At 37.6% G+C, this 72089-nt stretch overlaps 1 protein-coding gene across 2 annotated transcripts; it reads right to left on the reverse strand.

The window, feature by feature from the left end:
- Positions 1 to 41531: 41531 nt before the first annotated feature.
- LOC118785726 (SLIT and NTRK-like protein 5) lies at positions 41532 to 46658 on the reverse strand. Of its 2 annotated transcripts, none has more exons than XM_036540625.1 (2): positions 46468 to 46658; positions 41532 to 44449 (listed from the first exon to the last, which is right to left on the reverse strand). In XM_036540625.1, exon 2 carries the CDS (start codon positions 44390 to 44392, stop codon positions 41789 to 41791), a length of 2604 nt encoding a protein of 867 aa, XP_036396518.1. In that variant the 5' UTR covers positions 44393 to 44449; positions 46468 to 46658; the 3' UTR covers positions 41532 to 41788. The 2 variants fall into 2 exon arrangements, with proteins under 2 accessions (XP_036396518.1, XP_036396519.1); XM_036540626.1 differs by lacking the exon at positions 46468 to 46658 and adding an exon at positions 45446 to 45654.
- Between the last annotated feature and the right edge of the window lie 25431 nt (positions 46659 to 72089).

Below are 72089 nucleotides of genomic sequence, written 5' to 3' on the forward strand. Positions count from 1 at the left end.
AGTCATTGTTTAGCAGCAGGAATCAGCTTCTTATTCGAAAACTATTTCAAAAGGCTGAGTTCTGACAACTCTCTTAGGGCAGAGGGGAGCATTTGGAAAGTATAATACTAGTGAAGATCCCTCATGTTTCATTAAGCTTCAGAGACAGCAGCCCTTCTTTGTTGTGTTAACGGCTGCAGTGGCCAATTTAGTAACCATAGGAAATCTGTTTCTCCTGTCCTAAAAGCACATATGCACAGCAAGTCCCCTGTAATCCACTCACCAGCTCCAATGATTGATTGTTTGTTCCACGACCAACACACTGGCTCCTTTTGGGAAGGCACAGTGAGTAGGGTATTTTTGTTTGTCTCATGTAGGCTGAAAACAATTATAATCCTCAGCACTGCTGTTGAGGGGATTTGTTTAGAAGCATTGCTTAATTATAAAGCTGTGGTGCTGAGGACTTGTTTTCAGTTTATTGGAGAACTCAAAAATAAAGAACAGTGTTTTGTTTTATCATTTGAAGTTAATTTACTCTGTGTAGGGAGTGTGTTTTTTGATAACACATTGAACACAGTTAGCTACTAGTCAATAGGTGTCTTAACAGAACTAAAATCTAAAATGTAATTCAGTAGGAATGAACTTTCATACAATTAGAGCATGATGTTTGTATCTGATGTGGCTAAAGGGGTACTTTGGTTGTTGTCCCCCTGGTTAGATATCATAAACAGGCAAAAGAAGGGGGGGGGGGTGTTTGGGAGGAGGGATGCTGTAAACAGCTGACATGGAAACCATGGTTGACAGCACAGCAGTGGTCCTGAAAGTACATTCTGTATGCTGGATCTCTTTCCATTTGAACTTATAGTTGAGTTTGATCAGGCTTTTATCTGAATATTGGCCTGGATTTGATATCACAGGCATCTGCTATTGGTCTTTTTAAAGATATGAGTTACTGGATGGACGGTTATGGTAACAGCAATACACAAGTAAAACTTTTTTTTTCCTCAGTTTATTCCTGTTTACTTGTGACACTTATACACATTAACAATTTAATTTGCTGTTTTAGGATCTGGAGCAGATTACTGAGTTACTGATCAAGCCAGTACAAAGACAGACAGACACACACACACACACAAACACACATACACTATATGGAGAAAAGTATTTGGCCACACCTGTTTTCCAGGGTTTGGGCTAGGCCCCTTATCTCCAGTGAAGGGCAATCTTAATGCTTCAGCATACCAAGACATTTTGGACAATGCTATGCTTCCAACTTTGTGGCAATAGTTTGGGGAAGGCCCTTTTCTATTCCAACATGACTGTGCCCCAGTGCACAAAGCAAGGACTATAAAGACATGATTTGATGAGTTCGGTGTGGAAGAACTTGACTGGCCCGCACAGAGCCCTGACCTCAACCCCATCGAGCACCTTTGGGATGAACTGGAACAGAGATTGTGAGCCGGGCCTTCTCGTCCAACATCAGTACCTGACCTCATAAATGCTCTATGGAATGAATGGGCACAAATTCCCACAGAAACACTCCAAAATCTTGTGGAAAGCCTTCCAAGAAGAGTGGAAGCTGTTATAGCTGCAAAAGGGAGCCCAACTCCATATTAAAGTATATGTTTTTGAATACAATGTCATTACAACGTAACGGTCAGGCGTCCGAATACTTTTGTCCATATAGTGTATATTAGGTGCTTTTTTTGCAAAGAAATTTTGGTAAACTCCTTCAAGAGACATTAAATATGGATCACATCCCAGCTGAACAAATCTGGAAAAAAAGGAACTACAGCATACCGAATGCTTTGAAAATCCAGGCCTGATAAATACTGGTGTAAGCATAGTCGACATAAATTTGTTTTTGTCAGCAGAGCCCCTTAGGCTGTACCTTTGTCTTTGTCACCATTACACTTTGTTAGAAATGTGACTTTTTTTTCCTCAGGTAACTATGTTAGCTCTTGGAAAGACAGCACAAGGTGCTTTGGAGGTGAGTGCAAGCGCAGATGAAGACAGTGACAGGTGAGACAGAGCATTACTATGTGTGGCTATGGCAGCTCCATGCCTATGATAATGTATAAAACCATATGGAGCAAAGTCACTGACGCTGTCAAAGTGGTAAACACCTGGTCTCCCCGTGTGTTCCACAGATGAATGCCTTCCATCATAATTTTTCAGCAGTTCTCAAGTCATTGTCCAAAATTAATAAGGCAGATGAATTATTCTAAACTGTGGGGGGTCTTTGGCAAATGTTCTGGCGAAATCCCAAAGGATAAATACTGTTTGCTATTATTTAAGCCTTTGGTGATCTGTAAGTACATTGTTTTCCAGCTTGATTTTGAAGTGATGAGTTTACCATGTCATGTGAAGAGCACAATTACCTCTGCTTTTCATTTAGTCTTTATTTTACAAGCTCATTGAGAATAAAAATCTCTTTTTTTCAAGAGAGAGCTGGACAAAAATAGCAGCAGATGAAGTTTCAGACAATGACACATTTACAACAAAAAAGAAGACATTACAGTTTACAACAAAACATCAGTTTACACATCGAGGACAGCCATAATGGTCATTAGAGGTGTGGGGCCACTATCAGTTAAAACAGTTATAGACGCCCATTTCATTTTCTGCCATGTTACATTGTAGTGAACTGCCTGGATTCCTTTACATAGCTTAAAGTGATGACAGAACCTTTAATAACATATTAATTACACATTTTCATGTTTTATTTATTATTATTATTATTATTTTTATTAAAGCCTCTCATATAACAGTAATGAGCATGATATATGCAATAACATGCTGAGCCCCACTGCATGTTTATTTCTTTGTCCCTACTGTACACTGTGTCTGTGTTTCTATTATAATGCATTTGTCTGATAATTGTTTTCAGGAAATGTATTTGAACATTGTATGCTCAAATTTAAAAGCGCACAGCTTAAACCCAGTTGAATTTTGTGGTTAACCCAGAAGCAAGCAAGTTTTTTAATTACAGGAAAGGGTTGCTTTCCTAGAAACCAGGACAGTTGTGGGAACCTAATTAGAACACCTTACTATTAGTGTGAAACACTTGGTGCCTTGCACTTGATTATTCATTATGTCTTGTGTACACATTTCCACAGCTGCCTGATTAGGGTGTTATTGTCAATGTTCCCCATCTGTCTGGAATATTTTAAAAACTAATGAGCATACGCAGGCAGAAGCCTTTTGTGTCATATGGAGAAAAATCTGCTTGACCAAAGTACTGAGAACATAGCTGAAAAAAAACAAAAAACAAAACAAAACACTTAAGAGTATATCTGTCTGTAAGTTGCAGGAACTATGAACTGAGCAAATTCTTATGATAGTGAATATGATATGCCAACACATAAATTGATTGTACACCTGGCCCATTGATTAGCATAATACTTTTTGTTTTGTTTGCTTGATTTGTTTATCTTGTATGTGATTTATGAGCTGGAAATCTGGAGTCTGACAAACCTTACACAATACAGAGAACACTATGGTTGCATGTTGACTCAGTGCTTCTATCAGTCCAATGTATCAAAGCTCCATATCTCATTGTAAGTCATTTTCAAAACAGCCTGCCTAAAAACTACATAAAAACACAGCTCAGAATTTTGCATGATCAGACAGTAGATTCTAAGGGCACAAAATAGTCTTTGAAACATAGGTGACAATAGCTGCTACCACAACCTTTGATAGAGACATGTTCCTGTCCCTTCCCGTATTTCTCTCAATTCTGTGAATCAAAGCAGAGGGCTGTCTACCTGTGACTTATACAAAAAAGGGAAATTTCAAATTGTTGTTCATTTTCAAGAGCACCTGCCCCTGTACTTTTCATGGAAACCATGAAGGATGCTGGGCACCATAGCCAGCCACACGGCCTAAGCTCATTTCTGCACAGACAGAAGGGAGGAAATACTGTCAAACACATGAAAGTAAAAGAAAAAAATGTTTTAAAATGAGGCAAAATGGCTAGCAGTTTTGAAAAATGTAACAAATTGTAACTAGGAAATTCAAAGGCATGTTTAATGCAAAAATGCAAAAAGAGTTAAAAAATGTAAAATGTAATAAGGTTTCATTTTATGGCATTATATTTTGTAAAAATAAAAAAAAGCTCTTTTGTTCATTTTTAGTTGCGTATGCTTTTCCATTCATTTTATCTACCGTTTGCTTTTCTTGCCACTAAAGGAAGTCTATGATGAAAGTCATAGCCTTGCAATTTCCATTGCCAAGAAAACACTGACCTGTCTGGTTCTATGTGTGTCTTTTGGGGTTGGCACCCACAAATAAGCAGAGCAATGATTCACTGATACCCTTCAAGTGCCAAGGGTTAATCAGGGAAGCCATGTTTGTCTCAGAACCCATTTTGACAGCCTGGTTTGGAAGTTGAACTGTTAACATTCAAGAACATTTCTTGATGAAATCTGGATAGGAAATATTATGTAAATTGTCCTTCTTTTTTCCTGCTAGTCAGGAAAGGCAAACAAATACATGTATTGGGCTTCTAAAAGAATGTGATGTCTGAGTGGAACAAAGTGTGGAGATTTACACTCTGCCATCCAGTTAAAAATCTCACTCTCATTCAATCAATATCAATTTTGCATATCAATAAGTAATGAGCCCATGCTTAGTTCTGATTGAATAATTAATCTTGTTAAACACATTTGACAGCTTTATGGTATGCACAATAAAAGATGAAATTATGCAATGACTATGTAATGACTTGTAACTTATTAAATGTAATAATATTGATTACGATGTGTTGTTATTGAAAGAACATTTTGCCACATAGACCATTAACTGGATAGTGCAGGTTTATTGCTTATTTTTACATACTTGTTTAATGTACCGTACATTGGACAGCAGACTACCAATGCAGGAGGAATCTGTGGTGCTTTGGAAACTTTGTAAGGCTGAATTAAAAATTTGCACATGTTCTATGTTCCAAAACAGAGCAAACCTTTTAGACCATGACAAGTAGGTCATTATATTTACCCAGTCTGGGCCATCTTCAGAAACTAGTACATATCTACACTGTTTAAAATTTTGTTCTTGTCATTATTACTTGTAAGGGCCACGGAAGTTATACTGCATCCACATTGATTTAAAGTGACAGTGCCAAAAAGCTGAGGAAACACTTTTCAATGTTAAAAAACTGCTAATACACATTTGACTGGAACCTGTCTGTAAGGGCTAGTGGGGCATAGTGCTGTGCACAGGGTGAGGTCATGCAGCTGATGCCTGATTAGTATGATATATTCTAACATTGGCATTGGTTAAACACTTAATAATGCATGCATCCAAATGAATGAAATAAGGAACAAATCCCCAAGCTTTCATGATTAATAGGAAAGCCTGACTTTGTTAAAACCCATTTGTTAAAACATTCACTAAGCAGTGTGTCTAAACGTTTTTCCTATTTTCAGAGCTTTTAGAGTTTTAACACCCTCACTCCCTTCTGGGGTATATTAATCCATAGGTAAGTAAGGGTGGAAATATTGCATTTCAGAGTTCATTTATTGACTTTATCATTGTTAAACCATGCACAACGCCATTTCAGAGACAACATTAACAAAAAAAAAAACCTTACAATGACAGAGTGTATGTCAGACTCTTTTAGTGATAGCTTTGTGTGATAAATTTCAATAAGACTTATGTAAACTGCACACACATGCAACTCGCTTCCCCTATTTCCCTTTAAAGAGAGCACAATCACTAATTATAATCTCTTAATTACAGCTAGATAAAGTCTACCCTTAAAGTGTACCCTTTCTGCCAGACTAAGGCCAGATTTACACACACATTGTAACAGTTCATGGCGTTGTACTCTGTGTTATTGTAGTTCATGTTATTGGGCTTTAGGTCTTCTATTTTGGGAATTTTATTGCGCTCTTACTTTGAAACTGTCACAAGCTGCGTGCATGGTGTTATTAGCCAATAACGACAAAGTGGAATATTATGGAATAATATTATCTCCATTCAATATCTTGATCATTTCAGTACATAGAAACATTTTCCATTTTTAACTATGTACACTCAATATGGGTATTAATGGTGTTCAATCAGATGTCAGTAAATAACAGGACTGTATACAACTAAGGTACAATCTCTGCCTGTTGATAGTTGCAGGGTATTCAGGTATGCATCTCTTTCAGCTCAACTGACCACACAGACGGCAAGTGCAAATTCGATCATCAACCAAAGCTGTTCTTCTTTTCATTGGTGACATAGCTGAAATATGAACTGATTTCTTATTACATCTATTTGAGTCACTCAAAACTCCTATAGTTTTGCGTTTTTGTTCTGTATTGATGTTGTACCTTGTACAATAGCTATATTTTGCAATATATACAAGTTTTACAGGTATACTATATTATCAATATTTCTTACTTGCAGTGTGTTGAAAATAAATAAAAGACAACACTTCTAACTTTCAAATTTCTGATAATAGCATCATCTGGAAATCAAACGATACTTTTTTACATTGCAAAGCAATGGAATCTCCCTCTGACATGGTTTCTATATGTATACAATCCATCCACATACTCTATACAATCAATCTCTGTAGAGATGAATGACACATTTTTGGATGGAGCATTTAACTTTTTTTTTTTTCTTTTTTTCAGAACAGAAAAAACACCTCATTTCATGTTCAGGGCTGATGATGGTATTTTCCAGTAGCTTAATTAGCTCTGAATAAAATGACATATTGCATGTGTGGATAGATATTACAGATCTTGAGTAATCTGCCTAAAACTTACTCCAAAACTTCAACAAACCTAAAAAGTAGGTCAGGGTTCCTAGCGTTAATTCTTAGAAGCACCGCAAATGATTTTATTTCTGCATTTTTTTGTGTTTTCATTTCTGCAATGTTTTAGTGTTTTCCGCTCTTTCCCTGTTTGGAGCCATAGGATAAACAGTGCTGTAGACTGCTAATCCCCAGCTGGCAATGAAGGATACTAAGCAGAACCTGCTGGATCTCTCATCCTTAGAGAACTGCTTGAGATTGTTGGGGGAAAAAAACACACACACACTCACCTTCAAGTCAGTAGGGACTAGTGTACCAAACCTCTATGGAGACTTTTGATGTGCTTTACGTCTTCTCGTTTTTAATTAAGCTCTGGATTTAAGCCTGTAATAAAACATTGCTATTTCTTATGTCCTGTGGTGTTTTTTTTTTTTTTTCTTCCTTCCCTCTCTGCATACATACTGCAGAATTTACAGAATGCCTTGCAATTTAACTTCAGCAATGCTTTAGCCTGAACCCTTCAAAGGAATAAAGTGCATTAAAACCTTTCTAAAATTTGATGCACTAGAACACTCTGGCAGAACTCCATTGCGGAAGAGAGAGATATGATCAAACCAGGCAGGATTGTGAATACTGCCTGCTGTGGTGCCATTTTAATTCCACATACCCCAGATCCCGTGATAGTTGCCATGTCTGAATTTTGCTCTTATTCATATTGTTCAACGCATAAGGCCAATGCAGGGTGAGAATCCTCGAATGAGCAGCGAAAAATATCGAATCCTGAATTTATTATCAATTAACAAAACGTATGCAAGATAATTATATGATTTTGTTTGAATCTCTGTAATTTATGGTAGTCATAGTAACCTTTGATCCTACCTGTCACTTTCATACTACACTGCCATTAGCCACACTCATAAAACAAAAATAAAAATAAACTAATGCGAGAGGCTTGGTAAAATGCAACCTGTAATTAATATTTATTGCCAAACACATAAACCTCACTGAGCCAAATTTATAGCATAGACTTTGGATGCTGTTCATAAGTCAGAAAAATCGCTTTAGGAGATTAATAATATATCATTATGCATTTGCAGTAATACACAAATGTGCTGCTATGGTTCACATCCTTAAATATGTTTTGCTCTTTGCCCCATTTATCACAAAACCACAAATAGAAGTGATAAAAAAACAGCATGGTAGTAAAGCGGGACTTAATGGTAAACAAATATCACAGCTATGATATTGATATTGATAACTGTGTGACCAGATGGAAACATTACAAAACATCTCAGAAGAATCCTCATTGCCATTCTTTCACTAATAAAGCTCTTCATCTCACATTGGAAAGCTGACTGACTCAATCTAAACACCATACAAAGAATGTATTCCAAAAGTTGAGATGTAATGCAATGTATGTTTTGTATTTTATATGATTTGCATGTAAACTAGTTTTGTTGGTACATTTAATGTAGCAGTAATAGCATTCGATAGCATTGCACAAAACAGATAAAATACAATTTTCATTCAGAAAACACCAGGACAGCCTTCATTCACACTATTATTATATAATGACAAATAACTGTACACCAACATTCTGCCTATTGATAGTTCAATATAATAGAGACTTGACTATACACAGACATCCAAAGGCATCCTGTTTTCTGCCATATAAAAGTAAGTAACACAGGAAAACAGGAAGCAAGTAACACAGGAAAAAAAAAAGATTTATCAGTAGCATGCATTATCATAGTTAAGGTCGCAGAGCTCTGTGAACACTGCATGCAAACGGTTATTGACCTCCACAAGATGGAAGATGGTTATAAAGGAATCCACAAAAAGTTGGATCTACTGCTTTCTACTGTAGTGTTCATTGTTAAAAAAAAATAATTCTACACATGCAGCGGCAACCTTGCCAAGAAGAAGATCCATGTTCATGATTCATCTTGCCACCATGGACTATGAGTCAAGTGTTTCCAGAGGCAACCACATGTCTAAAGCAACACTTGGAGAACTTAACAGTACATTCAATAAATAAATAAATAAATAAATAGCACAAAAATATTACAAGGTGCATGCATGCTTTCATTGTCGGGTTGCAAGAAAGAAAAGGCAAGCCACACTAAGAGGCAACTTGAATTAATCACTTACATTGGAATAAAAAAAAAATGGAAGCATGTCTCATGGTCAGATCAAATGAAAATGGAGCTTTTTGGAAATGCTCATTGTTTGGCATAAAAAGGCAGAGCTTTTTTGAGCTTATTGAGAAGAACCCATGTTCACTGTATATTCTGGAGATTTGCTTCTATGTGACCTGGAACCCTTGCTAAAATAGAAGGAGTACATGGTTCCCTTTTGCCATAAAGCTCTAGAGTTAGGGTTAGAGTTATATGAACAGCAGTCTAGCTGAACAGAAATGTATTCAACTAAAAAATTACTACAGTCAGGTATTCATGTAATACATCATTAGGTACGATTACATGAATAACTGACATACATCAAATGAGTATGTTAATTTCATTTGTGCATCACATGAGAAAACTTTACAATCAAATATGCACTGATCAGGTATAAGGCATATTTATGTTTGACTTGCATGTTTATGTCCATGTTAAATGGCAGATATCCTGAAATGCAATAGCCTACCTTTACCTGCAAGTTAACAGTGGCAAATAAATATGAAATTGCTTGTGTAATAGCTGAAAATAGGTGTACTTTCATATACAGATACATTTGTTTTGGTGACTACTTTAAGACAATATATTGCAAATGTTCAACTGTGTAACCGAATCCCAGCTTTCATGATTTGGTTGCTACAGTGAAACAGCCTCACTGAGAGTCATGTCACAGGATTCCAGTGTATGGATTTTGCACAAAAATAATCTTATACACAACAAGGGTCGATACTGCCCCAAAAATGGCTTTACAAGCTCAAGACCAAAAATCACATATTGCATGTTAAAGAATTAAATATTTACAGCCTTCAATGGCCTTACTTAACTGGATTGATGTGCTCCAGCAGTTTTAGCTTATCACCACAAGCCACACTTTATTGCCAGGCCTCCCTCAAAGAAAATTAAAAGCACCTACAGCCCTTTGATATTTCCATGCCCATTTTCTGACGTGTATTACTGAGAAATAGAATTACCATTTACCGCTCCCACACATCTCTTCTGACTCGCCAGTCCCAAGTGAATGTGGCTCTCTTATCTGTACTTTCGGAACCACAATTACATTTTGCACCTGCTACCCATGTCCAGATTCCCATAATGCATTGCAGATGGCACACTCAAAATTATTTTTGTTTCATATGTGACCTTTAAAGTAATTCTGATAAAATATGAAGCAAAGGAGGGGGGGAGGATCTGAGGTGATGTAATTCTGATGTGAAACATACATTTTGAAGAAAAATAAAACCATTGCATGCTACTTTACATTAAATACAGAGACAATGGTGCAGCTTGCATAAGCGACATTGTTTTAAGAAGTAAACAATCACTTCTTTTTTCTCACTGAAAGAAACTGTTTTTTTTACCATTATGTTTCTTGCATGACTTGAGTGTAATCATTTAGGGCATTCAGAGTTGCAATGCAAAATACACCCTGCATAAGTGCCTCTGAGAAGAGTTCCACAGCTCAATTACCACTAAGAAAATTCATGTGGGAGATTTACATTTGTGGTGGAGTTTGCCCAAAATCAGGGGATTTTGCTTGAGATGAGTGTGTTTCATTAATTTCCAAGAAATGCACATTTTTAACTAGACTAGACTGAAGTCAGATTTAAGTCGGTTTACTCTCTTCAACATGAACATGAAAAGTCAAATAAGTGGAGAACAATGAAATTTGTGTGTAATCACAATACTGTTTATAATCAGAAAGGGCTATGTTCAGTGAAAGTAAACATATCTGACAGTTTCTATTACTTTTTAAGATTTGAATGTAGCCCATTTGATGACTCCATGCAATTATCAATAAAATGTTCAACATTTAGTTTATTAAACATGACAAAGAAAAGAGTCAGGGCCATCCTTACTCTGTGGAAATCCTTAACGTAATTATCAGCAACAGGTGCATAGGTTCCATTAACACCAATAAAGGCCCAAAAAACAAACTCACACAGTGCAGAAAACAGGAAGGTCTGAACAGAGGCTTACTGAGACTTACTTTTATTTTATTTCCAGTGCAAAACCAAACCTAGTTCTGCATCAGGAAGGCTAACACGTTGTACTTTAACATGTCATTTGACAGGGGTGACTGGCATGATGATTCAGTCACCCATTTGACAATGTTCCCTACAGCTTAAACTGGAGATAGCTCCACACAAGGCACAGTACTGTAAAATATCTGGCACTGATAGAACAGCTGGAACAGTGTCTTACAACCTTCTCTCTGTCAGTCTCTGGGTGCTTCAATCAGTTCCTTTGTGGAGTGCTACAGAATACAGATTCCTTCATAAAAATCCTCTACACTTCAATTTATGAATGGACTATTTCATATAAAAAAGCAACAATACATTCAGATATTATAATTCATAGTAGCTTGTACAAAGGTCCATACTGTTTATTGCTTTTGCTGTGTTATTTGTCGACCTGATTACCAATGAAAATGAGTTTTTTTTTAAAGCAAAATTGATATTGATGTTTTTAGTAGTATTGGAAAGGCTCATATCAATTACAGAACTGTTTTATTTTCTTATGAGCTCAGCTTTCATTATTAAAGTTCAGGTGCAATGTGGACTAATAACTCAACAAGGAAATCAGCCATTGCCCCCCCCCCCCCCCCCCCCCTCCAAAAAAAAAAAGAACACTTCTGTGATGTGCACAATTGCACTGCCTTGGATCCATATGTAAAGTACAACACCTCTACTGAAACACTACTGAAACCAAAAAATGTGGTCATCCTGTGAAGCTCAATTGGATCCAAGGTCCAGGTTCCCTTTTTTCACCACTGAACAGATCCATGAAATTCATTTATTCATGGATTCCTCTACCTGCAATCTGTATTCATCTCCTGGCAGTCCTCATGCACTGACACTGTGTACTGTGTCCATGCAGTGCACAGCCTGCACCATGTTCAGCAGCCCATGGAGGTCCTGACTCTCTGATTGGTGTCATATTTTTCCCATGTCAGGTGTAAAAGGATGGCTGAAGCTGAATATGGATTTCTTCATAATGCTACAGTTTACCAGGTGCTTGGTGAACTTGGTGAACTTGAGTTGAGTGTTTCTTTGTGTGTGTGTGTGTGTGTGTGTGTGTATGTGTGTAAGGTTCTGGAGTATCTTTCAGTATAACCTTATTTTAAATTGTTTATTTATTTATTTATTTAAATTAACAAAGTGAAAATCAAAACAACAAAGATTTGTTAAATAAACTAAAGATAAACAAATTGATCCATAACACTGACTTTGGCTCATTACCAAAGATTAAATTTTAAACAGATTTAATTTTCAGTTCTCACCAACGTCACGAATCAGACGGTTACAAGAATGAATGTTTCTGTGTAGGGTTGCTACTGTATAGCAGTTGTCCAGCACTCTCTGTGCCACAACACCCACAGCACTAATAATAAATGCTCATGTATTTTGTTTAACCATGATTTCATTTTCATCTTCATTTTATTGAACATTGGGCTGGATTGCAGGGCGGAATACAGCAAAAGACCAAAGGCTGAATGAGGCTGCATAAACTTGGCTTATGCCATTTAATAAAATGCAACAGCTTAGGTTTAAAAAGAAGCTTATTTCAGATTGATGTCTTGCCCATGGTTTGCCCCGGTGTAAGCCTCACTAGCTTTGATTCAATGTACGTTGCCCTGGTGCCAAATAAATGCTTCGATAATAATATCGACACCACACAGTAACTTGTCATAGTATGCTTTGTCTGTTTGGGTAGTTTCTCTAAGCATGTTCTGACTGCCCTCTTTTTTTGCCTCCTGAGACAAGATTCACAATAATGCTTTATCACATTTCAATATAACATTACATCAAAAGATAATAAGGTAATAAGAATGCAAATTCATACGGCATCTTATGATAACATTGCACTTTATGCTTCTCCTTTACGCAAACCTGTTTTAGAATCATCAAATGGGGTCTAGGCTCACGCAGGAGCACTGAGGTGAAATAAATGCAAACTTCTGATACACTCATACACAGCCAATGACTGTTTTTTTTTTTTTTTTTGCACCTTGAGTCACACTGCACACAACAGTGGAGTGGTCACTCATTGAAAGGTAGGCGCTACTTTGCTGATGTCATCCGTACAAATTTCTGGTGCCTGATGAATTGCAGGGTACCTGAGAGTGGTAAGACAAGTAACCCCTGCTGACATACCCAACCCTTACCCCCCTGAAGTCAATTTGTTCTGCTGCTGTGGACTCCCAGTCATTGTCAGCTGAAAACCACGGCTGAGGTTGAACATGGTAAGTAACAACTCAACTACTCAGGCTCCAATATACTATAATTAACACCTATTGCAAAATACTATTAACATGGCAAACATTGTCTTCAAAAAGCTCAAATAATAAAACAATTAATTAGCACAACCACACAAGGAAGACAAGAAATATATGTTGTCTAAGATTTTAAGTTTGTTTCTGTGGAAATCACATGCTATTTGGATTATAAAGGAGGCTGAAATCATTTGTGTTGAAGAGTTTCCAGCTGAAGAAAAAGAGCATTCATACTCTCTACTCAAAGGTCATGAGGGAATTTTATACCACTCAAGAATTTTGCATTCTAGGAAAATGACTTGATGAATATTGCCTTAGGTTCATTCTCACTAGGAAGTTTAGGATATCCCCTTGGTACCCTATGTGAGAAGACCAGAAAGCAAAATTGGTACATCTGATGCAGTGGGTTTTCTCAAGGGGAATTCTGTATTCCAGCATCACCATTGTTAAACTTCAAGAGGCATAAAACTCAAAATGTGCAACCCTTACTGTTTTTGACAATGAGTATAAAAAATGTCTCATCCAATACAATACAAATGACATTGTAATGCATCTGTTGATAAAACATTAATATTCATTTAGAATACTGATGAATTACCTGGCATGTTATTTTTTCTTTTGTGACCTGGAAAAAAGGTTCCATTAGTTGCAAGATATTTGAATAATTAATTTAATTATTCAAAGAGACAACATAGCTGATTTGGGACATAGGGACATCTACCTTTTCTTAATCGCTCAGCCATTTTAATGAAACATCTAAATGAAATTTTGAATCTTCAGCTCTTTTTACTGATCGTGGATATAGCCAATTAGAACTGAAGGTTCCTTTAAATGTTTACTTCAGGTGAATTACAATGAACTAGAATGGGCAGCGCTCAACAGCAGTGACTACCTTGATGCTCTTTTCTGCCCTCTTGCAGCAAAAACATCTTAACTGTGGGAGCCAGTGATGTACAGTGAGTGACTCAGTGAGTTATTCAATCAGTCAGTCACTGGTCAGTACTGTCTCTAGGGCTGCTTCCTTCAGTCACAGCCAGTAAAATTCAATTTTTATTTAAGAAATCATTGGGGAAAAGAAAAAAAAAAAAACAATTCTAGAGGAAATAAGAGGAGCATATGCTGCTCCTTTTACTTTTTTATTCCTTCCATGTCAGGAAGTTGAAAACCTGCACATTCACTATCAGACATCACATGAATATTCATGGAGCTCATCCACAGTCTTTGCTTCCTTGTGGGCCTGAGAGTTGTCTCCTGTTTAGGCTGAATGGATATTTGTGTGGGCAGGAGTGTAGAGCTATGGTTAGGGCATTCATAGGTCAGAGGTTCCCCTCTCTGCTGGAACACAGCTGTTGCACAGTTCAGCAAGGTGCTCTGTCTGCATTGCTTTTGAATAAATGTACAAATACACTACTTGCAGCAGACGGTGTATAGCATTAAGAACTCTAGGTTGCTCAGGATAGGGCCATCTAAGACATTGTTACATCCCAGGCGTGTAATGAGCTAAACTGCACTCTCTCTTTCTCTCTCTTTGTATACACATGCATATATACAGTGTGTGTGCATATGTGTGTGTGTGTGCGTGTGTGTGTGTGTGTGTGTGAGTGTATGTGTTGTTCAATTCATTAAATTTAAATGCACAATGCCACATAGCTCATTGCTACCTAAGGATTTTCACAACATAAGTAATTAAAACCTTCATTAAAATGAATGAGAGGCCAATATGCTGTTCCATTTTTAAGAAAGTAGCACAATCATCCAATGTTTTTTTTTGTGTCAATACCATGACATACTGATTGGATGTGTTTTGGTATGATTGTCATGGGGACATTGCAAACTATATAAAAATTCTGAGTGAACATGGACACAAACAGGACCAATCACTCAAACTATAGGAGGGAAGGTAGTATGAAAAGCATCAAGACCACATAAACAGTAGTAAACCATCAAGCACACCATTTGAGGATAGTGAGATTAGGGTCAATTAAATGGATATTAACTAGATGGATTGTGCATGGACAGGCTACAAGAATGACACTTTACTGGAAACACTCTCACTTGTCACTTGCACAGAATCCCTTTATCAACTGCATGATTAAAGCAAAAAAAAAAGATTTACTTCACATGGTTTACTACACTGTGTAATGGGTCTTGCAGCTCTATGCAGCTGAAGACAATAGTGAAACACAGGTTGCCATGAGAACATCCTAAAGAGGAAACCACTAAAGAGGAAAACAGTTGGAGTATGTAAATGGTAAAGAAGCCTATACAATTAGTATGGGAGGGAGGAGACTAGCAGGAAACCATCCTATGATAATAATCCCCTATAGATTTACAATCACAGCGTGGAAAGTGCTGGGTGTGTCTTACAGGCAGTTCTCAGCATGCTAAAAAGTGCTGAAACAATGCTGGCACAGCGGGTCACAAAGGGCTGTGACATTAGCAGCGCGGCAAGTGAAGACGAGAAGTGACACCAGCAACACAGCACTTACGGTGCAGTGTTATCCCGAAAACACACCGTGCTGCATAAATCAAAGGCACATTGATCAGAGTTAAATACTGCGCACCTCAGATGGAAAAGATTTCTGCCGAGCGCGGAGAGCTACAACGACGTCTCTGAGACAGACGAAAGCAGGCCCCTTTCAACAGTGTATACACTCTGAACTGCCAGCATGAAGCGCAAAAATTCTCATGCCATGGCTGTGCAGTAGTAAAATCAGAAAGCGAACACACGGTCAGCAGATTTCTTCTGCTGTTACTTACAGCACAAAAGAAAAGTGCTTTCCTCTGTCGTTCTGGGACATGAATTATCTCCTAAAGAGCAGACATAAATCCCTGTCAGTGCACGCAAACATCACCGTTTCCCAGGATGTACCAGATACAGTACTCCCTCCCCTCTGTCTGGGAGCGGCTCCAACTGACCCAAAAGCAAAAGACTATCCTCAACATTTTGTCCAGATCTGGCAAACAGCATTCTTATCCTTCAGATATAAGCCAGTCTGCAACGTATTACCTCTGCATCCCTGCACAAAAAAGAGCCCAGGCCACAACTGTAACTGATATCAGTGAGTTTACTCTGAGGAGGCAGTACTCTTTACATAATAAGACATAATAACATGAACAACAAAACCAATGATAATAATAATAATAATAATAATAATAATAATAATAATAATAATAATGATAGAGGCAGTACTCCTTACACAGGCTTAATGTATTAATGAGATATGCAGCACAGTGGCACATTTCCACAAGCCACTGGGCTCGTACCCATGATTGCAGGTTTTCATTCCCAGGTGGGACAAACTGATGTTGTACTGTTAAACAAGGCACTTAACCTACTTGGCTTCTGCAATTACCAGGCTGCATAAATGGTTAATAAATTAACAATTATTTCATGGCTGTGATTACTATCTATTCCATACTCTGATGATAAAACACCGCTACTGTTGTGACCATGGAGAGCCCTTCACTAGTGTGTCAGTGAGTATGTGACGGACAGCATTATTTCAAAGACTGCTTTCTCCAGCTGCAGCTGAAAATGTCAGTTCTACAAGTCACCCTGGATAAAGACGTCTGCCAAGCAAATAAATGATGAGATGCATTTTTTTTTTTTTTTTTATACACTGCATCCAACTATGCTGAAATGTGGTATGAGAAGTCTGTTGTTTGGACAGTCATTCAGGACATGCGTTGACGATATGATCATGACAGCTGAAACCTGGGCATTGGGACCGTGCCACCTGGTGCAGTGGGTTAGTAGTTTCACGACTGAGAATGTGAGAAATAAACTTAAGGTCAAACAGGAAAGCTGCCACACACTCATGTACTATATGTGTGAGAGTGTTTCAGTAATAAACATCCATGGTTGACGCATAGTACACATGTACATAATTGCAAGCTTAAATAAAGTCTCATATAGTACCTCATAGTCTGTCTTAAATTATCATAATTCTCTATATCTCACCAAAGATATTAAGGTTTATTAAACAAAAAAAAGTTTCAAAACACTAGACATTTCAATGAGCTCTTTGTGAGGATTCATCTACAGTGTCCATATTAGGACATTTTCTGTCCATCATAAAAAAAACTGGGGTATTTAGTTTAGGCATTTGGAATGAAGGAGGAATGAGGGACTGTTGACAGTTGACAAAGGATGTCCTAAATGATCTATGTATGGATGTACATGTGGTACCTCTATCAATCTAATAAGCCTAATATTTCGGGGCAGAACTTCACATGATGAGTCTTTTTTTTTTTTTTTTAGCTTATCTAAACACTGTGAAAATGGCTTTAAAATCTGCCTTGACCATTCATCCTAATCACCTCTGCAAAGCCAGTGAGAGATGGCTTTGCAAGAGAAGTGTCACAGTCAGTCATGGTAGGGCTGTGCTGGGCTCTAGCTGGCTGAGGGAAGAGAAGCTGCCATGTGGTAATGTGTTCACCGCCCTTGCGGTTGTGCCTGCACTCCCTTTATGACATTTTATCTGCAGTTTTAAAAGGATCAAAGGAAGACTCAAACATAATGACAGACCGAGGCTGGGATCACAGCAATATTGTCATGGCTGTGCCTGGATGGCAAGGAGCTGTGAGCTGCTATACTAGCAATAACATTTCAATTGGAAACTTTTCATATATGTATGGATATATGCTTCAAATGCCATAATGGGTAAGCAAAGGCCAAAGAAAGGAAGAAATATTTCTCAATAATATGAGAAAAATGGAGCAATATTGTGGACGATGAATATATTCTGGCTGGATCGGTGGCTCAGATAGATTCAATCTAATCGATTTTCCTCTTATCTTTCTGAACAAGTATCTAGTTCAAGCAAGCAATAATTTCCTTACAATATCTAGGCAATGATTACTGAAATTCACAAGAAGGAGCAATATAAATGTTGACATTTACTAGAAGAAATGCTCATATTGAAAAGTATCCCCCCACCACCCACATTCAACACATCATAGCCAGGGAGATATTCAAGTCAAGGTGCTTTGGAAGCTCTGGAAGTCGCTTTGAGCAAATCTATTGTGCACATCACCAAAAAAGGCCCTTAAAATGACATTGGTTGTGTGACTGAGGGCAAGTTGACAAACCTGCTTGGGGGTTTGCGGGTACAGAAGTCCGCTCTGTCACAGAAGCTTTTGTGAGAAAGGGAGATGACTTCCACAGTACACCCTTTGGGCAGGCGGTGTGTTGCAGAACTGTGGGAATTGATAGGGACATTGCTTTAAGTCTCTCCTTCCAACCAAGGTGCCTCAGACTACGAGGACTATCAGAAAAAAAATTCTGGGAATAAAAGTTTAAAAAAGAAAATCATAAATCATCCAACTTACAGTCCAGTGGGAGACTGGGGGGGGGGGGGGGGGGGGGGGGTGGGTGTTCGGTGGGGGGAGAATTACAGTGAAAACTTGGAAAATGCACACGTGTCATGCATACACACCTGACAATTTATGAGAGAACAAAAAGGATTGTATGGGCGTTTCAGCCGAGTCCCTGCTAGAGGTATAGCATGCTGTAACATGGGATTCACTGACAGGATACAGAGGGATATCATTAAAGATAAAAGGGGTGACACAGAGCTGCAGCAGATGGATGGAGCTGAGACGGATGGGGAAAAGGAGACGGTGAGAAACCAACAGCGCTGGGAGCAATGTCTGATCAAAATCACTTCTGACTGGGCAGAGACCCGCCATGCCTGCACATTTTAGGTTGGCATCAAGGAGATACCATGAACGAAGTGAAGGGAAATAGGTGCCCTAGAGATACATATATGAATATATCCATATATTTGCTCCCGGGATATTTATACAATATGGAGAGATATCACCCTGATGTGTTGATTTCCGCCTTCTTGTCTCAGCACATCAAAAGTGGGCTGTTTTCATCCCAAACATATATTCACGCTTCATACCTGAAGCTTGCATTCTAACACAGACTTTGCATTCTGTTGTTTAAATCGCAACCAAAGCCTGTGTGTGTGCTCTAGAAGCAAATGTTACAAAACAAAATGTTAAAAATGTATGCAGAACTAGCTAGATATGTGTGCACTACAATGCTACAAAGACTTGTCCACATATCATTATATACATATATACATATAATCTGTCAAAGAGTGCTTCCTACCTTTTTAATGATTGGTAAGTAATAAAACTGCATATTCATTGACACTTTTTCAAGTGAATCATTTGATTATTAACAAACAGGAACAAAGAAGAATTTTTTTGTGTATGGTGTGGTCAGACTGACAATGATTGATTTGCCTAAGTATGATTGTCAATAGCGCTGAGGCTGCTAGTGTATCCAGAGTAGCAACAGAGTGCCTGGGCTTACATTGCATGGAGGACCCACATGTAAATATGACTCATGCCATGGCAAAAGTAGTCTGTTAAGCTTAGAATTCAATCAGAAAAGTACAGTGCAACATTTATGCCATTTCATGAATGGTCAAATTGTCCACTTTCGTTCACACTCCCGTCTAGGAAAATCGTATGCCATTGTGAAACATCAGTGCATATATCCATGAATGACATATAATCATTCATTCATTCTAATGTTCAGGAAACACTTACCATGAAGAGACCTACGGTTCCCATGGTACTTATACCAGACAATGCCCTGACAAGAATTACAGAACATATTCACAAGAACTGTATAAGCATTTATAAACACCTACACCAGCTGATGCAACCAAATATAGAGTGTGCTATCTGCACAAAATATGGCTTTACCATATCCAGTCAGAATATTGTGGTGCTGTCTGATAATATGGATAGTGACATGGCAGACTTTGTGGCTGTCATCTCTATGTTACATTGCTGTCATTTAGCAGACACTCTTATCTGTTTATACAGCTGGAGATTTACTGTGGCAACTGTGGGTTAAGTATCTTGCCCAATGGTACAACATCAGTGCCCCAGCATGAAAATGAATCAACTACCTTTTGGTTGCAAGCCTTGCTCCTTACAACTATGCCACACTGCCACTTATGACCATTTATGCAGCACTCATGAAGCTGTTACAGTATATTATACATATTACGGTGTTACATTTTTTAAATCTTATATCCAGGAAGTGGTATTAATGATTGTATTGTGTAAAACATAAAAAACCCAAGACATTACATAAACATCACCATATAACCATACAATAAATTTACAGCCACGTACCATATAACAAACCATGCAAATAACTGTAATTTGAAAATGAAGTTTTTTCAGTGCAATCCCAGATAGTATGATAATCTACCAAACATGACTGATTTATTTATAGCAGTTGATTTAGATTTATTATAGTTAAATTACCAGGAAGCACAGCAAAAGGAAATACCAAGACACAAAACTCCCAGGGTGTTCAGTTTAACTTAGAGAGAGTAATCCTTTGCTCTGAGTAAAGTATTGAACAATTATTTTATTTTATTTTATTTAGATAGTTATTTATTTAGTTTTTTTTTTTTTTTTTTTAATTTTGAATAATATTCATCCTTAATTGCAATGACGGTTGATATTGTGGTGATGGGAAATAATTAAAAGGTTACAATGGTGCTGAATGGTAAAGGAATGCCATCATTCAGAGACACCACCTTTTTTGAAATAAAGTGTCTATATTATTAGTTTTACATGAAAGCCTATATCAGTAATTTGTCATAAAAACTAAATTTGTATGACTGAAAATCCATAATAACAAACCTAAGCAATAAGTCAGGCAACAAGGGCTAAAAATAAATAAATAAATACATAAAATAAATTAAATAATACATACAATTCAATGTGTATGAATGAATTGTATGAAATCTTCCTACAAAGCAACAGTATCAATGGCACAATCTTGATGTTATTGAACAAAATCCATCATCATTATGGCTGTGCTCACAGATTGTATTTGACATTAAATTCAGCATTCTCTCATCTCACATATTGAAAAATTCAATTGTTTTAAATTGAAATGGATGTTATTTAGGTCAAACCTAAATCATTCTGAGTAATTATTTATGTGGACATAAAATTCTGGCACATTTTATTGCGTAGTCTGAGAAATGCCCGCCTAATGGTGCGCAAGCTGCATTCCGGTCATTGACAATCCACTTTCGCCATGCAACCTGAATCTACCAGTTACACGTTACTGTTTTATACACACTTATTCTAAATCTGTCAGACTCCAGTGTCGTGTTTGTTTATTGTGTTTTGTGACTGACAGCTGTGACTGGGACAGTATGCATCGGTAAGATTCACTGTCACGTTTGACCATGGACTTCCTCTTCAAGACTGACAAGGTGTCATCCCATTGTAGGCCTGCTGAGCTATGCTGTGCTCCTATGGGACAAGCTGTTGGTTTGAACTTTGCATGTCTATTGGAATGATTTGCCTGCCTCCTAATTCATCTGATCCATCTACTTGATGAGCATAAATAATATGACACTGGAGGAAAAGACATTGCCTATCTGGGTCAGCTCAAGTATTCCATCACTGTGCCAAACTATGTCCTCTGCTCAGGACAAAGGAGACTCATGAATAGGTCGCTGTGCACAAATCATTAAATCATTCTCCAGCTCTGAGCTTTTCAGCAGTTTTTTTTTTTTTTTTTTTTTTTTAGTTTTTTTTTTTTTTTTAAGCGTCTCACCCACTACACCTCCAGTCAATATGTCACTAATTTTAGAAATGGACTGAATATTATTGAACTCAGTTAGAAAATTTTCCCTCTGCCCAAAAGTGACAACTAAGAAAGCAAATACACCTTGTTCATTTGATAAAGAAAAAAAAACTGTGATGAAAAAGATATAAACAGTATCACTCATTAGCTTCATAATTTACTACAGAAACAGAAAAAAGGAGACAACAAATTATCAGTTATAAGCAACAACAACAAAAAAGAAAAAAAAAGCTATGGAAGTCAGACAGAAGCATTTGATGTTGTCATGAGAGCATCCTTTCTGCTCGGGAGATCAACTGGGTGTTGGATATGGAGATCTTGAAAAAAAGACAAGCCCTCTGCCCTGGTCAATGTGTGAGCTACAGTGCGTAAATCCAAAGTAAAGTTGGTGTTGAGGTGGATATGAGATCTTGACAGCATGATGGGGAAGAACAGAGAGAGAAGGCCCAAGTGCTCACCTACAGTAAGTGATTGATGTGGAGTTTCACAGTGTCCTACTTCAGCCCACATACAGTACATAATGGCACAATGCAATACTCTATTTATGTGCTACATTTGTTGCAATACCTGTATATTTGTGCTTATACTGATAAAAAAAATGTTGTGCATATGCACAAAATCATGTTTAATAGTTTACTTTTGTGTACACATGGTGTTAGCTACCATTAATCATTCAAGTGCATATGACATAAGGTAGTATGCCTTTCCTTTTTTTACATATATAATTACTCATTGAATACATTTCTAAATTTAACATCAGGAAATGAGTGGACCTTCTTAAATGTAAAGAACTGAGCCAAACCATATGAACACAGATCAGTCCCTGTGAATTTACTTCAACCTGACATGTGGATACTGTGAGTATTTCTGCATCAAACTATATTTAGTACTGAAGCCTTCACAATGGTACTAACACTGGGTGTATGAAATGCATAGATGCCTAAAATCAAAGTCATAATTTCATCTTGAGTCTGTGCCAAAGCAGTAATGAGGATCCATCCATAAACCACAATTGAGTCCCGTCACATATATACCTACAGAGGTACTTAAATATATTGGAACAAGTACTGCTACCCAGGAAAGTGTGTCATTCGATGACAGTCTCCCTTTAAAAATTCAATCCCAACACATAAAAAAACACCGAAGTATAGTGAATGTGTTGACAGCCAGAAACACAACTAAATGAGCAGAAGAACCAATGATCTTTTAAAGTCATACAGAGATAACTTAAACATAAATACTGACAGAGCCCTAGCAGGCAAAACATCCACCTCCATGTTTCATTTTGTTTATGAATTGAATAAAAGGTGTGTTTGTTCACCAGATCGATTGAGGACCTTTTTACTCTGATTAAAATACTCCATTTCCTTCACACACCTAGGTCTCCATTTTTTTTACATAATATCCCATGTGCTATGACTTTGCTTCAGAGTAGAACACTGAATACATGGCAGTAATAAATCTGAACATGAGAACATATCATGGTATAGCATTTGCTTATTCATGTATGTATTAGTATGCACATATGCTGAATGGTGTTTCTGAGTGCTGGCCCGTTTTTGACCATTTTGATGTAAGATTTGCTGTGTTAAAACGTTGTGGTGGTCACCTGGACGGTCAGGCTATGGTCCTGGGTGCTGCATTAATCTGTTCCTCACAGCAGAAACATCCTGTCTGCATAGCTGCTCTTCCTGTCTGGCTCCCCTCCACACATCCAGATTACAGAAAGCTTTACCTGCTTTTATTATGTCACTGCTTTTATTTTATGTTTATTGTACGTGTATGTGTGCGTGTGTGTGTGTATGTGCGTGCGTGTGTGCACAGTAGCAAATCACTTTCTTGTCAGGATTCTGACCTCATTCAAAGAACTTCATCCAATCATATCTCTCACTGTTGTCTGTAATACAGAAGGACATGAAGCATCTTCGTCAAGTGTCCTCAACAGTCACTTGAAGGTCAAGCATATAAGTGTTAACAATTTAAAAGGTCTGCATAAATTATCATCGCATCAAAACCAGCTGTGGATTGCTTTTGCAACACAGAGGTACAGGGAGCAGCACTGAGAGAGACATGGTGAAAGAAGCCGGCGGCAGCATTTGGGAACACAGACTGTTTCAACGGATCTCAATAAATGAAGTAGAGGTGTGGGATTACCAGCTGGGACATACAAGAAACAAAGCAAAGAAACAAACAAATACACAGAGAATAAATCATTTTGGTTTGACAGGCATTCTGTAATGATTTAAATCCACACAATTTTATTGACAACCTGATTATTGTGTTAAAGACTCCAGTTAGGTTGTGAATCAAACAATATGTGAGTGTGGAAACTTGAGGGAGGTGGCATGGGTGCTTTTACATAACAGGCCGAAGCCTGCATACATCAATTACGGTGGAATATTTGGCTTTAGAGAAAATCCACTTCAGTATGTAACAGGCCCAAAGGGTTAGTAATAATCATCATTTCATCATTGACCTATGTGCTGAAATGCACATTTCAAATATCCAGAAAGCACTATGCCAATATGGAAATAAGTCAGCAATGCATAAGCAGAGCTGTAGCGGTGGATTCGTTGTATAGCTTGGCATTTCTGTCAAAGTATCACCTTTATCAGCAACAATTTTTGATATCCTATCAGTCTTTTTTTTTTCTTTGCTCATTTTGCATTTGATCTGATCAAGACAGACATGCAGGCTTACCCTAAAGGGCAGCATTCTCTTTCTATTGTTAAACAAATTTTTATCTTTATATTATAAAAACTAATGAAACTAATAAAAGATTGATTGCAGAAAAGTTTAACAGATTAGGTGCAATCTATTATTTTTTTTGTTCTCTCTGTGGTATACATTCATGTGGATGTCCTTCTGTGGATGACTTACAAAGCAATGTCACTGCTGAGACCCACATACAATGAACTTGGAGAATCTTTCTCTACACACCAAACACAGCCTTTTTTCCAGAAATAAGCATACATTAATAAATGCATTAAGTACTTGAAAACAGCACCGAATCTCTGTTTTGATGAAATTATTGCAGAGATGCTGTACAGAAATTAACAGAAAAATTACTACATCACAGACATAATTACATATGATTTCAATTGTTACACAGGTATGGCTTAACAGAAGGCAGGACAGAATTATATAGAGCAATTAATGCTGCTTGAAGAGGAAAAAAAATCTAGCACACTGACAGCACAAGAACATCAGCACGCGAAAATTGAAATCATCTACTGGAACCGTCAGTAATTTGAGTTCCCTCTATGTTATTAGTGTAATTATTCTTGAGGATCTGGTGGTGGCCAATGGGGCCAAAAAGGCCACTGAAAATGCATGCCTGTGCTCATGCTGTATCCATGTACCATATGTTTTTTTTTTTTTTTTTTTTTTTGACTGAGAATGCCATTACTGGCAAAAGATTAGCCGAATCAATGCAGTTAGCAAGGAGCCATGTCTGAGACAAGAGGAATGCCTTCTGGTTTCAATGCTGAGAACAGGCTAATGCACAGTTGTTCCTCTGAACAGGACAACAGGACACTAGTTGACCACTGGACCATGACCCTCACTCCACCCCTTTAAACCTCTGCAAACACATCCTTACAACTTACCAAAATGCAAACATTTCACCACTGTTTACCTCTCTCCATTGACTACTGGTCATGGCTTGCATTAAATTCAGAACTTGTGTTGGTCCTACTCAGCAGCAACAGGGACAGTCTGTATCCATTTAGAGACTGACATCAAACCATACGCTCCTGCTGGACCTCTCTGTTTAGAAGCCTCTGGTTGCCTAATGGTCTCGCCCCCACAGAGACACACTGGCACATCCCAATAACAGCTCCTTCGGTGTAGAAGCTATGTTCAACAGTCAAAACAGCAGAGTCTCTGACTCATCAATTGGAGCTGACTGAATATTTACCTCTTCAGCTGGCATCCTGGCTCCCTGACCTCCGTTTCACCTGGCACGAATGCTCATAACTCCCAAGATTCTTTGTCACGAGTGCATTTTGTAATTGCTGTTACAGAAATTGTTGCAGCAACACTATTACTGGATTTATTTATACTACACTTAACAGCATGTTTGCAGTAGCATCCGTAAAGGAGCTGGCTAACATTACTGGTGCTCTATTACAGCTAGTTACTTGCTAGAAAGTGATAATACACATAATAAAAATAAATAAATCTGTGGTAGCCAATAATGTCTGAATATATATAAGATTATATATTACAGTAACCAAATACTTATATGGTTACTTCCTTTATTTTTCGAAGGACTGTGTATTCTGCTGTTGAATCACTGGCAGTCTTCCCACTCGTGAGTAGATGTGTCAATTAACCCAATGTAGCTTAGCATATATCATAGCATGTTTCAAATTGTGTGCTTAAAAGGCTAAGTAGTGCATAGGCTGAGCTTGATGCATTGGTGAATTTTCTGTGTTTCGTAGTTTTTGCCAGATTTAAACTTGAATGTAAACATAGTTTTGTGTTAATAAATGTACATAATAATTTCATAGAATGTTTTATATCTATTATTTCGTAGAATTGACCTTATTATAGACTATACAGTAGTCTGTATGTTCTCTAGATAACAGTGTGTGCTACCTTAATCAATGCAAATGTTAAGCAGACAGGTACTGACAAAAAAATACCATTTTTTAAAGTCTGGAGACTTGGCTGAAAATTGAACCGTGAAACCCTCTGGGGTCAGTCACAGCATACTCCCATTAAGTAAATCAAAGTAGAATTTGCAGCTGCCTCAATCCAGGGTGACTTAGTGAGTGCTGACAGATGCTAGCCCAGTGTAAAGTCCAAATAAAAGCAAATGCAAAGTAACTATGTTCTTCTTCTGTATTATAGACTATATAAATGTGCTTGTTCCATTATAGCTCAATGATAACAGAGATAAAGATTACAGCTCTCTAAAGGAAAAAAAAATGTTGAAGTTCAACTTTTGCACCTACTTTGCTGGTCTCTTTGTTCTCTAGTAAGGAAATATTATTACTATTAGTCCTCTGCACTGGATGAACCACTCAGTGAGTGAGTGAGTGAGTGAGTGAGTTATTGGAATGAATTTATATGACCACCTCCTCCAGTCACAGCAATAGAGATAAAGATGTGCAACAGACTGGCAGACCTGTTAAGAAACTGGACTTTACAGCCATATTCCATCATCACCTTGAAGGTAGCTGTAGAAATGAATAAAATATGAAACACATGTTACATAACTCCCTTAAGATAAGGAATCCGATTACTTTTAAGAGTTAAGTTTCAGGCAGTTTGCCTCATACTGACCATTTATTACAGATTTTCCAAATATCCAGTGAAATCCTTGACTTTGTTGGCAGGCGGCTCACATCTCATAAACATAGTTACACTGTATATAGATCCAGCAAAGAGATGCAATTCACTATTATAGTCATTTTTAGCTTCTTTTTTTGGGAAGTATTCAATTAAAATAGCAGCAAAGCTTATTTGAGATTCAAAAGTGTCTTACAAGGACATGATAATGGAAATTCATGGTATTATTTGAAGACATGGTCTATGTTGCCTTTAATGAAATCAGAACCAAACAATATCTGTTCATATTGGCTGTCTGCTGGCCTTTGCACACTTTAGTACATCTAATAGTAAAATGCTGTAAAATATGGGAGCTGCTCAGTCAGTGAGTGATAACTGTTGTTTCTACAACATCTCCTTCCAGTTTCACCTAATAATATCGCAACAATCAGAGGAACCAAAAAATTAAATTGCTTAAATATCCTTTGAGGAATTTGAGAATTTAATCATTGTTTGTAACTTCACCCAAACTCTTTGTTTCTGTATTACTTTGCCTTCCACTAATGTTCCATTATGCTTATATCAGTTTGAAAGTAATGTTAACAACGGTTACTTCCAAGCAGATACTAATAAATGCGTGTCCTTATTTTCTTATTTCTTATTATGTAATGCACCCTTGCATAAATGTCAATGAGGACCAAGTAGATTCTGATACAGCTTCTCATTCCATAAAGCCATGTTCGCTAATATGCTATACACCTCGAAAACAGAGGCATATTTTTCAGTCTTGCCATTCAATCATTACACATCATCATCTATGTGCTCAACAGAATTGCATAGCTTGTATATTATTATATATCATCCATTTTACACAGCTGAACCAATTTTAGAGTCTTTCAAGGGAGCAAAATTACCCGACTATTGAGCCAGCAATCTTCTGTTCAAGTTCAGTTCCTGAACCATTATACCACAAGGACAATCAAATTAGATGCATAATTCACATCAAAAACATTATTTTCATTGTTTTGTTGACATAATTATATGGTATCCATCAATACTTTTCTAGGTAAACCATAAGAGGAATCTACCATTATGAGTTGGTTTCACTACACCATTTAAAAAACAGATAATTAGCACGCTTTTAAATGTTCCCTCTCTCAGAAACCACTCTATATTCAATGCACACCTGTGTGGATAATCCAGCTCAGCACCTTGCTGATAAACACAGCTAATTTGGGTTGAAAAGGTCGAGTGTAGGACAACACATCCATTAAAGGAAAATTCTGCAAAATGAAAGTAAGACAAATGTGGTGGCACACTACACCAGCTCACAACACAGAAGCTCAGCATTGTTGCTTTTCTGTTTGTTTTACGCAGAGTCTGCTCTGTTCTCGGCATTCTAGTTAGCATCGCCTTTGATGTGCGGAACAAAGAAGTTTTGCCAAGGAAGCACTGACACCAAAAATGATGTCCCAGTTGGGAAGGAGATCAGATTTGCTTGATATCTGCTGAGGTTCATGTCAGGTGAACATCTCATCGAGTGTAAAGGCACAGGGTTCAACAAAGAACTAAACTTTGAAAACACTGGCTTTTGTAAAGGGGTAATTGAATGACACAAGGCCCCAAATCAATCTATCCCCTGGCCACCCCGTGCACAGATGAAATGCACTGAGTTTCTGTCTCCTGTGAAGCACTATGTAGGTGGAGTAATGAGAAGACCTTCACAAAACACTAATTCGGTCAAGCGTGATGAATCTGGCAAATGTATATTAAAGACAATCCATCTCTGAGGTCCACAACCCTTAGTCAGCTCAGCAGCCTTGCAGATGTTCCAGTGTCTTACATTCAAAGCTCCTTTTTGTGTTCAGCACAAAGCCTTTATAATTCCGTGCCACGCACTAAATAATTCAAACTGAGTAGAGTATGTTTCTTTAATATTTCAGATAACCTCCCTGATGGTGTTCACTGTCCCAGGAAGCGTCCAGAGCTTAAAAAAAAATCTAATAAGGTTCCACATTAGCATAACATACAAGAAAATGTGGCCTAGCTGGAATAAAGACGAATGAATAAACTTGAGTTAAATCTGAATTTGCAGTATTTAAAACATATTTGGGAGGGAGTTGTATTTAACAAAATATTTAAAAACACGCATTGGTTTGGGGCACACATTTGTGATTTTCATAAATGTATGAATGTGAATATGTAATTCTATTCCTGATTGTATGTATTGTGATTTTTTTGTCCTTTACCCCTTCCTTTACTCATCAGGATTTGGAAATTGGGGGAGGGCGGGGGGTATAAACAGTAAAGTTTCTTTGTGATGATTAAAGGAGGACACTGACACTGCTACTGTCTAGTCAATCCCCACATTAGTGCAACTTAGTATAACCATACAGTTATTTGTTGCTAAAGAGCTACCATGACTACTGTCAATAGTGTATTTTAGAATGCACCCCAAATCAAGCATCTATCTATGGCAAGATAATATAAGTTAGAAAATCCAATATCCCAATTGCCTTGCTTGGTAACCCAGCCCATTCAACCTATTTTCTGGTTTGTTTCATTGTCAGTGAACAAAACAGGATACAGTTGACTAGCTAGCTTGCTTATTTATTGATAGCTAGCTACCATGTGATAATTGGGTCATACTTATTGAGTCTGTACCTTGGGTAAGTGGCAATACTCAATCATTAGTAATTCAGGTCACATTTATGTTAAGTGTGTGATCAGCATCAGATGTCATGAAGTGCCCTAACAGTAAAGTTAGCTGGTAAATGTTGCATTACATTAGTGTTGTATCAGTTGGCCAACTATGCAACTTACCTTTCTCTCCACTCACTGTGACTACATGATGTGATGTGAAGATCATTAGATCCAGCTCCCTGTCAGATTCAAAGCAAGATAAACAGTACATTTCTATGAAAGGTAATTCAAGGGAAGTCAACTTGTAATTGACTGGACTTTCATATTCTGTTTGTCCTCACACAAAATACAAAACTTTGCATCTAGTCAAACAATTGCTGTTGGTGGGGGGGTCAGACCTTCTTTTGCATGTACAGGTGTTACATACAGTTTGTTGGTTCTTTTCATCACAGCGGAGATTCCAAACCTGACAATGCCTGGAAAAAATTATTTTGTTTGTACTTGACACAAATTGGAAGATCGCATTTAACAATGATGATTTGTGTTGATGTTATTCTTGACAGCTCTTGATATAACAGTTTTCATTTATTCATTTTTTACCCTCTTATATAAGTTCAACTGCAAGTGATGTTTATTTAAAAAAAATGGACATTGCCTGACATTGCGAGACTATGTCATCACCTTGACTGGAGTGGCCAGCTAGATTACATTCTTTATCTGTCTTGATGGCTTGCTAAATAGAAAGTTTAGTATAGTATTTATTTGACTAATCGGGTATGACATATTGTATCCAGATTGCTTGTATGCCTGTTTTTCAATGTGATTGCACTGCTGTTGATGGGGGAGACCCACTCTCACTGTTATTGGACCCACTAAAATTACAGAAATGAATGGTTATGATTGTAACTAGAATTGTAATCCTCAATATGTATTTTATTTCATAGCCAAATTAATATTAATCAAATTAAAGGTACATATCAAGCATGGAATTGTCAGTGTTCAAAAGAAATCTAAATTATGCTTTTGTGCAAATGCTCAGATTAATCATGCTGTGTAGAATTGTCATAGTTTTTATTGCTGTGATGTAAATGTGGTGAAATCACACAGTGTGCACCATGACCTAATGTGGCACGCTCTAGCACTAAATTCAGCTCCTATGTGACTCGGGTAATATAACTATTTGTATTCTAGGCTGTGTCGTGCTCAAAGAGCATAAGTCAGGATATTGTTCTTCAAGTTAGGTTTCCTGTCTGCAAGCAGAACCAGTGGCTCATAAGGCAGAAGATTTCTTTCTTTTTTTTCCCCCCACACATTCATTGAAGAAAATGTGTATATGAAATATTGCATAACACATTTACTAGTGATACTAGTGATACTAGTGATTGACATTCTCAAGGTCAGTTAAATTAAGGAAAAATGTTGTGAAACTAGAAACAGTTTATGATATTTAACTTAAAATTAACTGCTTTGAGTGTTCCTGACTACAGGCTGAAATAATGTAGTGAATAGAGGATCAAATCATGTAAACACCGTGGATATATGCAGCCAAAGCAAATCAATTCTTTAGTGTTCTCAAAGACAGTGGAAGTCTATTTTAAATTATATGCTTCAGTATACAAAATATTATGACCATGATTTATAGGTCCCAAGTGGCTCAGTTGGCAAGACACTCAACTTGTGTCAATAATGACAACAGTGACTGGGAGACCACATCATCAGAACGTGTACTGTCAGTCACGGACTCCTTGTTTCACCACTCTGACGGATCCTGTGAGCCATCAGGCACCTGTGTGTTACTTTGATGTTGTCAGCAGAGTAGTATCATCCAGCTGGTGACAACTTCACTGTTGGACACTGTGAAACTTGTAGCATGAATAATAGGAGTGTATCATATTTATTTTGCTTAATCTTGCATGACTGCTAAGGTTGTCCTGCTAAAGACAACAATAAAGAGGAAAACCATAACATAAATAAAAATAATAATTTATGTGATGCATAGTTGTCACCCAATTGTTCTGTTTTTGATTTAAGACAAGGAGCAATGGCTATAGTGACTTATATGAGAACAGTATTGTTATTTTGAAACTCTCATAATCAACCAATGTAAGGTACTTAGTAAGAACATTCAAGAAACAATTTTATTTTGCTGTGCAGTAGTGCATTAAGATAGCTATGTTTATTATCTTTTCATGAAAAATAAAACCGCTGTTAAACACACTGGAAGAGCAGGTACAGTATGTAGCTGTTACAGTATGTAGTTATTTTGATGACTCCATGTTTACAGCAACAGATCTCTACAACCATAAGATAAATTCTAAGTAATCCAAAGGGAAAACAATAAGAAGCTAAACTCCAATAAAAATCAATTCATAGAAGGTCACCTCTTGGCAGAGCTATTATTTATTTAAAATGCCAGTTTTAATCACTTACTGGGAATAGCAAGGTTTCAGCTACTGCTGGGTAACCCCTTCTCAGACCATTTCAATCACTTTTCGCAGATTATATTATGAAGTCTAGGATGTGTTTAGAAGAATGTAGCTTCAGCAAACGTGGTCACATTGAGCAATCAAGTCCAGTAATGCCTGCTTTTGTTACATTATGCATGAGAACACCTACACAGGAGATGACACAATTATTCTGTACATTGTAGTACACTAGTAGTCAAACAGAAGAACTCACCTGAAAGATGCCTGCTTGGTTATGAAAAACCTGTCTGTGAAACAGACATTATATAATACATCACAGAAATTATTTTAATTTTAATGACAGCTTCACACACCCATGGCATATTACTAAACAACTCAAGGGGTGTGCCTGCAGTCCTGCATTCCATGGAGAGTTTACAGCAGTCCAAAGCTCTTGCAGCTTCCTAGGGTTCTGCTCATGTCTCTGGGTTTCATGTTGCTTCCAATGGTTTCCTCAATGAGACTTCAGTTGTATGATTTTGTAGAAGGCCAATTCATGCCCTAACAAACCATCCAACCCTCCATTTCTCACAAACCATACTTCCAGCATAGTGACAAATGGCATTATCCTGTTACCCTATGCCTTACCCAAAGACATCTGTCCATACTGATCTCAGGAAAAATCAACAAATCACTGGTACAGTTCAGGTCAAAAGTAGAGTGTGGTATCATTCACATTTACTTAATATAACATATAAATTGAATGTACACCATCTCCACACATGTGTGCAAAGTACTCACACAAAGTAACGGTGCTAATCATCTCATTAAATCTACAAAATAATATGAAAAAATGCAACAAAATTACTCTGATTAGTACTGAAATTAATCACTCTCATAGAAGGGGAAAAATATCAAAGGGAACATATTTCTGAAATTATAAACAATGTGTGATCTTGTGAACACTGATCATATCCTGTACAGTGCATGGTACAACCAACCAAATGTGTTCATAATATATAGCAGAGATCGGCATTGGAAAGGGATGACTTGGCCCGTCATATCTCCTTTGAGACATCTAATTGAATAGATTATGGGTGAGGCGTTTGCCTGGTATCAGTGCTGACAGACACTGTCAGTTATGTTCAGCAGTAATTATAGTAAATACTGAAAATTAAATATGATCATCAGCATTCATCCAAAGCATTTGGATGGGCAACCTCTAAATGCCATGATCATCATGTTTGTCCTTACAAGTTTACAGTAATGGGATAAATGTGAGATTCTGTGAGACACAAAGTACTTAAACGATATAACAAGGTGGCTGGTGAGCTACACATAGTGGTTTCAGAGAATTCACATTCAGTTTATAATTATACTGATTTTTTTTTTTCATTATTTGTTTTACATGACTGACAAGCATGGTAATTTAAAGAAGGATCACTCATTTCCAGAGATTTCCTTTGTCATTGATTGTATCTTTGATTCCATTGCACTTGTGCATTCCTGCACTGAAGTAAGTTATTCTAAAAGATGCTACATTATAACTGATCTATGATCTCTTTGTTACAATCAAAATTATTTTGTGTAACCTAATGCTTTTTATCATCAAATTGATTTAATGTGAAGTGGACATTGCAGGTACTGTAATGATGCAACATGAATATGCTACAACATTTCTGATAAAGTAAAAAGGAATGAGCTGCTGATGTGTATTCTTTACTAAAATTGGGAAGCATGTTGTTCATTAAAAACAGATTCAAAACATGTAATAACCTCTCTACCTTCCCTGCCTCTTATCCCCCACATAAAAGAAATCACTCCCAACACATTGCAAAATTACATAATCTTCCACTTACTGCAAAGCTACAGTAAGCCCTAAGCAGAGAAGGTTGCATTCATTTGTAAAATTGTAAAAATAGCGATAATAGTAACAATATGGATGCCTCAGAGATTATTTTTCCATTCTGAAAATGCATGCGAAGGGTTAATCAAAGTCCGATTAATAAATCCTGCTCCGTCCCAAAGTCGTAGTAAGCTTTGCAGTTTAACCTAAACCATGCAATCTGTTTGTTGCAAGAACATACATAAGTGTGATTTAACAAAGCACACTTACTACTGTGTTTGTCTATGCATCCGTTTTTGGTTGGCTGAAAGCTAAAATAAACAGTTAACAAAATGCTCCTATAGGAGTCATTAATGCTACTTATATAAATTAACATGCATACATACTAGTTGTTGTTGAAGGGGATTTGGAGATTAGTAAATTGGACTTTATGCAGATGACGCTGTGAATGGGATGGCCACCACTATCCTTTGTGAAATGGCACACTAAACGGATTACCGTTGAATCTTCAGTTGAGTGCCCACTCCAAATTTTAAAGGTTTCCTATCTGTCAAATAGGCCTTGATAACTATCACACATATTGAGTTTAACCACTAAACAAAAGTGCTGTGTTGCCAAGTCTTTACCTACATTTCACAAATTGGGGTAACATTATTCTTTTAACAACAGCAAGAGTCTGATGTTGAACACAAACACAAAAACAGACAGAGAAGCAGCAGATGGTTATGGAATACAACCCTGAAACTGCAATTCGTGGATGGTCATTGCTCCACCGCCATGAACTCATGAAAGAATACCACCCAGGCAGGTGAAGGAGATCATTTTGTCTCACTGGTGCATTGCTTTGTCTGCTACTTCCTTAACTATGCATACATTAGCGTATTCTGTTATATATATGAACACACACACATTTGGCAGGCACTACAGGTAACAAATGACATTGTGTAAGTATGATGTACAATGCAATGCCTGCTTAAATGTGTTTCTTAAAGTGAAGGACAGCAACCCCCCCCCCACACACACACACACACACCCACACACACATAGCACACACATACACGCACACACACACACACACACACACACAGACACAGATACACATGTACACAAACAAATACACACTCACAAATCCACACGTAAGTGCAACCACACACGCTGACACAAACTATTTCAAATACATCCATGCACACACACACATGCGCTGCCACACACAAACACACACATGTCTCAACCTCAAATTTCAACAATAAGATTGGCAGTTGTCCCTACAGACTATCTGCGAGTCTTTAATGTCGTCTTCTCCGTCTCCCCAGACTACATCCCAAATTGGCGAAAACAAGGCTCATTCTCTGACGTGTTCTGGAAACCAGGCTCGCTTGTGAAATGATTTGCATGCAAAAGATTACAGTACACCCACACATGGTTCACACGGATCTCATCACAGTTGCCATGGAACAAGAGAAAAACAAAAGTGCTGTATCGTGATTAAAGACTTCCTTCTCATTCAATAAGTAGAGCTGTATCATACACTGCAGTATATATTTAAAAAAGCAGAAAACACCAAACTTGTGGGTAATAATAATAATAAATGATATTAAGACAATCTATCCTATAGCACTCAAGGACCATTGTTTGGTTCTATAGATGTTTTACAAGATACAACAAAGAAAGTAATAACAATAATAATATGACAAAAGGATAAAGAACTGATGATAAACATTAAAATGTATGTGTCTATGTTGACGATCAATGACAATAGTTGTGTATGTTTTAATCAGTTAAATAACTGGAATCAGTAAAGCAATAATCATTCTGAATCTTGAAATAATCCTTTCAAAGCACTCCATTGACTCAAACTGTAAAACAGTACCCATAAAAATGATTTCCTTGATGTTTCTAATGACAAAAGTGATGGGCCTGTAGAATAAATTATGTTTTAGTTTTAGTTTATAAATAAAGTAAAAGTCAATATTGACCAAAAAAACCCTTATTTGTAACATACAATGTTTGCTTTGTTTTTCGCAAAGGCTCTTTTAATATCTACATTTAGACAACATCTATCTGAGAAAAGCAGGAAATGAGTTTTCTCCCTCCTACCACTGGTTTATCACAGATATCTCTGAGCACAAAGGCAGATCCCTGCACAAGCCTCTCTCCAAATTATGCACAGTTTCTCTCTGCTTCGTAAGCATTAGAAGTGGGGAGGGCAGAGTCTACTCGCCTGCATGGAATTTCACAGCCAAAGCAAGCTCCAATTGCAGCGTGTCTGCATACATGCATAAGCACACAAAAAAAGAAAAAAAAAAAAAACACAGATAAGCAATTTTACTGGGTGAACACACATCTGAGAAAAGACAGAGATAATCAAGAATAACAAAAATATTTTGCAACATCGATCATAGTTTAGAAATGTGCCATTTTAAATTCCTTAAAGGAAGTTAATTATAGTCATGAGCACTGCCTGAAATTTCATTGCTGCATGTAGAATTCAGGTTAATAATAATGTCTACAGAATGCCACTATGAGTGAGGTGATTTTGGGGCAACGTGAGAGACAGAGGGAGATAGAGAGTGAACAACATCAGCAAATTTGTCCTTTCCCATAACAAAGAACAAAATAAATATAAACCTTTAAGGACTATGAGCACAGGCAGGGAGCACCTTTGGGCAGAGACGTCCAAGCCTTGTACAGGCATTCATTCGAAGAATTGGTGCTCTGTTTTCGGCTTTAAGTAGCACATTTAAGCAAGTGTTACCTTTTTGATAATCGCACATCACCAGTTTGTCAGTCATGGAAAGCGATGAAAAAAATAGCGTGTGCATCTTGTAAAAATTAGTAATTTGTGCTCGTATTGGTTATTGCACCATAGTGGTTCAGAGTCAGAAGATCCATCAGTGTTTTAATGGTTATACAGCATGCACTGATGTAAAATCTTATCCACCTACTTTGCTGTTTATATACAGCAGCGTCTGGATGGAATATTTTCAAGGCCACTGCTCCTGTGTAGGAGTGACTTTGCTTTGACTCCAAATGAATGACGTAAAGCACATTGCTCAGGCTGAGCAAAACGACGTGACACATTCAAAGAAGTGATACTTCAACCTGTTGTTTTTTTTTTTTCTTTTTTTGGGGGGGGGGGGGGGGGGGGGGTGACATAAATAGGAGCAGCTTGAGAGTCTCTAATGCTGTGGTTGCCATTATCAAACACTGGCCGGGCTTACTGCAGACCCAGAGATCAACGCGAGAAAAGCCATACACCAGCAAAACAAACACATCGAGAGGGGAATGATAATAATATTAAACGCCGCCTGCCGCTGAGAACATGTTCCCTTAGCCTCCCATAGAGGAAGGTTACAGTGACAGAACACACTGTCATTATTGATAGCTTTACAGAGATCCCAAAAAAGGGAAGAAAAAATAAAAAACAGCTGCAATTTTACTGCCATCAAATCCCTCCCCATTCAATGAAACATTGAACAGTACTGCACTAAAAGTACAACTTAAGAGACCCACATATACTTTTTTTTTCACTGTTTCACATCACCTATTCAAACAGCTGTACAGACATTAAGAATGCACATTGTTAATGCTTCACACATTGAATGAGAAATGGAAATATAGCTGGTGTGATTTGCATATCATTTTTCTTTCATCATTTTCCAGTTTTATTTTCTTTTTCAAATCATTTGTGTAGGGATATAGAATAAACACTGTAATACTTAAATCCACATATCACACATGTTCTGTATATGATCAGCAAGAGATAACTGTATGTAACTGTAACTGTTTGCATGTCCATTTTTGTCAGTTATATTTTTATGATAATGAAGTTATGTGTTATGTTGCAAATAATACACAGTGAAAAGAGTCAGTTAAAAAAAAAGTTAATAAATTACATAAACTATATATTACATAAAAACTGTTAATGCATATAAAACTAAGATTTGCATTTGGAGGTTAAAACAACTGCACCCTAAAAAAAAACCCATAAATAATATAAGCACATAAACACATATCATGTTTCATGTTACATATACACTGAAGCAGGCCTTAATATAAACAGCGCAAGCATATGCAAATGCAGGAAATGAAAGAGGTGAAATCCGAGTAAAAAAAATGTATTTTTTTTCCAGTGCCTTCAGGAATTCTGTTAAATGTTATAATTAATCCACTGAACAGAGTCATTGGTGCTTATCATTTGTGTTCTCAATTATACTTTCTTTTTCTTAACAGAAGAACCACCAAGTCGTCCTCACATTCTTCTGATATTGGGTTACGCTCATTGCGTTTCAGAGACCATCTTGTTGAAATAATGGCAGCTGAAGTTACAGTCTCATAACATGGTGCCAGCAACAAAGCTAACAAACCTAATAAACCAATTTGCAAAATCTCAAGAGTGAAAATGACAATCTCATTAAATTATAACTGTGTAATCTGTTGCCCTTTGCTATATATTATATAACTGTTAAATGCTTCCCATCAATATGATACACAGTGTTTTAATTGACATACAATGTAGAAGAGATAGCAGGACATCACCTTTAAATACACTTTTGCTTGAAAATTCACAAAAATTTCAAAAAAACATTAAATTTATTGGATTGCAAAATAGTATGTAATTTTATTATTTCCCTAGTAAGCTTCAGCAGTAGAGCTTGGAAAACCTTCCACAATACCACAGTAATTATGATTATTGATTTAGTTCTTACAAGTAATAGTTTTGTCTTGAGTGTATTCTTGACTGTAGGTTTATCTTCCCTTAATAAAATCACCTATTTGTCATCCCTGCAAAAACATTATAAATATAAATGAATAAATATAGAAATAAAAAATAACAAAGCACAGAAAGTAGACTCTAGCATCTATGGTTGCCATGGTAGCACTTGGAAACCAAGGCTGGCTGTTCTAGTGTTAATTTCAGTTATTCTGGAAATGTAAAGCCTCCTTTTGCTTAAACAAAACAAGGGGAAAAAACGGTGACAATAACAGAAATGAAACATGGAAAAGGCCTGCACAGAAACCGAAATACTATGCCCAGTGGCTTGATCTGCAGGGGCCATTTGTCTGATGAAAGTGTTATTTGTGGAGGTACAAGCAACAACAATAGGGTTCTACAGGAGAGCGTTTCAATTCACCCACTCAGTTGCTCATTTTGGGCATGATCAAGTTGGGGTCATGGAAGTGGAGAGGGGACAGGATGGGGCCAGTAACCTCCCCCTCCACCCCCCCACCCCCCGCCAACCAACAAACACTGCAAGAACATGCATTAATACGTTCTATTTAAAATGGATCCCTGACAACTGGGGATATACTGTGCATGTAATTCTGCAACAAAAATGAATACCAACACTACACTCTCACACAAGCAAACAAACACACACACACACACACACACACACACATACACACACACACACACCCTACTAAATACTGAACATACCTAAACATAAACATGCTTTACTTACCATTTATTGTGTGTTTAAAACCCTTGCAACTCCAACTAAAGTTAAATCAGCTATTGCTCAGATAGGTTTAAAATGTGATAAATGTGGCATATATTTTGCAAACATATATAAATTTTACACATTTACACATTGACTTACACATTGTACTTAACACTTCAATGGTGTGGTTATAATTAATCATTCAGCTCTCAATATCCCAAAAAGATCTAGTTGGTCCAGCCAGTGAAATGAGGGCATGTTTCACACAGATCTTGGCCAAACAGACAAAGAAAGCAAGACAGATTAGGAGTACTGTTATGTTAGGACCTGCTTCTAGCGCTAAAACAATTTGGCCATAGACTGTACGTCTTTGCCAACATGGCATATGTAGTCTACTATGGCCTTGCCACAAAGTTAGCCTTAGACATTTCCAGTGATTCAGCCTCTCCTGTGAATGACATTATCTATATTGACAGAAAGATCAAGTGTTAGACATTTTGGTCTAAAAAGACTTTATAATTGGTGTGCAGCTACAAAGAAAGGACCTACTGACTGTTCTTTCTGTGATAGAACCCTTGAGGCTTAAATTTCAGAGAGCACCACACAGACATTTTTTTTTCATCTTTTGGTGGAATTTACCTGTGAAACAATAAAGGGCTTACACCAACTTGCCTGTGCAGAATAAGGTGCTGATTTGATACAAGTTATGAAAGCAAAAAAAATAAATAAATAAAACAGATTACTGAAATGGAGGACAGTTGTTTAATTTACCGTGGGTTTGACTTCTTAAAGATAGCAAGAGACACAGAGGCAGTGTCTCTACATCAAGTCATGCATAGTTATATGGGCATATCTGTCGGTCAAAATTATATCAGACATTTTGTATTGTAAGTCAGCTCAGCCAAACTGTTTTGAATGTATATATTTTTGTTATTGTTAAATTAATGAATACAACTACAACCAATAATAGCAGATGTGCTAGAATATGACATCTGTTGGGATTTAATTACATTAAGCCCGCAGGAAGCCATTCTATGGCCTCTTCATTAATCTTCTCCATCAACCGGTTGTGGCTCCACATCAAACTCTTGAACTTTAGAGGTGCAAATATTCTCTGCTTAATCAAGAAATAATCACCAATTACATGTCACTGTGCATAGGTACTTAACGACGCATTGATTAAAACTTTCTGAAAATCTGAATCCTTGATGATACGGTAGCTGCCTTTGAGAAAGGGTTTTATCTGCAACAAAAGTCTTATTATTTCTGAACATATGTATATACAGGAACCTGACATCATATTTATTGTTTACATGAACATATTTTGGTCAATATAGTGCAATAAGTGCAAAGCAATCAAAACAAATAGGGAAAGATATTTGTGAATACCTGTAGAAAAAAAATAAAGTCAACGTTGTTACATTGAAATATCAGTAATACTGTACACAACATAATTATTACTTCAGTCATTTATGAACTTTAAATACATATTAAAAATACATATTAAGAATGAATACATATATTCATTTTTAATATATAATAATTATTCTAGTTATTTTCTTCTTTTCCAGAGAAACTTTGAAGACTCACAGGCCTCCATTTTCAAAAAAAAGTGCAGAAAGCCCACAAAGACACTTTTCTTCATATGACGCAAAGTCCGGTTTATGACTTTGGAGTGTGCCAACTTTAAATAAAGCCACTTTGACTATGCGAGCTACAGTAAATGATCTGGAAGTACAAACATAAGCTTTACAGAGGATTATGAAACATGACTCCAGGTAATATGCGTGAAGAATCAAAAGTTTGAAAGTACATGGCAGAGTTCAGGAGAGCATACCAATTAACAGATACTTACAGACCAGAGTAGAACAGTGTCCTGTCTACAATAATGCACTGTTATACAGTGCTTTAATCAGCAGGTGAATTATAAACATTAGTGATTCACAATATATGCATGGTTATATTCCTTAAAATGTATTTGGGTAAAATTACCTGTACATCTACTTTAATGTGTATCTTCAACATAAAAAAATATACTTTGCATCACCAGTAATAGATCACAACCCTTATATTCATCCAGTTTAGTTCAGAGTGCATTGCATTTCTGTAATGCAATGAAGTTTTAAAAATAAGAGTAATACAGCCCAGCACACCCCAGTTATTGTTCTTTAAGGACCGTTATTTTGTGTCAAGGCTTCCCCAGCTTTAAACAATAGTTTCTGCTATAATATTTTTTTTTTCCTTTCAACAATACTTAATGCATTAATGCTTTTGATATTGTTTTGTACAAAAATGTTTTTCGTGTGTAATATATATATATATAGACACACACACAGTCAAACATGTTTAAAACTGGCTGAATGTCGTCTGTTTCTCAAGAACTTCGAGGTAGTCCGGCTCTGCTTGAAGTTTAGCTTTTAGTTCCAAGTATTCATTTCTGTTGGGTTCAACATAAACAGTACTGGGTGCTGTGCCATAAAGCATTGTCTCTCGTATGCTCTCTGGATGCAAAAACTGACGCCTGACATCAAAGTTTGGAGTGTAGGTATACGAAGCAGGGCCACCATACTTGTACTCATAACTGTTTCCAGAAGGTGACTGCTTGTCAGGTTCAAGAATGCCTCTGAAGAAATGTTCAGCGTCTTGTACAGGAGATGGATCGTCCCGAGGTTCTATGGTACTGACACTGTAGCTTGGACTTCGCAAATTGCTGTCCCTTTCTTCATCCATGTTGTTCCTGTATGTCACCTTTAACTCATGCAGGTCCCTATAATCCTCAACCGCATTGCCCTCTCTAGATCTGTAGATGGGGTTCTTGCACATGTGGCCCAAGGGGTGTGGGATGTACTCGTAAACATGCCCAGCTGGGGTTTTGACTTTTGGAACTGATCTGTTGCTATAAAGACTGTACTGCAGATTGAAAGAGCTGACATCAGAGTTGTTCGTACTGCTCCTGTCGTTTTGAGACTTTTTGCGTCTCTTCATTACTACCACAAATAGCCCCGCAGCAATAAAAACGGACATTATAAACACCAATAGCAGACTAAGGATCAGAACTGACAGGGGAACTGTGCTGGAAGGTGTGTTATATTTCAGGGAAGTTTCTACAGTCGTGACGCTGCCTGGGAAAGGCTCTTCTGAAGGAGGCATCGTCGACACAATCACATCAGAGTAATCCGGACACAAGAGATCCGATTTAATGGACCGCATATCCTCCCCAGACAGCCTCTTTGGAGAGCCACATATCACGTCGTTCACCACAGTGCCAGTGTTGAGCTGCTCCAGCCAGATCTTCATGCCCACCACATCACAGGAGCAATCCCACGGGTTCTCATGCAGATCTATCTGCACCAGCGATTTCAGCTGATCTAAGACGCCGCTCACGGGCAGATTCTGAAAATGGTTACTGCGGAGATTAAGCCTGGCAAGAGTCATACCAGTAAATATGCCCCCGGGTAAGGTTTTCAGAAGGTTGTTATTGAGGAAAAGCAACTGGAGATTGGGCACAAAGCGAAAGGTGCCTGGCAAAATTTCTCTGATCACATTGTATTCTAAATACAGGTACTGCAAACTTTGCAGCCCATAAAACATATCTGCTGTTAGACGATCAATTAGATTGCCATTCAGGTAAAGCCTACGCAAGTTTGTTAAATCCCCAAAGGCTCTGTCATGAATCAGAGCTATCCGATTGTTCCCGAGGTGAAGCAGATCCAAACCAGTGGCCTCTACAAAATCGGACCGGCGTACCACTGGGATGTAGTTCCCTGTGAGATACATCTTTTTGGGATTGTACGGTTTGGGCTTTAAATCAGCGATGCTCTCGATCTTTCGCTCCTGGCAGTTCACGTTCAGGCCAAGGTCTGAAATTTGCAAATTGCAAGTGCAGGCAGTGGGGCAATCCAAAGGCACAGGAGATTTGGTCTGATACGCAATGATCGGACCGTAGTTGTACGGGTTGTTGGAGGGGATGCGGGAGGTGGGTTTGGACCTAGATTTGCTTGATTGGCGGGTGCCCTTGGTGGGCCTTGAAGAGGACCGTAAGACTGCGGATGAGGTGGCGGAGGCTGTCACAGCTGCTGGGGTCGTCTGGAAATATCCCGTCGTGCTAAGAGGCGGCTGCGGCCTCATCTCATATTCAGAGATGGCCCTTCTGGGGCACAGTTCTTGTTTGGAGACCTCATCCAAATCCCTCCCGTGCAGACGGAATGGGGTCTCACAAACCACCTCGCCCACTAAGGCAGTGTAGGAGATACTCTCCAGCCATGCCTTGAGGGCAATAAGCTCACAGGAACAATTCCACGGATTCTCCTCCAGCTGTAATTCCACGACTTTGTCCATGTGTTCCAACAGGCCGATGTAAGGGAACATTTTTAACCTGTTCCCTCTCAGGTCAAGGTGAGTCAAAGGGACGTATCGGAAAATGTTGGTGGGCAGAGCTGACAACAAGTTGTCGTTCAAAATCAGTACTTCCAGGTGATGCAGCTTGCTCAAGGCATTAGGCTCTATGTTGGTGATGTAATTGTAATCAATCTGTAGATATTCCAGACTTTCCAGGCCAACAAAAGTATCGTCCCTCAAGACATCAATTTTGTTGTTGTTCAGATGCAGCCTCTTTAATCCCTGAAGTCCATTAAACGCTCCTGTTTCAATCTCTGAGATGTCATTGTTACCTAAATGCAAAATTGTAACACCAGCGTAATTGATGAAGTCGTTGGAAGCGAGTTTTTTCAAAAGGTTTCCGGTCAGCAATAGATGGTACATTGCAAAATGCACAGGGCTAATTTCTGAGAGTCGCACGATTCCTCTGTTCTCACAACTCACAGTCAGTATGCCATCTTTTTCCTCACAGGTGCACAGATTTCTGCAAATCTCTCCATAATTTTCATACATCTCTATGAAGCTTAGAGATGTGCCAACCAACACGATTATGTTCAATATCCAGATATGCATTTTCACAGAAAAGGCTGGCCCAGTTCAGTGTTGTGCAGCTGCAGTACGTGATGTCATCTAGAGAAAGAAAAATGCAGGTATTCTCTGTTTAATGAACACAGTTCAGTATTACATAAATCACTGCATTGAATATGAAACAGCAATTGTTAAACATTTTAAAATGTAAAGAGTTTTGTGATTTTTCAAACAAGATTGTATATAACTGAAACAATCTGGTCGACTAATTCTATGCAATAGCGCCACTAATGTGCTGGTATTTGCTCCCCTTTTCTGAAGAAAGGACAAAAAAAAAATCTGTAATCAGTTTTAAATGTTTGATTCAAAGTACCCTTTCACAATCTTGCTTAACCAGCCCAAAGAAAATCTTGCTCTGTTTAGCAGTCCTTATCATGATATACATCCTTATCACAAAACAGAAAGTTGGTATCTGAAGACCATACTGGTCACTTCATTTTTTTTTTATTATTATTATTATTTATATTATTAACACCCAAAGTACAAATGAACATGCAGTATCTACAAACTAAAGAAAAATAACATGTAGAACCAAACATTCTCCACATATTTTACACATAAAGGCACAATGAAATACAGAGTTACATATAAATAACTACATATAAAAATGTTTCCCTGAAAATGTAACGTTCATGACCAAGGTGAATTGTTGAAATAGCCCACATATTTTATCTCTGTACAATCTTCCATTGAACACTGTCTCGCGTGAGACACGAAGTATGATATCACCATATACATGATATACTGCATTTCACGTTCAAAAAGGGAAAAACGCACGGACGTGTTTATTCGCATGTATGCGTTTATCTGAATAATTAAAAAAAAAAATAACGCAGGAGGATTCGCGCGTATTAGAGCACGGATATGTGGAACTGGGCGTCTCACCCTTAAAAGAACATTTACGCCTTTCATGAAAGCAACATTGTTCTCCAGCAGGAACGCTCAGAATAAATATATCGAATTCACCATGCGATTTCCACATATTGGAGAAGTGCATTCTTTCATACTACCGCGCATTTGAAATGTATTGTCACTCACCCTGCATATCCGACGACTTGTAATTAGTATGGCAATTCTTCGGTGTCAATCGGTTTCTTCCAAAATACTGTAAACCCGGTCTATTAGATAGTCGTAAATTTAGGTATTTGCCATGTAATATGTTCATCGCCAATCTTGCCAGCTAAAGAAATGCTGATTGTAACGGCGGCAACAGTCATAGCCCCACATCCTTCAGGCGAAAAAAAAGATCCGAGTTGATTAAAAGCATAAACGAATGAGCTACGTCATTGATTTAATAACCAAATTTCATCTTGATGGGGGGAAAATAACGCTATTTTAAGCCTTTTTTCTGTGTACCATATCCGGTTTATGTTAAAGAATCTTGATTCACACACAAATCTCTCTCTCTCTCTCTCTCTTGCTTTCCCTCTCTCTCTTTCTCTCTCTCTTTCTCTGTCTCCCCCTTTCTCTCTCACACATACGGTAGCAAAAATGTCTCTTTCAGTGTTGTCCCTATGATTCATAATGCGCAGCTTAAAGCAGGGACGAAGGAATAATTCTCACCGCAAATCTTATCACCATCGGATCTTAGAAAAATCCCGCATTGACTTTTTTCATTGCTTTCTCTTCTCAAGTACATGCAAACTCAGTTGTCTGGCAATTCTAACTAAACTGCTGCAACATTTTGTCAGCTATCCGTGTCCCAGTTTCCTTTTAGAGGCAATAATAGCATGAATCCTTAATTCTGCTGCTCCTGCTTTGTTGGGAATTGGTGACAAGCATTGCTTGAAAAACAGTTAATTATGTCAGCATTCAAGGCGTCCGTGCAGATGACAACCAAACACACATAACTTTCTTTTTTCTTCCTATACCTAAACAAAATGTACATGTATTTAAATTGTTAAACATGGATGGATATCTATCTTCATTTTTATACACCAACTACCCGCAACCAATGTGTGACCGGATACATTTCAGAACCATAGACAGAATATCATTATCTCAGCAATGCAAAATAAAATGGAATAGTGTGCACTTAGGATGAAATTCAGATATCTTACCCAGTTTGACTTCCCGAATGCCAAAACATTGCACCCATTGCGCTTTATCTCCGTCTGTTAAGAATTATTCAGTTTTTTTAGGCTTCGTTCGTCCGACTGTAAGATCCTCATAGAAGGAGGTTTTCAGCGCTGTATACCAAGCATCCAATTGCACAAACTGCCTCATTCACGCTGGTAACGCTGACGGTCAATCCGACGATGCACATTACAGTGTTTCTTTGAGAATATCACCCTTCCATGGGACAAATAACTAGGAATATTTGTACGGTTATATACCTTTAAACATGAAATCACACAGAATAAAAACATGCACCTAAACTGTGTCTGTCTTCCTTTTCTCAAAACAGAACGGCGAAACGGTGGAGGAAAGTATGCGCCCCCAGTATCACCTAAGTGGTATGGCTTGGCTTGTATCGCCTTGTACACAGATCTGCCTAAGCTCTATTTTTCCTCTCAAGTTCAGTGTTGACCGAACTAATAGCTTCTTTGCCAATTCAAGCATTTTAAAAATGTTCGTTTTCAAACATATGAAATATTGCCACATACGTATGACATCGTTCAATGTAATTTATGAAGTCATGTTTTAACTTGTGAAACTTCCAATTCCTCTAACAGTAACTCCTTCCGTCAGCAGGTGAAAATTAGCTGCATACAGACAAAACAAAACAAAAAAAAAACATATCTTTGTCAAGAACAGTGCTCTCGCTTAATTTTAGTGAATTGTGCTTCACATCCTTCCGTAAAAAGAAGGCCGTTTTGATTAAAGCAGTTAACTGGCATCATTTAGAATCTAGTGACATAAAAATGACACTAGGAGTGAGACGAGAGGGTTACCTATAGAGGGCAGTACACAACACAAAAAGAAAAAAAAATAATAAATAAATAAAAATCTTACAAGAAAGCCAGCTTGTGCCCTCACATCATTGCTCGCAGTGCTCTGTTGGCTGGGTGTCCAATAGAAACCTATAAAGAAGTGTTGTAGAATGGTGCTGTGTCATTTCAAATTTCAGCTTTATAGAACCAAGCTTTTGGACAGGAGCAGTGCACCTGCCGCTCAAGAGATCTACCAGCACACATACATGTCAAATACACACACACACACACACACACACACACACACACACACACACACACACAGATACACAGTAACACCCAGGCACGCACACACACACACAACACATTTAATACTGTCTTTAAATAATTCCAATTCTATATCATAATCAAAAAAGCAAGTGCTAAATGGGTACACAGTGAACAGTAACATGTTCAGCATAATTGCCATAATTAATTCAAAGCAAGATCACACCTTGTCTTCTGGGACTTTTGACTTGCAAGTAGATGGGATTGTTTGGATCGCCTTACTTTGTGTAAATGCTGTAAATGTGTAAATGTGTGTGTGCATGTGTGTATGTATATGTGTATCTGTTGCCTGTTTTCAGTATGCCTGCAAAACATTTTTTGAACGAAGCTGCATATTCAGGGTGCCTGAATACATCAGTGTAGTAGACAACTGATGGAGATTTATTTGGAATAAGTATCACCATTGCCCTCTGTCTCCCACGGTGCTAAATCTGTCAAGGCTTAGACCCAATTAGACTTTAAAACCCACTTCCAAAGCCCTGTGTAAATAGAATTAAATTTAGCATATGGAAGCTTGCATGTCCAGCCGAATATCCTCTTGAGACTACATTTATGTTAATTCAAAAGTCAACTTGCATGAAACCACTTTCTGCTTTTTCCTCGGTACGTAATGCTACAATAAATGATTATGGCATAAAGCCCCAATTAGCCACGGAGATGCATTAAATTATCTGAAAGTCTCTGATTGGATAATCGTATTATAACATTACAAGTTTCATGTCGTGAAGGACAAATCCCAGAATCTCCAGGCCCTAATTGGAATCCAGTTAAAAGTTGCTGTCCTGATAGCTTCTCTCCAAGGACTACCCTCTGTCTGAAATGACTTAGAATGAATCATCTCATCAAAATAGTAGTCATTATCTGACATGATTATCAAGTTGCATGACAGCAGAGGTGGGGAATCGTCAAATTCGTTGCTGCATTGTTGAGCTCCAATTCTTGTTTTCTGCTGAAAAGGTACAGTACCATAGCTATGTTAGCGTGTGCCAGCATCAACATTATGATGTACATTGAATGAATGGCAGCATGTTGTGGTCTGACATAAAGTTACACTGTGCATGGCACAGGTTAAGGGTTACACATTCACAAGACTGGCAAGATTTTATTTACAGTCTCTTTTTATGCTACTCTTTATCAGAAACTGACAGCCGATATTGTTTGATTCAGGCATACACCAGAAGCCTATGTCAAAAAAATGCCATAATTTACTTTCAAAGCAATTTCCTGGCACATCAAGGGTCTGTTAAAGAGATTTGTGGAATCTCAGTGCCATCAAAAGAGATATGTACTGTAATCCATATGTTGGTACGCTTTGTTACTGTGCTATTAGTATTTTACAACTGTTAAAGGTGTAACGGGTGTGGGTCAGCGAGCAAGAAAGTTTCAAACTGGGGTTCTCACTGCTCACTGCCAACCCCTTACGACCAGCGACGTTTCCAGTTGAGCTAAAGGCAAATTGCCCCTAGCCTGTCGGCAACGCCAATTAACCAGGTGTCAGGGAGTGACATAACCGCTACAATCGCTCGGCTACCTGCTACCCGCTACCTAAAGCTTTTACGGCGGGCTCACATGAGCTACACATTTCAGCTCTGCCACACTCACCCCTCTTTGACCTCCTCTGACTCCTCAGCGACCACTGGCGGCCAAGCTGTGCTTTAGCCAGTGATCCGGGTCACGGCACCAATGTAAGGGGTGTACGTGCGTCAGCGGGTGAGCGAGTTTCAAACCTGGGTTCTCACTGCTCACTGCCAACCCCTTATGGCCAGCATCATTGCCTGTTGAGCTAAAGGCAAATTGCCCCTAACCTGTCAGCAACAATGCTAGTTAACCAGGTCTCAGGGAGTGACGTAACCGCTGCAACTGCTCAGCTACCTGCTACCCGTTACCTAAAGCTTTTACGCAGGGCTCTCACAAGCTACTAACTGCAGCTCTGCCACACTAGCATATGCAAATATATTTTTTCCAATATGAAGCTGTGTTCTCACATGCAAGTAGAAGGCATCAAATGAAGGAGAAGAGGTAAAGATAGTTACAAAGAAAGAGTTAAAAAGTGCTAATAAAATGGCCAAAACAAACAAAGATTCACTGTAACACTAGGTTTAATTGAATAGATGATTGTAGAGTTGTCCCAAAGTCCTCACTGAAGGCTTGTCAGATCAGTGACACAAATCAGTGACAATGATCTGGAAATGCAGGTCCAACATGGTTTCTTCCACGAAATGAAATGCATGATTCAAAATATATGTGGGTTAGGGTTAGGTTTCCTTGTTTAATGAAAAGTACAGTCCAGATTCTAGAAGCAATTTGTAATATATACAGACCAAATATGTATATAGTGCATATACACAATATCAGGGCACATATCATTTAAAATTTAAAACACACTCAAGAAATAATTCTTAATTTACCCAGCAATTTTGATTTTAATTAGGCCCCTAGCTGATGCCACTTCACATCAAGAAACAGCTGACTGATCCAGAAACAGCCATGAGAGGACGAAGGTTACCCACAGTATCAACCTTGTTTATTTATTTCTGTCATCTGAAAAATGTGTTCTTGTGTATTGGGTGCATGTTTCCCATGAGAAGTTAAACAAACTGAAAATAAATAAGAAAACATATCTGTAATATACATTATTGTGTAGTGAGGCCTTAAATAAGCTGATGGCAAGATAAACTGTTTTCAGGCACGTTTTTATTCATTTATTGTCATTTTCTATAAAAAGTAATTAAATGAAGGGATAACATTGCGAGAACTGGGAATTTTTAGCCTTATTATTCAGAAATAACTGATCCAACATAATAGCCATACAATTACATCAGTAGAGATTTTTTTTATTCCTACTGCCATAATTATAAGCTAATAACACACAATCAAAATTGTGTGTTAGACTCTAAATAGCTAGTGAAGCTGACTGAATAATACTTGCTACTGACAAAGCACTTAAAAGCTGACATCAATAGTAAGCTCTACTAGTATACATTGTAGCATTGTAGTTAAATACATGATGACCACTATGGTTCACTTCAACTTACAAACTGGTTAACAGAGAACAAAATTCAAAACAAAATTGTTCCTTTACTAATTTTCACTGAATAAAAGTAGTCTGAAACAAGGGATAAGCCAATATAATCTTTGTTTAGGGGTGCATGAAACCAATTAAAAATGTAGGTTAAAGAAAAAATAGATTCACACTCCTTTTAATGAGGACATCTTCCAAGTTGTTTCCTCCATTTTACTTTCTTTTCTTTTTTGAATATGCTGACAAAGGAACACATCATTTTGAATAATGCCCCGATCAGTGTAAGTAAAAACAGAAATTATTCAGGTGAAATTTAAAGCTATACTGATGCAGAGACATTGACATGTATAAGCTATTGGTTTAAATGTATTATTATGACTGGTGTATTAGCGAACCAGTGTAACAGTTTTGAGAAACTAGCCACAAGTCCATAGTACTACCTCTCATTCACATCAGCAATGCTCATGTTTCTTCCTTTTTGGTAGTACCCTGGAGCTATTATAGATTAGAATAGAAAAAAAAAACAAAAAAAAAACCTTTTTTTGTCATTGTACATTCATGAAATGGAAATTTTTCATCATGGCTCACAGTATAAAGACAGACAAACAAACACATGAAAGCATGCACTAACACACAGCATACATCACAACCTTCAGTCAAGCAGTTATTCCTTGTTGCAGTTTACCTTTCTTTCAAAATCATAACCTTATTTAAGATTAATATTGCAGAGGGGATGAATGATTTGTTTCTAAGAGATTTTGTGAGCAAGTGAGACTTTGGGTCTGCGATCATAATGGCAACATCGGAAATTATGAGTGCAATGGATAAGGAGTGTCAATGAAAATATTTTGCATTAATTGATTGTGTATACAGTTTGTAGTTGCAGTTGTTTAGTACCAACTATTGTACTGGCCTGTTTACCAACTTGTGGCAGTTTCATTCTTTCTTTGAGATGTTACCATGCCAGGAGACCACACTGAAGATGAGAACAGTCTTAATAAATGATCTTTACACCATTGACAGAGTGTAGTTCTTAACCTTGTAAACTTTAGTTTTCTGAGTAGGAAAATTTGCTGTGTGCTGCTTCTAACAGATGTAGTCCGTGTTTTCATGAAATGTAACTTTTTCATCAAAAATTGTCCCCAGGTGTTGGTATGTAAATCTCTATCTTATCCTATAACGCAAAGCTTAATACAATGCTAATACAGTCTTGTCTCAGTAAACACACTCATACATGAGGAAATCAGAACATTCCAAGATTTCAATCCATAATGGTCTGACCATAGCCTTTTACCGACTTTTAATCTTCACTTGCTGAACACTTGAAGCTAAGTGGGGCTAGCTCTGGTAACCACTTGGGAGCGCTTGGCTACTATTGGACAGGAAAATCATGTTGCTGCTGGAGCTGATGCTGGTGAGCCATTGTGTTCCTTTTTAAACGCATAAAAACCAAAGCCTCAGTACAGTGACTGTTCGGTAGGAGCTGCTGTCTATCAGATGAGATGTTAAACAGAGGTCCTGACAGTTTTCATTAAAACTGTCATGGTACTTATTGTCAAAGAGAAATGGTGTTCCCCAGTGTACTGGACAAATTCCCAGTCTGACCTTTTCTATCTGGCCGTATAAATTAATCCCCAGTTTAACAGTAAAAATAAATTCTTACCTCTGCACCTCAATAACTACTTTATGTGAGGAGTCTCAGGTAAAATTGCTGCCATTCTTCACTCCGCTGGGGACACGATTCTACACAATTCTGATGTGAAGGGTACTCCCTTTAATGCAAATCGCTGTATGATCCTTGAAAGGAATGGAGGATGCCATACGTATCCTGCTCATTATCATTATCATTCAAACCCCTGATCTGTCTCCTCCATTCACACAATATGGTCTTGACTCTAGCTGTTAGTGTTCATCCAGAAATCTGTAGCCACAGTTAACATTGATTAAAGCTCATTTTTGACATTTTGCCATCCCTCTATTATTGCTCAAGAACTTCTGATTGGAAAATGAAGTCATACATGGCTATACATTTTTATGTATTCATTCCAACTTTTTATTGCTATAACAATACCAATATTAGCATACTTTTAAGATGTTATTGCTGTATGGGATACAGTAAGGAATTGAAATGCCTCCCTTCAGGCCAATTAATTGACATGAAAATGAACTTGGGTTAATAATAGCTTCAGTGTTTTCTTTTACATGGCACCAGGTCTGATTGTGCATGAAACAATTAGCTTTTTGTTTAAAGTTTAAAACATAAGAAATTGCTCTTTAAGTGGTCATGTTTCAGCTGTTCAGGTGAATATGGATGAACTGTGTCTTCAGATGTTTCAGACAGAGAGCTCAAACTATGTGTAGTATCCTCCTACTTAACCTACCTCACTAATTATGATTTCTTAGTATTGTCTATCAATTACTGCTAATGAGAGAGATCACTTAAAAGTTTCCAAGAAATGTAACATAATGTATCCAAAGTTATATTAATGTTTTGCTCGCTAGCCAGGCATTAATTTAACAAACTATTTTGTTACTTAGTTTTAATTTGTTAGCTACAGTATCTATAGAAATTCTGAGATATGAATGTCCCTGGAGAGGAGGGCTTCCAGATTAACACTGAGTGGCATTTATGAGAAGGTCATTGGTTCGAGGCAATTCACAGCTTCTTTTGAACCGAAAAATGTCCTGAAAAGACAGCTGAACACAACCGTAACTGGATTTTTGTAAATTAAACATTTTGTACACTTTTTAAAAAATCAGTAACACTGACATTCTCAGGAAAAAATTTCCCACGTATTCTATTCACCTGAGAACTACACATTTCTGGTGTATGTAGCAAGATAACTATTTTAGATAAATTGTGCTTTAGAAAATATCTTAAAGTATCTTACAAAGTGTCTATTTGAATTTAATAGTTACAAGAAGTGTGAAGTAGAGAATGTATTGCATTCAATGAGTTGCTTTTCGGGTAAATTGTGTCTGCAGTAAGACATTTAACTCCTTTTAGCTTTAAAGTACAAGAAGTCAGAATGAAAACAACATAAGAGATTGAAACTGAATGAAACAAAACATTTTTTATTAAAAAGTCAGATTTCAAATCATAAAAGCTCTATGTATTCAGTTGAGGTTTTGAGACTTGTTTTATGTTTGCTCATCCCTGCATGCATGAACTAAACCATGGAGAAAAACAGAATCTGTTAAAGTATTGAATATTTTTAATACATTTTTTATTATTTATACTCATCTATATGGATTTTTCCACACCAAATATTTTAGTTTTTCTTTTTAATTATCTTTTTTGCAGACAATAAAAAGTCTTATGATATGTAATGCTTTGCTGAGCAATGAACTTAATCAATCTCAGGCAAAAGCAACATTCTTTCATTCCCAGACTGCCAGATAGAGCTCTGTAAAGTTGTCATCTCATACAAGTTATCCCTTCTGATTCAGCCCTACTAGTGCCTTAATCACAAAATGTCACTCACATTTGTTTGCAGGTGTCATACATTCATCATTCTTAACACAGTGCAAAACATACTCTGGACTGTGGGGAAATTTTCAATTTTGGGCTGCATAGTCTCTTCTTGATCTTTTTTTTTTTTTTTTGCTGTACACCAACACATCTCTTATTGAGCAAAGAGGAGGTTTACCAAGAAAAAGAATGGCATGACATGTCAGAGAAAGAAAAAAATAAACAAATAAATACATAAATAACAAAAGGGTGAAATCAGGCAGTGAAGCCAAAAAGCTAAGAGTGTGGAGGGGCTCAAATTGTGTAGTGTCTCTTTAAAAGTTTCAAAAGTTTCTAAAGCGTTGTAGCCATCCATAGCTTAAATGGGGTGTTTGTGTTTTCCTTTATCTGCCGCCTCTTACACAGCTTTTGAACCAAAGTCTACCTGTAACAATTTCTCCATAAATGGTGCATCACCAAACAATATCAAGACAGGCCCTCGAGTTGGTCTGTAAGTACTAATGGATTTAGGTACACCATTCCAAATTGATAAACTAGACACAAGAAAACCTACTGTTACTACAGTACTTCCCAGTAACAAGCTTGGTAAGACAAGAATTGGTTCCTGCATTGAAAGCATACTTGTTTTAGCCATTAACAAGCGATGGCACTTCAGTGCAATTCGGGAATGAGTGCAATTTGATCACGCAATGTGAATTTGTCAAAATTGCACTCAATTCCATTCACATTTCAGCTGTCATCACCTGTGTAGTGATAATACAGTATGATGTACTTAGTATATGAATTGAAAGTGTGTGTTTGTTTATAATGTAAATCCAGTGCAGTGCAGTGGTTCAGGGATTGCATCCGAAAGGTTGCCTGTTAAGTTCTCTGGCGAGCCACTGCTGTTGTGCCATCATGCAGGATGCTTAAACCTGACTTGCCTCACTAAATATTCAGCTGCATAAATGAATAACAAAAACATTGTAAGTAATGTAAGTTGCTCCAAATAACAGTATCTGCAAAGTAAATGTTAATTTAATTGATCATGACTAGCCAGCTAGCTATAATGGCAGTGGGAAAAGTACATATGTACTGCAAACAGCTGAACACAACAGGATTGACCTGGGAGCATACAGTAACTGCAGGTCTTATACCTTTAACCAGCTATGCTGGTAGTAGCTCTGTAGTTATGTATACAGTCACATACACAGTTATGTATGTCTTTTGACAGCATAGCTTTTCATAGATTTCAGATGACTATGATTGGATAGAGAGGCTGTTTTGTCCATCGCTGGCAGTTACTTGCAAAATTTAAATGTTCAGCAATTCAACAATTTCAACAACAAACAATCAGTTTTTAATAATAATAAATCTTTTTTTTATAAGTGTTCCTAAACTCTATTAATACAATATTATGGAATGGAATAATATTAATGTAATATTTTTTTAAATTATAATATATAACTTTATTACACATAATCACATACATGCTCAGCAGAGACCTTTGTCTAGAGCAAGTTACACTTTTACATGTGACTGGTTTCAATGCAGTAGCTGAATATTTGCTGAAGTTATTCAGGCTTCAGTACAATTCCAAGGCCATGCTGACGTATACAAACAGCAGCATTTACTCTGTGAATCAAACCTGTAACCTGCAGGTCATGAGCATAGCTCTTTAACCACTACACCACATTGCCATCCTATGAAAAATGCAGTGCACTCACTTTCCAGCAAACAAACAGTCATTTGGCTCTCGTGCTTTAACTTGTAGCCTGGGACTATCTAGAGATGTTTTGAACCCCTTTACATTCAGCTGTCCAGTGACCCCTTAAGAGGTCTCTGAAGAAGCCTTGTACTTTCTCTTTCATGTGGTCACCTGACCCATTAGAGCCCTGTTGCTCTTGATGACTGCCTGTAACACATTGTGGCCACAGGGGGCTACACACACTTTATTCCACAGTGTGCCAAGCTTATGGGAGACATAGCTGGGCTGAAATCTCCATTTTATCAGCCATACTCATTAAGGTTACATAATTACATGAACATAGTTCATGTAATTATGTCCCATACACCCTTAAGTCCCACTTTTAAAATGCTTGATTTGAACCGGCGTTCCTCAGCCCATGAGTCCAGTTACTTCCCCACAATGCCACATTATGTTCTGCACTGACAGATGCTGACAAGCTATGCCGGAACAGTGATTTCACCAGCTACACACTGTGATTTTAATCACTTTGATATCATAACTGTAAATAAATAATTTATGTCATAAAATTACTGGACTCCCTCTGATCCCAAGAATTTTATCAGCATGTAATTTGGAGCGATTTGAACTAATTGGTAAGAGTTACCGAGCTGTTACATCAGTAACAGCACAATTAAATTTATATTCCTAACCAGAATGGGGTTATTACCAAGCTGTGCAGAAAATTTAATTCAGACAATTTCCTAACCTGCACGAGTGTGTGGGTAGCATCCCTCAATGCTCTACTCAGAATCTTATTCTTGAGTTGATAACATGCACACTACATGACCTATGGTATAATTCTATCAAAAAGGCATCCCCATGTTCCCATGGCAGAACTTGCATAATGACATAAGGGCCCCATTGCAAAATTCTTTTTTTTACACCACCTGCTAGTTTAACTTTATAATTCCCCCAGGTTAGCTTTCCTTTGCACCAGTGCAAAAAAAAAAAAAAAAAAAAAAAGAAACACTGCACAGTCAATTAGAAACCACCAGCGGAAATGAATTTCCAAATCACAAGAGGAAAGACTGGTCCCACTTCATTTTAAACAGACTTCAGTCTGGATAATTATAGTCACTTTGATATGCAGTGTAAAAATGTGCATATCACCATTTACAAATCAATTTTCTTCTCTTTTGTAGCATTATCTCTATATCTCTGAATCTACTGAATCCACACTTGTATGTATGTGAGTATGTATGTATATATACACTCAAATGAGAATGACTTAGCACAAGCTTTTTATATATAGATCATTTGGCTCACATGGACAAAAAATGTCCCTACAGAGAAAGCTTGCAGTTCCTCCTAATTAAAATGAATGATTCATATGAAACAAGACAAACACAAATAAAGCACACAATGACACACCCTCCAACAGTCCACCAAAGACCTGTGAGCAGTGAACAAGCAGTGAAATCTTTTAAATAGATGCATGATGGCACCATCAGGGGACAGGTACCTGAGGGATACTATTTTCCAGCTCAGCAGACTCCAGTTCCCACAAGGCATGGCGAATCCTGCAGACTAGTCGTTCAGCTGTTTCCCTAACAATGCTGCTGATGGGCATTTAAACGGCAGGCTGCTACTGGCAGGAGGTCAGGGATCTGGAGACACATGGATATGGAAAGAACAAACTGAGAGGAAATTCAAGGACCAACTCACAGTTGCAGATGTAGGTCAGCTAGCAGGCAGTGAATTGTTAAGCATATCAGAAATGTTTAAATTAATGTTTGAATTTTCGTCTCTCCTTCAGTAATGTGCTTTGTGGTGGAAAAAAATAAGAATACATAAAAAAACAACAAATGTTTTTCCTAAAACTATTTTTTGACTATTTTTCTGTCATTACCAAAAAAGTATAAATAAAATGGCATTAAACACAGCTGTGTCTGCTTAATAAACATGAACGAGCTTCAGAATTGGATCAGTCCCCAATAACAAATAATGCACATATTGTAGCTGCACAATGAATTTCAAGCTGTGGTCAGCCTTACAGAGTCTATTGATTATTTTTGAGGAGTCGGATGACAGGAGGTATAGAATAACAGGGTAAGTATGTTGTCTCTGTTCCAGTACAGGGATTACTTAGTTTAAAAGGTAGGGAGTTTATGGTATGAGCTGGCCATCACAGTCACCTCTTTTAAGCCACTGAGAACCTGTGCAAACAAAATACTCAAAAGAAACATGAGCAGAACCTGAAAAACTGGTGCAACTCTGGACTGCTGGAATCACTACATGGGCTGCACTGCTGCAAGAGTACTGCAAACATCCAACCTGTGCAGTATTTAACTTTTTTTTCTGACATAGTTGGAAGTGGAACTGATCAATCACAAAAAATGTTAGCCTAGGCTGTTCTTAGATTGCTGTATCTCATTAAGACCATTCTTCTGTCCCCCCTTGGAAGCAATACACTGCCAGGGTGGATTGCGTGATGTAACACATGACATAACAACTTTGCGCATTTCCCCATGTGTTAATGAAGCAAAATCCCTTCCAGCCCTTGACAGGTTAATAACCTCCAAGGTGATTTGTGTAGGAGTGCAGTTTTTTTAAAATCCCTTTTGTCAGTCATACATTACAGCTAGATGAGCATGCAGCAGAATGTTTTAAAAAGTCCTTTGGGATTTTGTTTAATGGGTTTTTAGTTTGTGTATATTCCATTCCACAATGACTATTTTTATAGTCGAGAAGGTAAAGAGTTTTGTGCTTTGCCTCCAATTATTCATCAGATACAGCTGTGTTTGCTCTGTGTATTCCAATAGAGAAAAAAGGCCAATACATTAACTGTAGCACTTTTATTTATATGTGTTTACACAATTTATATTCATTCACTCAGAAATTAGCACATCAATAATATACAATTAGCACTCTGCCAAAATTTAAAGAAATCTTGTTACAACCTGAGGATATGCAACAAAATATATTTTTTATATATATATAAAAAATATAGACTGTCTTGTCTTATATTTTCAGAGTGTGCTGTTACTACTGCAGTTTGATTAACCTTTTTGCTGCCTTTTTGGCTCAGCTGAAATATACAATTCGCATCTTCCTTTGCTTTAAAGATCTGAAAACAGATACTAAATATTTCAAAATCCATCATGGAGAAACTTCAGATAGAATTGTAGTTACAGGCAAGAATAAATCCTTAATTAACTGTACTTTTTTAAAGCCTATATCCAACAGGCTATCCATGTACATCTCAGAACATGTAAAGAATATATATATATATATATATATATATATATATATATATATATATATATATAAAAGCCATTTTGAGAGGTGGAGCTGCGAGTCATTGCCACATTCTTCTTACTATTGATTGCTGTCTGTCAGAATTTATTCCCATGGGCTGACATTAACATACCACTACCCTCATAGCTTTATTTTCAGAGCCAACTCATGGAGTTGAGAAGTCATGTCTGTTATAATCCATAACAGCCATTCCCAGACCAATTTAAAAAACTGTTGGTGTTTTAAATGGCCCCACTAATACATGGGGAATTCATGCGTGCTACCACAGAGAAACTCAGGGGAAATGAAAAACAAAAGAATAACTCTTCTCATAGACAGACAATTTGTTATATATGTCATTAATGCAGACTGAAAAATGCATCACTCGCCTGTTTAGTAATTTTCCCAATTGACACACAAGCAAATGGCAGGTTTTTCATGGAATAAAATGAGCATGTGTACATTTATAAATCATAAGTATGTTAAATGATCCAGAGTCTCTTACAAATTGTGGTGGTTTGATTAAAATGAGCAATGCCATTATTTATTTTATTCTTTTGTATTATTGTTTATGTGTGCATTTGCTCATAAGAGAAATACATATTTAAGTAAGAAGGCTCATAAGGAATCTCTCATTCAAAAGACCACTTAGTGGCAATAATATATGCTATACAAGCATTCAGCTTTGTAAACTAACATAAATAATAGCGATAACATGAATACTGATGAAGTAAATAACAATGACTGCAATTTCTTTCCACAGGTATAAATGATACAAATAATACATAAAAATCATTTTGTGAATTTTATTTCCAAACAATACATTAATAAACCTTGACAAATGAGCTCATTCAGAAAGAATGCTTTGCATTGTGGCTGTAACCGTGATGATTTTTGTGGTTTCCTGCACCTGTAGGTATAAAAAGCTGAGGAAAACCTCCATTGATTATGGCTGAACCAAAATGCCATGACAGTTACTAAGTGGATGGGAGGAAGCCACTGGAATGTTAGAATGTCAGCATCCAGAGTGTCCAGACACTTTGGTATTTTCAGGTCAATCATTTCTCATCTGTTGACTTTATACATTTTGTAAGGCTTAACTCCTGTCTAGCAATGGTCAGAGGTGAGACCCATCAGAGCATGCCAGAGTCTCCTTGAAGTGCAGTCTCTTTCTTGATGACACCACTAGTACTTTCCATTTCCAGTAGAAAGATCTATCACTGCTCGCAGGCAATAAACAGTTTATGTGGCCATCAATGAATATCTGCAAAATACTGGTCTTATACTACCCATCATGAACTGCATACTGATATTAAGTAAGCTTTCAAGAATGTTGATAATTTTCACCATCTCTAAAAATGCAGCAATCCATTCAGCATATTTGGAATAAATGACCATCATACAGCAACTAACAACATATACAGCATTATCTTATAATTCAACAAAAATGATCAGATAATTAGAACACATTAGAAATAGTGGTAGAAATGGGTGTCATGGCTTTAATAAGCTACAACACAGGATAACTGAGGAAAAAAGACACTGGGGGAAGTCTCTGGGGAGATATATCTAATTTGTCATTGATCAGCATGTGGTTCATTAATGGATTTTTTCTTTTACTTGAGTGTTACAGAATTGACTATGGTGCCATTTTACCAGGTTGTAAAATGAGTCACGGTGAATATGACTCACTGACCTATGGTAGAGACGGAAGGTGATTGCCTCCTGTCATTTGCTGCTATTTTTTCTCTACATTTTTTAAAATAAAAATGGTTAAACAAACTGTTTCTAGATGTATATTTTTGTATTAAATCTAATTCATTTAACATTCATCAATGCAAACTAGGCATTTACTTTATCGCCATATGATAATGATATTAATGTAGCAATTTACTGCCCAGTATGTACAGTAGATATGCACTGTCAACATATAAACCTCCTGTGGATCTTTAAAAGGCACCCCATTGATAACGAAATCAGAAATGACTTTTAGCCATGAATGTTATTAACAAGAACAATGACGGGAAAAAAAGATATCTGCTGATTGCCATTCGGGAGACAAACATTATTAGTCATTGGGAGAAAAAAGGCTTCTTCTTTGTTGAGAAACAATAATGTACAATATGTCTGCTGGGAAATCGTTATTTTGGACACACCATAGAAGAACTGTAAGGCTTGGAAGCCCTTCAACCCAGCGCAATCAGCTAAACCCAGCTGGTAATTCTGGAAGGGAGACATGGATGAAGCCATTATGGAATGCCAAGAGCAGGCAATCCTTGATTATTCTTTCTCTCTCAGATGGTTTTACTCTTAACAACTGAACTGTGGAACAAGGTTACATACAATAGTCAAGAAAAGTCCACATCTTTGTAGTACCAGAGTCACTCTGGTACTGGAATGCTTTATTGGATTTGGGAGAAGCAAAAATGTCCCAGGTTGAACTGTCCGGGATATAGAAGAGTCTTTGCAGGAGTATATTTAGGCCTGGCATTCACAGTAAATCACAGTGGCAGGACAGTCATGAGTGAACATTGGTTGGTTATCCGCAGGGCAATCCAGTGGGAAGACACATTAAAGAATTAAAAACTATGCAGGACTTTTAAGTCCAGTTACATGCTGATGACTGTTTGAAAAGATGGACTTGGTTTGTGTAAATGCCAATATGTTTGAACTAAACTGAGACTATAATGAGAATATAATGAAGGGAAAAAACAGAGGTAAAATAGCTTGAAATAAGTTATTTGCAGAGAAACATAACTAAAAGATAATAATCATATTTTATGATATGTATAAAATTGTATATTTTATCAGGATGCTAAATACATATTCTGTGCCACTTATTTCAACATTTGCCAACAGAGACAGGAACATTGATCAAAACCCCCCTATTTCTTATTTGGTCTTGGTCCATATCTGGTCTTAAGCACATGGAGAGTAGAGAACAATTAATTATGAGGTGGAATTAAGTATGGTTCTTTGTGTGTGTGTGTGTGTGTGTGTGTGTGTGTGTGTGTGTGTGTGTTTGTGTGTGTGTGAGATTGAGACTAATAAATTACATCCACAGGAAGGAATTCATGGGATTGCATCATATGCATTGCTGTTGGCTTGCTGTTCCTGTTGATTTTGTGAATGCTCTTAGAAACAGCTGCGAAATTGGCTTGCATGCCCCACAGGTGTCTACCTCCTCGACTGGCCATTTTCTGTGCCATGTGTGGTCACATTGCAAGTCTCTGGTACGGAGGCGGCTGTCAGCCTTTAACAGAGCACAGCCCTATGGTCTGTAAAGCCTTGAAGGAGTAAAAAAATGCACTATGAGGGTCAGAGGAGAAGGGACAGAGTACACTGGTCAGTGAGGAGTGAGGTTGATGACGAGAGAGAGATGAATTCCCCGATCTGATCTTTCTGTGTGTGCGTGCACACACGCGTTGGTGCATGCACACACGTGTGTGTGTGTGTGTGTGTGTGTGTGTGTGGCCTAATGACAAAATGAATCTGGTTCAGAGCATACCATTAAGGGCCATCCTGGGTGGCCCTTCCCTTGCACAGAGACATAGATGCTGATTAAACTAATCCATCTCCTATCACTGGTTGGGGTGGCATAGGCTGTGATGCCGTAGGCTGCCCTGTGGGCCAAACAACAATAGCATACACAGGTTGTCTTTGGGATTTATTGTCTGTAAATCAAATCAGCTTCCAAGGACACTGAGACAGGCACGTCATATGATCAATAGTCCTGGCACCATGCTAATTAAATAATTTTTGCTATACCATAGTGTAGTTCTGTATTTTACAAGTATGTAAATAAATGCTGGTGTCTTATGATTAGTGCTATTCAAGATTTTATTAGCTCCACCATCATTACGCATAATGACATTTATGTGTTCATTTGCATGTCTTACATATTGCTGGTTTGGTTTTGCCTGCTTGTTTTCCAGTCTATAAATAGGATGACTTAAGAAGTTATGGATACATATGGATGGTACATGAAAAAATGTTGCCAATGGAACAAGGATGAACTGATTTGATTCTGGGTTGCTAGGACAACACTTAAGGATGGCAGAGCTATGCTCTCTACCAAGTGTCTCTGTTAGTCTCTTTCAGGCACATTTTAAACTGATTAACTTTATTTTCCCTCACTGGCCAGTCACAGATGCATAGTTAAATGATATTATAAAGCACATAAAACATGTTTCAGAATCCCTGATGATAAATTAAAAGTATCATTCAGGCATTCAGTCTCTGACAGAAAATTCAAAGAGAAAGAGTAACAGCTTCAGCACAAGGAAACGCAATAAGGTCCATTCTTAAAAAAAAAAAAAAAAAAAACACATACTGCTGACAGAATTCTGCAGAAGTTCTTTGAAGAATGTGAAAATATGTTGTCTACACTAGAATATTTATATTTAATGTATTTTTAGAGATCACATTTTGTTGCTACAGAGAAATGAGACATGACCATTCCAAAATGTTGACATTTCTAGATGAGCTACAAAGCACACAGATACAGAATATGACCAAGGCTTCATATATGACAAGATCCACTGCTCATGACAGTACTCCATCTGCGGTACTTTGACTATGACTACTATGACCCATTACTCACATCTGTAAAAATTGCACCTCGCTTGGTGTACATATAGCAGTCATAAATATAAACAGTGTTAAACAGGAGAATACTAGCAAGATACTATCAAGCTGCAAACCTTAAAATAAAGAAATTAATAATTGATTAATACAAGGCATTTTTGGTAACGTCAGAAGTTGCCGAAGGCACGTGGAAAACTGCATACAGTGCACCTTCTTTACAACATTGGAACCCATAGACCCATAGTCTGCATTTAAAAATGGTGCAATGATGACCAATGCTTACATTATTATCCAAAATCTGTTTTGTAATGACAGCTTCATCATCATCCAGTGGTAGCTCTGTGATGTGGCTGTATTTAGACAAAATTCCAAAACAGTCTGAATTTTGTCTAAATACAGCCACATCACAGAGCTACCACTTTGCTTTGGGTCTAATTTAAATATAGGTGGCAAATGCCCTTTATAAATCTTCTTCTCCCTTGCCAAATTTCCAGTATAGATCAAGAGTTACTTTGCCGACAGTAGCTTACCTGAGTGCCAACCTAGTGCTTTTGAATTGACATGCAACACTACATTTTTTTTTAGTATCAATTAATGTGGGGAAAAATCAACTCTGGAAGGATGACGTTGAAATGCATTAGTAGATTTTATAGATTTTATGGATCTGATTCTGAATGTTCATTCTATGAATTAGTGAAAGCTGCCCACCCCTTGCATTCCAGTATGCTGAAGCTTCATTTTTGACCTCTTGGAACGTTCCAGTTTCAAAAATGTGCTCTCTGGTTCTCTGGCATTCTGGCCCACAATGCAGTCCCACTGAATGTACAAAGCTCTGATTGATCGGTTCAGAAGTTTTGTTTTGTTCTGCTCTACGAGGATTACCACAAGATTGAGTTCAAGCCCCAGAAGATGTTCCTGGCTTTAGTGTTCCCAACGTGAGTATGTTGCATACCATCACCTACGCATACTGGCTGTGGCAGGGGAACGCTAAGGGGTTTTGATTTCAGTTTTGCTGATGATGGTTTTCAGTTGGATTTTATGGTTGAGGGCTGAGTCACTTTGTCCTCTATCGCATCAGTGTGCCTCACAAGAGCAAGGTTATCATGCAATTTACATTAAAAAAGCAGCATAAAAAGAAAAGCAGCCATGCTGTGTAGTTATGCTGTTGTGTAGGCCCAACTATACTGATTTGCGGGACTTGTTTTTATCAAATATGTTGCCAGTAGACTTACATAATTTCATGTACAAGGCAACATATACAGTGTAAGTATGTACTTAAAATGACATGTTTGTTTACACCTTTTTGCTATGTTTGCTTATATTTTCTTTTTTATACAGTTTGTTGCCAAGCTTTCACTTGATGGCGAATGAAGAAATAACAGGGATTAGAGATACCAATCCCTTGATTCTTGATTTACATGTCACAAATATTCAATCCTCACCTCAATAGATTTTCCACCAGCTATACTGCTAAAATGCATTCAGTGTTAAGCCTGAAGTGTCATTAATGGAATATGTTGTATGTATGGACACACATGATATCAAAAGCAGTAAGGACTGAAAAATAACCTATGGCAGCAGAACATGATACAGAATATGATCCTGGCCATAACTGAAGGGACAGAAGATTTGTGCTCGGTCTGTCCCATCATGCCACACTTTGCACAATCTAGCAGCACTCTTCCTGTAATAGCAGTAAAGGTCAGATCGCTAGGATATCACTCTGGCAACAGGTCGAACACTTAAAAATAAAATCGGGAGTCTGCAACCTGAGACATGGCTACAGTCCCAATGACCAGTTTGTTGTTTGTACTTTTTCTGGCACCTCAGGCACCTGAAATTACCTTAGCCAATATGAATTCTGGTGAAGTCATGAGGTGAAACTTATGTATCATGTGACATTTCAAACAAAACACATAGTAGAACCAAAAATTAGGTTAGTCAGATAAAGGGAAAAAAAATCCTTTTGTGGTTAAACACTGAGAGGGTTTGCAGGATCATAAGCCTGCCATATATGCTGGTAGAATAGAAATTATAGACATGACAGACCTGTATCCCTTCTGTGTCAGGTTTTCTGAAACCAGCAAGGACAATAGTGGGTGGAAGTGTTTTGCACTGCTGATGTCATGAATCCACGCACTCCCACAGTGGTGCAGAGGCTGCATCAACGTGAGCAAGTAAGCCTCACTCTCGATATATGAAATTCATGCACAGCTGTTGATGTCATTCTGAAAAATGCTCAGTAATCATTCAATAATTTCCTAAAGGGGAGATCTACTCGCCAGCTTTGTTTTTCCCTAATGTCTGCTTTATGCTGTGTAAGGACGCTGTCAACAGCCCCAAGGGTCCGTAGGACTCTGATTATGTTCAGGATTAAGTTTGTATATGGAACACTCAGCACTCAGTATCAGCACGGTGTGTATGCACTGCCATTCAGTCCTCTGGTGGCATAGACAATGGTGCAAAAAAATGATGGAGCAGGCTGAAAGGGGAAACAAGGCTTATTCATTTTATGATCTTTTGTATGAAAAAAATATTTATCAAAATCATGATACTCCTGCATTTTGCTAGAGGTTTTTTTTTTTTCAGTTAGTGATGTCAGTTTATATAATTGGACCATAAACTTTTTAAAAAGATAAGTAAAAGGAAAATTTCTTATTTCAGTGATTTCCTTGTAATCTGAAAACTGACTAAATATGGGATAAGTCTGAATCATTATGATTTCAGCAAGTGCCAAAGTATCAAAAAAGAATTAAACAACAACCAAAACAGTAACAGCTCAATATGCTTCATTAACTACTGAATGATGCTAGTTAATGCTATTGGTGTGTCCAAATAATGCTACTGAGTGTTGCATCGGAATCAATGTATTCTGCAGACGTATGAAGAAAAAGTGCTATCAGAAGCATTACAGAAGATCAAAGCGGACAGAAAAAGTCATGTCAAAACCCTGTGGCGTTCTGACAGGCAGCCCGGAGGGTTACACGACAGCACCAAGCCCCCCCCAAGCAAGGGGAAGCACAGCTTCTCGCTCACGCCGTTGCTGTCCAGTGCTGAAAAGTCTAACCATCCACATCTACAGCCATTATTATGCAGCTGGGCTGTGCTTACAGATTGCAAGCGATTGCAGGAGTGGAGTGGAGGCCATGCAATCCACGTGAAGCCACAGATTCCCACTGACTCAGCTTACCGGCTCTACCTCTTTTACTCAGTCTGTCCCTATCACTCTCTCTCGCTCTCTCTGTCTCTCTCTCGCTCTCTCTCTCTCTCTCCCTCCCTCTCTCTCTCTCTCTCTCTCTATCTCCCTCCCTCTCTCTCTCTGTCTCTCTCTCTCCCTCTCCCTCCTTCTCTCTATCTGTCTCTCGCTCTCTCTCCCTCCCTCTCTCTCTCTGTCTCTCTCTCTCGCTCTCTCTCCCTCCCTCTCTCTATCTGTCTCTCTTTCGCTCTCTCTCCCTCCTTCTCTCCCTCCCTCTCTCTATCTGTCTCTCTCTCTCCCCCTCCCTCTCTCTATCTGTCTCTTTCTCTCTCTCGCTCTCTCTCCCTCCCTCTCTCTATCTGTCTCTCTTTCTCTCGCTCTCTCACTCTCTCTCTCTCTGTCTCTCGGCAGACAGCTCAGATGAGTTCCTATTTCATCAGCCTGGGCTGTGAGGCACCCCACTCGCCCGCTGGACTCCAGACACAGGCAGCTGCCTTGCCCTCAGCGTGCCTGCCAGGTCTCCTCGATGGCGAGCAGGGAGAGAGCCAGGGGATAGCATCATTAATGGCTTTTTGTGCATTGCATTGCCAGCAAATGAACGCTCTTAAAGAAGCCACAATTCAGCATATATCTCTGAATAAGAGGAGGAGTGCAGTAAAGCATTTTAATTGCTTATGAAAAGTTTCCCTGTAGTTGTATTTCTTTGTCCCCTGACCAAGATTGCCCACAACCACATGTTAAAACACACCTTAATACTGACCTAACCATCATAGTCACCTGGACTCACTGTCAGACTTCTAGACTGGTAAAAACAATAAAATGATACTGAAGTATTGAAGATATGCACACACAAAACAAAGGAAATCAATACTGCTACTCTGAAGAGCTTCGTAAGCTTTGATACAGGTGATGAGAACAAAAAGTCCTTGCAAAAAGAACACTTGAATGATCAAGCTTCCTTTCCTGTGAGCCCATTGCATTTTATTTTATATAATCTAAATTACGCTAGTAATTACAATAATAAAAAATGGCTCAATGTTTAATTTATCAGTTCAGAGCTGCATAGTCTAAAACACACATAAAGCAACTAATATATTGTGGTTGAATTCCAGCTTGATCCCATGACAGATCATGATTGCAAACTGCCACAATACACAATTAAAATATATTTCATTAGCAAATGAGGTGCATTTATTTTTCCATAAATAATCAGGCTGACATGAGTGTACATTAGAACTGCTCCGATCCCTTTTTCCTTTACAAGCAAGTAATATACCAAGGTATAATGAGTTCGGTGGTCAGTGAAATTAAGGAAAAATATGTGAGAATGAAAAGAAGTACTACTTGCTAACATTTAGTACCGAAAGTCAATGACACAGCACGATATGAGTCAAACTGAATGCCTTCAGCTTGTTACATTATCTTAAAAAAACTCAATATTCTTCTGTGCAGCCTGAGACTTCATTACTTAAAAATACTGGGGGAATAAAAGGGAATTTCACAATGTCACCGTAATTGTCCTCCCCCATCCTGACTGAAGGCAACAAAAGGATTGTCTTGTTCTTTTATTTGCAGTAGTTTAGAGGAAGCTTAGCAAATTGAATACATAAGCTCTTGGGTGCTTGCCACATTTCTACATTTCTTTAATTCAGGACAACAATATGGATTAGGATATATTGATAGAAAGTTAAATGCAAACACGTTCTTTGTGAAACTGCCAATCACATAAAGATGCAACAAAAATATCAAATTTGGAAATGGGATTCGAGTGAACCCCCTGACATCTAGAATAAGGTTCTCTGCACTGCTGAAATGAAAAACTTTTGAAGGTCAATGTTTCTGGTAGTATGGGGAGTCTGCAGGGTCAATCGGTGTCACATGAGATTACATCAACAAAATGTTCTTCTTTCAATGGGAAAGTCAAAACTGTAGTCACTGTAACTTGTTACCCATGTAACATCTCCTAAAAGCCTTTTTTTATTTTCCTTACTTTGGCTTTTGAAACCATCCTCCATACTGCACACTTCACAACCTCTTCTGTCGTATACATAATCTTTAGGGTCCCTGACTATGAACACTCTCCATACTGAAAGGAAAGTTTCACTTCTACCTCTCTGCAATGAATCGTTCTTAAGCGGTCCGCTGTGAAACTCCATACCTTTTAAAATGGAACAGAGCTTGTTGCTCATAAATAAAACCTGGGTTTCTGGTGGCAGCCTTTCCGGTGCAAGAGAAAACTGAGCTCCGGGCTGAGAATACCATTTTAGCTCTATGTCAATGAAAATGAAAACGCAACTCAAAAGGATGTCCTTCCACCTCCACCCCAACAATGCCCCTCTGCTATGAGAACCTGGGTGCCGACAGTAGCAGCATTCACATTCTGCAAGTCACTGAAGTCACTGAAGTCCCATCTACCCTTGCATCTGAGCATTGAGACATATCAAAAATAAGGCCCTTGATGTTTACAGAGTCTGGGTCACCTCCATTAATAATACATTCAAACAGCAGTTTACAATACCCAGCAGGCCAGAGTTAAGTAACACTTAACTGCTTTGTTTACTTATAGAATTCCTGTTAGCAAACAAATGATAATGCACAATATATGCATCAGCTATTTTGAATGTATAGTGTCTTCTGTTTTATTGTTTATTGACAGGGTTATGGACTTGCTTCCTGCATATTTTATGTCTAATGCTATTGGATTTATATTAGTAAACTGTAGTGTTTGCAACACAGGATATTGTTCTGTGGCATAAAAAGGTCGACATAAAGAGGTTTTAAGACAAACAGAACATTTGTCATTCTTTGCAGCTGGGAATAAACCCTATACATACAGGTTTAAGACCTTATACTATTCACAACGTCAAATCACAATGAAATGCACTGTGAATAGATTGTGTACAAACATTTTAGACCAATACAAATTCTTAATCATCATAACACTGCAGAAATTATCAAGAGAATCAAATTCAGTTGCAAAGACTTCATTGGTTTTGTCATGATGTCTCACCTCAGACAGTGTACATGCCCAGCCAAAGTGTGTTTTTTGTACTTATGTTTAATGCAAAATATTTGTTTCAAAAATATACTAGCTAGACTAGCTACCTAGCTTACTGGGACTGTGTGATACTACACATATATTCACAGCTATCCATGAATCCAGAAAGCTCCATGTATGACAGTCAATGTATTCTCGTATTTGTTAACTAGCTTGTGTGTTTAGCTAACTATGGATGTTTACATGTTTATTAATTTATAATGAGGAAACTTTGAAGTTAACAGTGTTGTTTGCTTTTTTGGTGCTATATTTTGTAGGCAGGTCCTGCTTGGTATTAAGTTCTGCCTAGAAAGGGTTTGTGTTAATATTGACAAAAGTACAGAAAATTATGTTGCAGGTCATTCTAGATAAGAGTTTCTGCCAAGGGACAGTTATAAATAAAATGAACACATTTTACCTACGCCAGTCGCAGCAACAACAAAGCTTATTTTTTGGTGAGTGCTACAGGATATAAAATCTGCCCATAAACTCTAACTAAGAATTTATGACCATCTATTCTAGGTCCAGATGGTGCAACTGGCCCTAGGACCCTGGAGCTGAAAATTATATGTTCAAATTGCTGTGTTCAGCAAACTGCTGGAGAGGTTCCAAACTCTACTTGCAGCTGAGACAATCTGCCCGTACAAAGGGGTTAAATGATAAAACATGTGCTAAACAAACAACCATAGCTATTGCCATCTAATGTCTTATCTTAGAAAATAAATAATGGAATTGAATAAGCTATTATGATGTGTGATGCCTTACTTTACCCTAACAAAGTATATATCAATATATGTAAAGTTATATTCCACTGAACTGTTGGAACAGATTTTCATGGATGGAAAGTAAAGAAAGGATTAGAAGGTCTTCTTCTAACTGCAACTCATCTCAACATTTTGCCTCATTGTGTCTGTATTGTGTTACCTAGCAATACAGAGGCTACAAACAGAATATTATTGAGATATTAAATGGCAGTGACCACAGCATTGTGTGTATGTGTGTGTGTGTGTGTGTGTGTGTGTGTGTGTGTGTGTGCGTGTGTGTGTGTGTGTGTGTGTGTAGCAACATTTATAATGTGTATAGCTGCATGGCAGAGCCTGATAGATCATCCACCAAATGAATCACAGCACAGGTGGGAAATCCGCACTCCAGGGTATTACATAAATACAAACACTGCACAACAGTATGATAGTTTACAGCTGAAAAGAAAAAAAAAAAAAAAACTTTTTTATTTATTTATTTATTTTTTTCACAGAAAAGAGTAAAAACATTTCAAGGCAGAATTTCTTGGATGACTTCAATTATATATTTTAACAATGCATATTAGTGTAGATAGTTCAGATAAGTACTGCATTACTAACACAGTGAACCAACCTAATCACTCTAAAATCTAATTAATAAAACATACAAAAAAATTATAATACAAAATAATATAATAACACAAAACAAACTGTAGCTGGGAAACTGGGGAAGCTGTACAGGAGGGAGTCTTTATTTGGATTATTTTGATGATCACACAGTCTGGGGAAATCCTTAGGCTGGCAGAGCAAAGCAGGCCACACACGCAGTTGGCCACAGGATTAACAGACCTGTCACTCACAAATGGTGACGTCGTTTCAGTTGAGCATACTGTTGAAGAAGGCCATGCAGGCAATGTACTGAGCAGATGACAGATTTTCACCAGTCCCTGATGAATCATGTTGTTTTTTCTAGTATTCCCAACACACACACACACATTATGTCCTTTTACTTAGCTGGGACATGCTATTTTTGGTTTTGGTGAGGTTTGTTTAAATTCTTGACCCACATGCAAATTGTGGTAGCTGGCAGTAATAATTGCACAAATCAAAATTACTATAAAGGTAACAAAGCAACACAAACAACTGTAAGATGGCTAGCTAGCTACTCTTTCATAAAATATCAGTTCATTATGAAAGGATTGTATTACTTGATTGCATTCAGAGTACAATGAATGAATGATGCAACGCCATATCACACATGTCTTAGGTTGTTATAAAGCTGCACCATGCTTGCTTCTCATGGGAACTTCAGAAGTAATAATGTTGTTTGTAATGATACTCTTTATTTCCTAATATAATTCCTTGGGTTCATCTATCAATACATTTCACTGCTCTCAGCTTTATTATTAAGGCTGCATTAAGCCTAATTGTGTGGTCAGGATGCAAAACACAGCTACCAACC

The sequence above is a fragment of the Megalops cyprinoides genome, chromosome 11, assembly GCF_013368585.1.
Source record: "Megalops cyprinoides isolate fMegCyp1 chromosome 11, fMegCyp1.pri, whole genome shotgun sequence".
Lineage (NCBI taxonomy): Eukaryota > Metazoa > Chordata > Actinopteri > Elopiformes > Megalopidae > Megalops > Megalops cyprinoides.

Coding starts and splice junctions, on each gene's coding strand:
- LOC118785726 (XM_036540625.1), bottom strand. CDS start 44,392: ATGCATATCTGGATATTGAACATAATCGTGTTGGTTGGCACATCTCTA.